This window comes from Catharus ustulatus, chromosome 1 (genome assembly GCF_009819885.2).
Source record: "Catharus ustulatus isolate bCatUst1 chromosome 1, bCatUst1.pri.v2, whole genome shotgun sequence".
Lineage (NCBI taxonomy): Eukaryota > Metazoa > Chordata > Aves > Passeriformes > Turdidae > Catharus > Catharus ustulatus.
The window spans coordinates 137,352,699-137,424,787 of record NC_046221.1 but is presented as its reverse complement, the minus strand read 5'-3'; the positions used below and the strand labels follow the sequence as shown (position 1 = coordinate 137,424,787).

At 41.4% G+C, this 72,089-nt stretch overlaps 1 protein-coding gene and 1 non-coding gene across 2 annotated transcripts; both read left to right on the top strand.

Moving 5' to 3' along the window:
• Nucleotides 1–57,240: 57,240 nt before the first annotated feature.
• On the top strand, nt 57,241–57,322 carry TRNAS-AGA. Its single transcript has one exon. It is a non-coding gene; the product is annotated as a tRNA-Ser (tRNA).
• A 203-nt stretch (nt 57,323–57,525) lies between these two features.
• LOC117006761 (protein C8orf37-like) lies at nt 57,526–65,901 on the top strand. The gene is made up of 6 exons (XM_033079332.1): nt 57,526–57,627; nt 59,457–59,556; nt 61,977–62,047; nt 62,559–62,624; nt 63,430–63,525; nt 65,466–65,901. The coding sequence occupies exons 1-6, from the start codon at nt 57,527–57,529 to the stop codon at nt 65,623–65,625; spliced, it is 594 nt and encodes a 197-aa protein (XP_032935223.1). The 5' UTR covers nt 57,526; the 3' UTR covers nt 65,626–65,901.
• Nucleotides 65,902–72,089: the final 6,188 nt, after the last annotated feature.

Here is a 72,089-nt window from a genome sequence, read left to right as displayed (position 1 = left end):
AAGATGCTAGAGCTCCTTTCCTGTTTGTGACTCTGAGGTTGAGTCCAACGCTTGCCATCTCACCCTGCCCAGCAGTCAGAGGAGCTCAAAGACACTTTGAGGGAGAGAAGACAGCACTGGGTGGTGCCCTCTGCATACACATTCAAAAACATCATCACATTTACAAACAATTAGTTCTTGTAGTGCCACACTGAGAGTTGAGACCTTGCTGCAGGTGCTTGGACATCTGCTGCCTGCATCACTGCTCCCTACCTAATCCTCCAGACAGATATGGAGGGTCCAGTATTTACTGTAAATCAAGCAACAGAAAACGAAAAGAAATATTTTGGCTCCAAATGGATCCTTGTGATGGACAGCAGAACACACTGAAGAATCAAGAACAAATTGCAATCCATGACCCAAATGAACACACTTGTTTTCTTTATCTGTAACCCAGTGGTGGGCACTCCTCTCAAATATCTTACTAGTCAATACATAATCAAACACACCTGTAGCACCAGTGAGGCTCATGCCATGCCAGTTCTCAAAGTGTTGACATGGTGTGAGAAGGACCCAGCAGCAAAGGGGAGGAGGAGAGCAGTGAAACCAAGACTTCAATACATCAGTGCTGTGTAGGGGGCAGGATGGGTGGCACAGAACCATGTTATGCTCTGTTTCTCTCCTCACTGGTGGCAGGACAGTTGTCGTAGCTAAGGCCAGTATTAAAGCAGTTAAGAAATTGTCCTCACAGCCTGCAATTCACTTTTCAGCTTCTAAATGATAAACACAATGCCAGGCTTTACTAGATGAGTATCTCGTAGCAATTGCCAACTTTATCAGACCATGTCTTTCAAGGGATAAGAAATTTTAGCATCTGCTGACCTAAAATACCTCCTTGAAGTTTAAGCTGACATTTTTCCCTCCTGTTTGCACAGACAGTAAGCATGCACAGCATAGCTGTGCCAAGCACAGCTCAGCCAAGTGGTATTATCTCTGCTCTTACCAGGGTGGTGTCCAGATCTTATGCTACACTAAACCATAACAGGGTACATTTTTTGTTGGCAAAGCAGATATTTGAGAGATTTTATATCAATGTATTCTCTTTGCATACTTTTAAGTACAATTAGGGGGTGATGGTAAAAAATTAGCAATATTTTTGTGGAAAGCCAAACAATTCAGACAGCTGAAAAGCAGTTCGAATAAGGCGGGACATGTCTTTTATTCATAGTCCAGAGGTGGAGCAAAGCAATTACACTTTCTGTACTGCAACCAGACTTACATTTTCATTTAGATCATATGTAATAACTACATACCTTCATCTAAAAAATTAGTGTTAAACTAGTAACTGCCTTTGTATAATTGGATTCCACCAGAATATCTCATCAGGATTTGGTTCTTTTGGCACAGGAAGGCAGCTCACTCCATTCGACCTGATGTAAACAAAATAGTTCAGCTCCACAGCAAAGTTGACCCACATGACTGCCAGCAGTCCTTCCAGAAAACAGTTCTGTGATTCAGAAATGAACCACAGATAACCCTTGTTTGGCTTTATGTCGTGTGTCTTCTGATGAATTACTTTATGTTTGTTATTCAATTACTTAAAGTTGCTCATAAATAAACAAAATATTTTCTTAAAATTAGTGCAAACACATGGCTATTTCTGGCAATGTATTACAACAATTTTCAGAGCTTTGATATCAAAAATATTAAATTAATAATATAAATATGTCAGTATAGATATTTTAAGATTATTGATTCACAAGAATATTCAGTTGTGTGGTACAGAACATCTTCTCTTCCCAAATCAAATGTTTTGAGCTTCAATAGCACACACCCTACCTCTATTTGCCTTAATTTTAAAATGCCTTACACCTGTGAATTCTAGTTCTGTAGTTCTTATTGCCTCTTTTTTTGTTATTGTTGTTGTTATAAAGTGTTGGTTTTTTCAGACTGTGAAGTATGTGAGAACAGCCCTCCTCCATGGGACAGTAGCCTTGCTGCATTCAATTCATTGCAGTTAATAATAATATGGCAATTTATACCAATGGGGATAATGGGCAGCTCACTCAAAGCATTATTCCTGAAAGAACTGTGCATGGGAGCTTGTCTGCAAGCAGCAGATTCAGAAAGATACTGCATGGATCTGTAAGCAGCATGTTCCTGCTGCTGAGAAGGAGATGCATGTTCTAATTGATTTTTTTTTAAACCTAACCAACCATCATATCTCACTGCTTTTTGCTTCAGGACCAAGTTCCCTGTTTCACAAGGTCCTGGAAGACATTTTTCTCAGATCAGCCTGACAACATCATCCTCATGTCAGGGTAAAATGTCATTAAGGATGAAACATGTTCCCAGCATAACATTTTCCACTCTCTTTCCTCATGCAGAAGTTCTTTAAACATGCTCCATGGCCATAAAAGGTATTGTTGTCAATGAGGTAAGAGCTACTAAGCTCCTCTGACAATTCAGCTTTCCAATCCTCAAAAGCATTGCCTCACTTTGGATATTTCTAGACCATTTCTGTTTCTGTTTTTTATGCAGGGTCTGAGATGATGTTTCACTAAAACACTGTACAGCTTGTGACTGCTGGTGAGTACACAAGCAAACCATAAACATTAAATATTACACCCATTAAGTAGTATTAGTTGTTCATGAAGCTGAAAGTGAATCTCTGAAGGTTCTTATACTTCCTGGCTCTTATACTTCCAAGTCTTTTTTGGATGAGACGGTTTTACTAACTGGTTTCATTAGACAGATTTAAGCTACAGGCAGTTCTGTGCTGTTATGTTTTAAAACTTCACACACTCCTTGGTTTAAAAAGTAATCCCTACTCTACTGTTTTCTGCTTATCTCTTTTTCCTCTTGTCTTTACTGTCTTTATCTTCTATGTAGAAATAAACACAGATTCCTCCTTCTGTGCCCTATGACTGCAACAAAAAAAGGCACTACATCCTAGTCGAGACCAAAGACCCCTCTACCAGCCATCTTTCCTTGTAGAAGTCGACATGCCAGAAAGTTTGAAGGTAGAGCCAAATAGAAAAGGTCTGGTTTGGCTGGCATAACTAGAAAGCATGCCAAGTCATTGAGGTGACTGTACACATATAGAAAAATAAATACATAAAATGATATATAGGGTCACTTTGACCACTGCAAAAGCATGCCAAAATATTGTCACTGTCTTGGCTCTGCTGTTTTAATGGGTTTTGCAGCCCAGCCAAACCAGGCTCTCCATTAGCAGCTTCATTCATTTGCTCTTCTCTATGCAGGCAGAGCAACAGAGCCACTCAAACCCCAGGTGCTCAGCGTAGCAAACTCCTTGTTTGTAAAGAACAGGGGTTCTGGTTTGAATCCCTCTTCTTACACTTTCTGGTTTTCTCATTTTTAAGATAGCAATGAACCTCCTGATGCCTGGAATACTTGGAAAGGGGTGCAGTTAGGAATGTCTCTGAGGTCAGCTGTGTCCTAGCACTTTCCTTTCAGTATCTCCATAAGACAGTCTCTTCCTGTGAGAAATCTTCACTCCAGTTAATTATTCCTACTGGTTTAAAAGCCCCATGCAGACATTTGAATTTACTTTCCCTGCTTCCCTGACACTACCTTTCTTCTCTGCTTTTCAAGGAAGGTATGTGCCAGGCACAGTGACATTTTCCTTCTCAGTGAGGCCACCAGGTACCAGAATGATAAGAGATAACATGACAGTGACACAATACATGGTGCAGTGTAGCAATAGAAACACCTCCCTTTGTTCCCACTGGACTCATCTGATGAATATCCTGCCAGTGACTTCTGTAAGTGCAGTCAGTGAGCAACCCACTCACTCACAGGATCAACTCCTGGCCAGGGAAAAGTAGCTGCCGTGCCTTACCTAGGATGTTCAGCTTTGCTGAACAAAGATGATTATATGCCCCCTTTTTTCTAAAGAGGACTTTACAAGTTTTGCTGTAGTGTATTGAGCTCTGACAAACTGGAAAACCAGAGAAATATCTCAGCCTCTGAGCGCATGCAAATTTCCCCTGGCCCATGATGCATCAGTGAACTCCTGCTGTATAAAACACAGGGATGAGAATGTCTCTTCAGGGAAAACTTCACAGATATTAGTTTAGCAGGAAGCAGAAACACAGTAATTCCCAATGGACATCCTAATTCTCTTGGACAGTGCCTAAATGCACATCTGGTATTCAAGAGCTGTGTTTCTGTGTCAAACACCTGTGGTTGGGTATACCTGTGTGCTTTTTTAATGTTGAAGAGCACAGTACTGGTACTTGGAGAACACTCACAATATTTTTTAATGACAACCTCAATCAAAGACATACAGTTTTTTACTCATTTCCATTCAAGTTATTATCCCAGTCCAGTCTTTTCTTGCTGTATCATTTTTCTTGCTGTATCATCTTTCTTGCTTATACCAGACTGATGGACTTTAGGAGCAGAAGAGTTTGCCATCTGACTTCTTTTCAATCATAAAATTTTGAGGAATTAATTCTTTTTCATATTGAGTTGACTCCCATGTTCTTGACTTTTAAGTTGGCTTTCAGAAGAAAATCCAGTCTTAACAAAAACATTTCAGGATTTTCAAGGGTGGAGGTTCCATCAACACCTTTAAGAAATCCTTTCAGTGGAAAGCTGTCTTCACTACCAAAGTTCTAGAATGTTTAATTAGTTTTTAAATATTTGGTTGGTTTGCTTACTATTTCAGTTGTCATGCTCCTATAGTACTTGTAATTTATGTGCATGTAATTGAGAAAGGATTCACCTCATTTGGCTGTATCCATCTCAGAGCTGGAATTCCAGCTCAGAATGTCTCTGCAGTTACCCTGGTGGAGGACCAGTGTGTCCAAAGTTCCTCCACAGACCCATGTGAATATGAGAATGACTGCTTTCCACATTTGTCTCTATGATCTGCCTAAAAGGCCAAGTACTTAGATCTGACCTGGAAGAACAAAAATACATGACTAAGTTTTAGATTGCCCTAATCTCACTAGCAAAAATTTTAAGAAAGAGAAAATGAAGTTGTAGAAGCATTGCCATTGAACAAGGCTGCCCTTCTTTAGCAGTCATTGTCTTAGTCTTGTTTCTGCTGTTCTACCATCTGCCCAAAACACATGTGAAACTGTCTAGTCTTTACTTAGCCATATTTAACAATATATTATCTTCTGCTTCTTTTGAATGATGGCAGAATAATATTAAGGTGGTTTTTTCAGTCTTCTTGACCACCACCTAATATTTCAGGATGGAGAAACATTACCTATGGCTCTAGATTGCTTTTTTGAAAACTTGTTTTGTGAGCTGCCTGTAGCTTTTGTTTTAACATCATATACTTGTTTCAAAAAAACTGCATGTTTAATAACTGCATCTGAACGTTCTCCTCAGCACGTGTTTGAACTGAACAGAAATGATCAGTCTCCATTAACTGGCTTTTCCTCAAAGAGTAACATGTATTGGCTGTCATAGCCAGATCAGTACATGAGCATGCACTGCTTTCACCATAAAGGCAGCTGAAGGACAAATACCACACCTGAACCATGGGCAGAGCTCGGTAACATACAGGGAATTGAATCTGTGGCCACACACATGAAAAATGGTGGAAAATCATGATCTGAAGCACTCTTCAAAAGTCTAACTCCCAGTTCTTAATCAGGTCAGATATTTTTACACATAATCAGTTATTTGTAGCATTTAAAAGGCACAGAGTTCTCCATTCTGTTCTAGCATCATCTTGGAAAACAACTTCCACAGCTTAAAAAAATTACCATAATCAAAAGTGCAGTGAATTTCCTGCTTCCCACAAGCCCCAGCCACACCACGTGTTTGAGGGCAGTAAAATTGGGCAGTTTGGATGTAGCACTATTTTGTATTGACAGCCCAAGGTCCGAGAAACAGCTCTTGAGCTTGACTGAGGCTGGAAACAAAGGGAGCAAAAATTTCTTGGGGAGTGACCCAGGCCACCAAAGGTGCCCAGGCTGAGATGCTGCAACACCCATGACCGGCTGGCTGCCACCACCGCTCTGCAGGGGACACCTGGGGGGGACACCTGGGGGGGACACCTGGGGGACACCTGGGGCTGCTTCTTTTTTTTATGGTATATCCTTCAGCAATAACAGTTCATCCTTTAATGGAATATTAATTACTTGTTTTATTACAGAAAAGCAGCAGCTGCTCTCTTCTCATAGCAAAAGTTCTTTCATTTCTTTCTCCCTGTAAGCCCTTAACTGGTTCCCACTCCCAGTTTCTGAGCACCTCATACCGTTTTCACCTTCTCTTTTTTCAGTCTTGCAAGGCAATGAATGCCTTTTTCCCTAACAGAAAAAAAAGTATATGACTCAGAATTGATACCTGAAGTTGTGGGCTAACATTACAGATTTTACATTTCCAGATGAATGACAGACTCTGCAAACACAGGTGATAAGCAAAATTCTAAACCTCCTAGTTTCTAGCAAAAATACAGGAAATCTAAGAGAAATTAAATATAGCTAGTTTAAAGAGCAATGCCAATATCTAAACTGCTGCTCAGTTTACAGTTTTCAGGCCAAAGTTTCTAAATAAATGTTTAAACACCTTGGCTGCACAGCCCTTAAAGTATCACAGTGTGTTACTGCAAGCAGATTTTGTTTCATGCCAGAGAACAAAAAGTCAAGAAGTATTTTTTTCTTATTAGGTCACAAAAAATTATCTGCTCTGGGGTCTTCTCTATGTGCCTCAACATCCAACCCTACAATCAACACAGAGTGATGGTCACCCACCAAGGACAACTTGTCCTAAAATAAATGTTCATGAGCTTGAATGAATCAGCCTGGGAACAGCCATTTCTCTCCACTGAGGTCAAGGAAATAGATTCAACACTTGACTTAAAGATGTCAATAACTAGGTGGTATGAGTACATTCCAGAGTCTAAGAAGCCATTACACTGAGTATTTCTATGAGGGATTTCACAGAAAGCTTTTTTCTGCTCCCCATTAAAGGGCATGGAGAACCCAATCTTTCTCCTAAGACCTGGCAGATCAATACAGGGAGCTCCCTTCACACTCTCCATCCCAGACAAGAGACTGCTACTGCTCACCACCCTTAGCTGTCAGCCTCCTCAGACCAGCATCTCTAAGTCATTGCATATTATGCACAGAGGATTGGTGGAATAAAGGGCTCTATGTGTATGTGTTTGGGACATTTGGACAATCAGTGCACTTTTGGCAGGCTATGGGAAGTTTTCACTCTAGAGGTACCTGGTGTTATTTGCCTGATACACCTACAAATATTGTGATAGAAACATGGAAAGCTTGTGAAGATCTACAGAGGGTTTGAGAAATATCTTCATTCATAGCTTGTGAAAGAAGGAAGTGATTCATGCATATCTGCTAATTTTGCCTGGCTGCCAGAACAGGGAATTACACAAAAGAAGACCTGAAATCCTTCTTGACAGGGTGAAGTTTGTACACTGAAAGACAGGGAAGGGATTTTTCACACTGAAGATAACATCTGCAAGGGCTGCTTGGAATAGGTTACCATTTCCTCTAATTCCTAACAGTGAATATTCCTAACTGGTAGTTAAAAAACAAACAAAAAAAAAAAAAAAAAAAAAAAAAAAACAAAAGGAGAGAAAAACAACCAACCCAAACCACTAAAAACAAACAAACAAAACCAAAACAGAACTGGACAACCAAAATCCCAAACAAACAAAAATAAACAAACAACAGCAAAACTAAAACAATTAAACAAAAAACCCTATTAAAAAAATTATTCTGAGTGCTTAGAAGGCATCAGGATGGGATATGAACAGCTGGGGTCTTCCAGGGCCTTCAAAAGGAAGAAGCTTACAGTGGAAGGACTGAGATTTGCTAGGTCAGAAGGTAATGTTGGAGATACCAGGCAAGCTTTGGAAGACATAAATCCTCAGCATTCACCTACAGAGTAACACAGGGTAATCAGGACAAGCAGATGTCATGGACTCTTCATTCTCTCCTTTCAACACCAAAAAGATCCTCTGTAATTCCTAAAAAAATGTCTTTGAGAGGAAATTATCATTAAAACAAAATTCAGCAGATTTGCCTAACCTTGTCATGTAAGATTTCTGGAGTTTTGAAAAATAAAACTAGACCCCTGAACTGCAAAATGCAAGTTGCCCCTTTGCACCAGGATGTCCCAGACTGTATGATGCAGAAGACTCAACAGAGTCAGCATGAAGTAATTTTGTTCCCGTCTTGTGAGGCTGGAGACAGACCAGTTTCACACAGCCTCTGCTGAAGATATAGATATGAGAACCCTGAGAAAAATCAATCTGCCCTGTTAATCTCTCAGTCCTACAGAGTTTCATTTTTCAAATAATTACACTGCAGAAGCATTCTCTGGAATACTGGTTGGTCTGTTAGGGCTTCCTTCACCACCACAATATATAAGTTATACGGAGAGCTATTACAGCTTCCTTTCTGTGGGAGAACAAGGTTTGAGAAGTTTAACAGCATGTCCTAAATCTTTAACTCATGACCTCTATTGCTTGTTTGGTTTTTATTCCAAATTGAAAGCACTTGACAGCTATTCTGATCTCAGGCTACTGATAATGTGCCTGCAGCTGAAATGTCACCCATTTTAAGGGGGTTTGGTATAGATATCAAAAGCAAAACAATCACTTCTCTCTTTGCTTGATCTCTGGGGCATCCAACCCAGATTGAACATTATCTGAAGTATTCAGCGAGTGCTTTCACAGATGTGTAGCTCCTTTTGAAGAACTGTCTCAAGCATCTTTTAAGTCTTGAGTATAAAATAAACTTCAAATCTGTTACAGCTTGAACAAAAAGCAAAGCTGGCAGTCATTCTTTCCTCTGAAGTCTACTGTTTATTGTAGAGAGTTTTAACCATGTTTTAATTTCAGAATTTTTAAAATATGTATTTTCTGAGAGATAAACTTGATGACTTAACTGTAAATTAAACCTGAGTTGCCTGGCTGCTACCCCAGGCATATAGCAACAAGGCCAACTGTCTAACAAGTTCAGCTGCATCTCCCTGGCTGCCCTATAACCAGGACAAGCTCTGTTCATGTTTCTCTTAAAATACATATATTTGCTGGCACAGGAATCAGCAAGCCAGAGCTTGCACAGCTGTACTTTCTGCTCCCAAGGAGTCTCACATGGCTGCTGTCTGGCGTGGTGACATCCACACAGGTACAGCATAGAAAAACACCTCTCTTGGTGTAGAAAACCTCCTGCATCTGTACTGAGCAACAGAACTGATACAGACAGCTAGACACTGTGCAGTAACTATTCTGGAAAGGCAAAAGAAGAATACAAAATGAAATCAGCCAATAAATCTGGGAGTGTTTGAAAAGGGAGTGGTGTGGGTGGGATGGGTGACAGGAGAGCAAGTGTATAAACAGTACATTGCATTTGCAGGTAGGTCTGCACCCTAAGCATTCCCCCTTGCCAGATACAAACACAATATACATTCTTTAAGAGTCTTTAAAGACTCTTTTTTGACAAAGAATAGACGTGGTAGATGAGCAACACAAATTTCAGCAGCAGAGAAAGTAGCCAGTGAGTCAGCAGAAATCGTGCTCCTTGTTCAAAATAACAGATTGTTACATGTCAGTCAGAGCATGGCAAATGGAAGGATTTGAGTGTATTCCCACCTGACCCAGACCTGGCAGAAGTTTTAACCATCGCTGATGAGACTAAGTTGGATATAATAAGTATGCAAATGATAACCCAGAGTACACTAAGTCAGCAGTGGCTTTGTGTGTAATGATTAATGGGTAATTATAGTAACACTACCATGCATCCATAAGCTCTGTGAATTACTAACAAGCAGAGGAAAAGATGCAGCCCTCACAAATCCACACAATGGCACCCTGCAAATGAGTTGGCTGCTCCAATGAAGAAAGCTCAGTATGAACCCCTACAGACAAATGGGGCATATGACTGAATTTCAGCAGAAGTCTCTGCCTCCACAACAGGTATCAAAAGTTACTGATCCAAGGGAAGTGTTTTGAATGAGCATAGATGCAGCAGCAAACACATGATGTGGTACACAGCACTGGGGATGCTTCTCTTGTGTCAGGAGGGCACTCACAGGCTACTGAAAAGAAGCTGGACCATTATCTACAGCGTCTATGCCATCCCAGTCACTTTATCTGCAATGTCTGGAGCCACCTGAAGAACTAAATTTCTAACCTGCCTGCAGAATCAAGTTTGCGTATCACAGATTTGTTTTGGCCTTAGGTAGCTCATTTAATGATCCTGCATGACACCTTTTTCCAGTGATCTGAAACATAATAAAGGTGTATTCTCTCTTTGACGCTTTCATGTCAGTGGTAAATAAAAATCCTCTGTGGCAAACCCCAGCCAGGTCAGAAACAATGAGAGAGATAAAGCTACCAAGATATCATATCTTGCACACAGTACTGAGAGTTTACATAACAGCTTGATAAGAAAGACAATGTACATCAAACTCCAAAAGGTCCCTGGAGACCTGAACTCTCAGTGCTGATGAGAGGAAGCCAGAAAGATCTTGAGATGGCTCCAATCTTTATATCTGTACCTGTGATACCTGTGAGAACAGGGACTTCCTGAGAATGTGCCACAACAGATACAGCAATCCAGGAGTTGCTAGAGCAGGGGAACCATGTAATCTCTGTCACTAATCAAGTGAAAATCAAGTTCCAGACAGAATAAATTTTTTAAAACAACAAAACCAAGTTTATTTTCTTTAGCAGCAGCAATTTTTCAAGCCAGGAGACTACACTGACACTTTCACCATCAGTGCAGTCATCTACACAAGGAGCTGGTGTTCAGTGGGGCAGTGTGCCAGGAATCGCACTCCTGGCAGCAGGAAAGAGCAGGTGCCTTGGAGTCATGGTAGCTGCAACCTGTGGTGATGGGACTGGTGATACTTTTAGGTGTGCAAGATGTAGGTGAGAAAAACTGAGATTGTGGTTAATGCTGTGGGATCCAAGAGATGTGTTCAGCTCTCAGAATATCCCCTCTCCGCCTTGCATGTTGCAATCTTTTTCCTATTCAGCTGCCTTGCCTACTTTGTCTAAGCATGGAACTGCCATTGCTAGTCCCATGCCTAGAGCTATTTCACTGTTGCCTGGGCCTGTAATAACAGAAAATAATACTCATAATCTTAGAAACCAGAACTTTAAACACAAATTGATTTCCAGAGATGCTTTGGTCAATTTTTTACTTTCTCTGGGTGTGCAGCTCCCTCAGTGTCAGCATCAATTCTAAATTTGCCCAGGTTGGTATAAGAAAAAACTTTGTGTATAGATAAAGGATTTTTCCCCATAATACTCCATTTTTGTATAAGTGAAATGTAAAAGACTTAAAAAACATTGGAGGGGGAAAAAATGAAGGAGGAACTTAGTCACCAGGATATGAAAAAACTGCTTTTTCTAGACATTCTGGTTGACTTCCAAGCAGCATCTGACAGCTAGAGAAGCACAGTCCATCATGCTGTTTTTCCATTTCCAGTCCTTTCCCTGAAGCCCTTCATTCTGTAAAACATTCCCTCTCAGTGTCCCCCACACTTCATCCTACTCATGACTGGCTTAAGTGATGCATCTGAACGATCTGAGCTGTGTAAAACACAGCTTTGTACAAGCCTGACACCAGTGACAGATAGAGGGACTCAACACTTTTTTTTCTTGCAGATGTGGTGATTTGGGAAATGCATAGATGCTGAATATGTGCCACTAGATCCATTAGTCTTTGCAAAGAGTACTGAGTATGCTTATGTGTGCACATGGTCATTTAGAAACATGCACAAACAGAAAAAATCAGTAAAAATTCTAAAGCTTTCCTTTCCATTAACTGATCTTTCAGCTATACCTTACCAACCAGAGAGGAGTGGATAGCCTATTTTCCTTTTAAAAACAGCTGATATTTTTATTTATTTATCCTGTATGTTCTAGCTTTAGCAATAGCCTTATCATGCCAGACTTTATTGAAGACATTTACGTTAAGAATTGCTTTACTCCATCAAGTCACAAACTTCTTAGTCTAATATCTTGTATTTAAGACTTACCAAGATGTTTCAAAGGAAATTCATTAAAATCCCAGTGGTAATCAAATTGTGGAATAATCTAATTCTAAGATGTCACCTTCTTTTTAGTTGTTGGCTTATGTCCTTATTATTCCTGCTTTCCATTTTCAGTATTTGTGCCAATAATCAAGGTCAGATCCTCACTTGTTATCTAAGAGAGCATTGCTCACCAATTTCAGCTGAGATGCATAATTTCAGATGAAGATGTTTTCCTCTCCTTATTGTGCCCATCATTCCTGTGGTATCAAAGCATTTGCTTTTGGTACAGGAGGATTTTGCAGTTGGTTGGGTTTGGACACTGCTAGTTTAACAAAGGATTTAATAGATCTTTCTGCTCGGGTCATTTATTAATTATCAAAGTTCATTTTAATTCACTACAATTCCTGTGAGTGATTCATGTACCTTTCCCAAGAGTTGCATGGCACCCAGTGAGCAGTGTAACCCTGTTCACATCCCAGAGATCCCCTCACAATTCACCTCTTTCTGCAGGATCCCCAGTGACATTCTGCAGCATGGATTGCACCTGTTTTTCTTTCAGCCTATCTAAACCTAGTAATTTTTCCTTTTTCATATGTTTCCTCTTGTTCCATTTCTAATCATTGATAATGCTTTCTTCTTGTTCTGTGATTGCATACTTTCATCAACAGAATCATTTGAGGGATTTTGTAAGAGACTTTTTGAAAGGTTTGGTGATCTCCTGAGCAGAGGGTATGAGATATTTTAGAGTTCAATCATTCCTTTTCCCTGTCTCCCAACAAAATCTCTCAAGGTGAGAAGAGTGGAGAAGACTGAACAGCCATTGTGTGCATGCTGGCTGGCATAGCCTCTCCATCTGATGGTGCTTTCCATGGAAATTGTGGCTGCACTAATTTTGGCTGAATTTTGAGGGCTATTTTTGGAGGGTTTAAAAACCTCAAGGGACTTACTTTTATACATGTAAATGGTCTTGATTTAAATTTATTAAAGAAATAAAAACATGCCCCCTCTGCTTAACTTCAGTTAGCTTTCACTGAGTAAAAAGAAGTGGGATGACTGGAGCAGAAGCCAGGATCCCTGGTGTTGGGATGGCTTCTCTGAATCAAGACAGGATCAAACAGGCTGACATGAGTGGAGGATTGTCAGACCATGATGATGGCTTGGGGCAGTGAATAAAAGTCCTTAAATCTTCTGTAATACTTCCCTCCACATCAGGGGTGGAGAAAGGACCAAAGAAGGAGTTATGGACTATTTGCAAGCACACAAGTGCTGTAATCACAGTTACTGCAGGGAAGGCAAGTCTCAGGTACCTGTAGACAGAGTGACTATGATCTGTCAATACTCTGTATGTAGTACAGAACATAGACTACAGGGCTGCTGCTCAGTAACTCTGGGTGGAGGGATTGTCTGGAGTTTTAAGTCTCTCTTCAGGTGTACTGGGCTATGTGGACCCATGAAAAGAGAGGGAAGTACCAGTACAGGCTGGGGGCTGACCCACAAGAGAGCAGCTCTGCAGAGAACGATCTGGGAGTTCTGGTGGATGACAAGTTGACCATGAGATGGCAGTGCCCTTGCAGCCTGAAGGCAATGGTATCCTGGGATGAACTGGGAAGAGCACAGCCAGCAGACTGAGGGAGGTGATCCTGTCCCTCTGCTCAGCCCTAGTGAGGCCACATCTGGAGAGCTGTGTCCAGTTCTGGGCTCCTCAGTACAAGAAAGACAAGGAGGTACTGGAGAGGTTGAGCAGAGGGGCACAAAGATAATGAGGGGTCTGGAGCATCTGTTACAAGAAGAGACTGGGGGAGCTGGGCCTGAGAAGAGTGAGAGGGGATCTCATCAACACCTATAAGCACCTCTGACCTCAAAGGCAGGTGTCAAGAGGATGGTGCCTTTTCATCATCTCTTTCCACTGGTGCCCAGTGACAAGACAAGGAGCAGTGGCCATAAACTAAAACACAAGAAATAGAACCTCAACACCAGGAAGAACTTCTTTACACTAAGGGTGGCAAAGCACTGTCACAGGTTGCCCAGGGAGGTTGTGGAGTCTCCCTCTTGGGAGACATTCAAAACCCACATGAATATAATCCTGTATAAGCTGATCTAAGTGACCCTGCCTGAGTGGGGAGAATTGATCTGGATAATCTGCAGAGGTCCCTTCCAGCCCTAAGAATTCTATAATTCTGTGAAAGATGTAATTTTGGAGAAAACTAAGCCCTGTTGGCTTTTTGCAAGTGAGCAACCTGTACATTAAAATAACAGACATTTGAGATCATGTCAGACTTTGATTCTCTAAGGGTAAATCTGCCACTGTTTGGATGAGAAGAAATCAGCTGAAGTTGCATAAGGTTTTTTTTCCTGTTTTAATTTGGGCCTCCCCAAAATTAACAAATGGCCTTAGAATTTGAAATATTGTAGTATTTAAATAATAATTAGTGAACCGTTTCCCAAACCAGGCACATCTTCTCCAGACCATCCTTTCCTTGTCGTATTATGTGGGAATTCACGCACACTTGAAGGTATTTTTTGTGGAGATCCAGGAACTTCCACCTACTGCTCTATCTTGTGGCAGCAGAAGGCTCTGTTCACACAGTGCAGCTACATTTTTTCAATAAACTCAAGTGCTGGCATGTAGGAATGGATGCTGCCTTAGGGGCTTGGGGAGCTTTCAAGGAATTAAAACTAAGCATCCTTTGGCCACAGGTGAGAAGGTAGCATGCTGTAATTTTCTAGCTAGACAAAACGGGATTGCCTGATTGTTTTCCAAAAGGTACCTATCTGACTACAGTATTAATAAGACAAGAAATTAACAAGTCAAGAAATGCTAATGCCGCTGTTTTCCAAGTTAACAGGTGTGGTTGGAAAGAAAAACATTAGAAATAAATTAGATCAATGAAACCTAGGAATTAAACTGTCATTTACAGTAATTTTACGACCATAAGGCACACAGGACTATAAGGCGCACCCCCGGGAGTCAGCAACTTTCACAACTTTGTTGATGATATAAGGCGCACCGGACTATAAGGTGCACTAGTTTTTTGCAGCGAGGAGCCGCGCGGCACGCAAAAAAGTAACGAATTACTGGCAGGTGCTCGATTTGCCAACATTTTTCAAAGATTGGTGTAGCCTTTCAATGCAGCCCCAGGCACCCTCCCCGTGCAGCGGGCCCTGGCACTCCCACTCGCCTCTGGCGCCCACTGGCATGGCTCATGGCTCCCGGCTCCCACCGCACGGCCGTGCCGCATCCCGGTTTCCCCCTGGCTGGCGGCGGCGCTGTTCCCACGGCGCTTTTTCACCGCTTTTCCGTGCTGCTTTTTCGCTACTTTTTCACCGCTTTTTCGTCACTTTCCCACAGCGCTTTTTCGCCGCTTTCCCATGGCGCTTTTTTGCCGCTTTTCTGTCGTTTCTCAGCACTTTCCCGTGGTGTTTTTTGCTGCTTTTCGGTGCTTTTCCACAGCACTTTTTTGCCGCTTTTCACCGCTTTTCAGTGCTTTCCTGCAGTGCTTTATCGCCGCTTTTCAGTGCTTTCCCAGGGTGTATTTTTCCTGCTTTCCCGCAGCGCTTTTTCACCGCTTCTCAGCGCTTTCCCGGGCGCTTTTTCGCCGCTTTTCGGCACTTTCCTGGGGCGCTTTCTCGCCACTTCTCAGCGCTTTCCTGTGGCGCTTCTTGGCGCTTTCCTGTGGCCGCGCCACTTCCCCCTGCTTCTCCCCAGCTGGTGGCCGCGCCAGTTCCCGACTCCCCCTGCACGGCCGCAACTCCCGCGGTTCCCGGCTCAGCTCGCAGCTCGCACTTCCAGGTTCGCAAATTTCCAAACTTTGTCCATCAGATAAGGCGCACCAGACTATAAGGCGCACTTCCGGGGTCGAGGGAAAATTTTAGTCAAAAGGGTGCGCCTTGTAGTCGTGAAATTACTGTAACTTCTGTAGGTGGCCTTTCTGTAGTAAATCTCAGACATATTAGCAGCTAATTAATTTTTCATCTGTCCTTGGAACAACAGATTTCGTTGCCATCATTATCAATCAGGTACTTTTCACGAATCATAAAATCTTTTGTTTGTTTGTTTGTTTATTTTCAACTATACAAGTAAGATAAATGGTCATTTCAGGAAGAACAACTATGATTTTGTCTCAGAAAATGGATAGGTATCTTCCATAATAAATCTTCACTGAGATTATGTTACCAAAACAGATACAGCAAGTCCAGTGCATTCTCCTTTCCATCTAAATAGCCTTTTTCTGTCTTCTTGTATTCCCTGACTGCACCATTTGGCTCATTGAGAGAGCAGAATGATTCAGTGTAGCTCAGAACCAAACTTTCTTCTATCAGTAGGCACTTGAAGGGTTTGCCAGATAGATAAACTGCAGGCTGTACATTTTTCTGAGGGTATCAGCACATACACCAGCCCAAGTAACAGCAAACTTCAGGATTAAGGCGGGAAAAAAATGGAATGTAAATAGATGGAGGTTTCAAACAAAAGTATACACCTGTTGAATACAACCCTTGTTGGTTTTTGGTTTTGCCTTTTGACAGCCGACAATTTATAATATACTGCACTAAATTATTCCCCTTTTAAATTCTTATTTCCCTTCTTTTCTCTCCCTTCTATCCAGTAAATGATGCTGTCCACAAAATTTCCAGCATTATGACACTAACTCTCACCACAGAGGTGCAGACCTCACCTCTACCAATGGCAGCAATGCAGACCTGAGAAATACTGGTGTGAGGAGTGCAGGAAGTCACTATGAGAACACAGCTATGCCAGCAACTGCAGCACACCTAGGTTTAGATACCTACACTTTTGGTAGCGACTGGAACAGCACTCCATGGCTCATGACACCTTCTGTCCAGGAGCTGTCTGGCAGAATGGTCAAAAGCGTGCATGAAAGCATGCAGCAGCAAAGGCAAGCACTCAGCAGTTCTGCAGGACAGTGCCATTTCCTTGTATACAGGGAGTCACCAGGGACAGACAAGTCCAGTGCAAGCAAGGCATGGGTGCAAGGGACTGATAGGGAGAAAAATGGGAGATGAAGGTAGATAAAAGTTATGTCAATATTACTTTATCTTTAGAAATCATAAATGCTGTGGAATACATAGTATGATGAAAAGGTAGAACTAATACAATAATTAATTTGCAGAAAATTAGCTTCAAATACATGGATGAGGGTAATTAAAAGGCTTTAGCTGTCAGATAGTAGTGAGGTTCTGGCCTGCACTTCTAAAGAGTGCAAACTGCTGTAAAACTGAGCTGATTCAGTTTGAAAAAGTGATTTTCTAATGTGACTGACAACACAAGAGCTGCTGCATTACCTGGGGCTGCAGGTGCAGGAATGGCCCTGTCTAAATGCAAGGATCTAGAGCAGGGCCAGCCCCTTTGCCAAAGAAGCTGACAGCCAACAGCTTCACAGAGACATCCTTCTCTTACAGGCCAGTTTCTGCTGGCTCAGATCAGCAAACAGCATCCATCTGATTCACCTTCTAATGGCCTTAAACTATCAGGATTAACTCCCTACATCTACATATAAGATCAATAAATCTGTGCTTAAGTCCAAATAAAAAAATGTGGTAAATTTTTAATGTATGAAGACTGTTCTTATTTTATTTGATTGGTTCTTAGCTAAAGACAATGGACTGCCTTGCTCTATTGGCATGTAGATGTTATTCCCGTGTGTACAACCATGACCAGCTTTGAGCCAGCCAGCTTCATTAAACCACTCTTCAGTAACTCTAATCCTGGTGTTATATACTCCCTCTGGGACCAGCAGGCAGAACCTTGTCTTCTCCCAGAAGACCAGTATTTTCTCTCAACTGTTTTCATTTCCATTTATTAAAGCTCACATGGGAAAAGGTGAGATTAATGTGGTCTAACTCTGTGGCACTCAACCAGTTAGCTTTGCTAAAGCTAATGGGAATTGCTTGGGGCTGCAAATGAAGCAGTGCAAGAGCAAATCTGATTGTGGGCTGAAAAACATGTCTTCTGCATTTACCTGATCACAGAAGTTCCATCTGGTCTTAAGGCCTTACCTTAAGGTCAGAATTGCATACAAAAAAATCGCAGAAGTGAATTTAAAAAGTACCTAAAAACCTTCATTTGTATAATTCTGCCATTAATGTCACTGATACTTTTCCCACCCATTTCCCAGCTGGATTACCTCTGCTGTGCCATACTCCAAGTTTGTGTGTGCAATGCAGATACCGAACTGGGAAAAAGAATTTTAGACCTTTTAACAACCTATGACAGAGGACCAAGAGACTTTGGTGTAACCAAAGCATGCACCAATATCTCAGATCATGTGCTCAGGATACAGGAATCCCTTTCACAAGCTGCTGCTGGATCACTCACTGTCTGGATCATCAGCAGCCACTTTGCCTTAGCAAAATCTCCATTACCTCTCCAGTAATTAATCAATTCCAGACAAACAGTAATGTTTTTTAGTGACTTGAAAATTCTCATGTCCTAACAAAAAGACTTGGTAAATTGGTATGACATTCTCTAGAGTGAAGGAAAACTGTGCTTTGTGGTCTCTAACAGACTGCAAACCAATCAAGACATTTCAACTTCAGCAATGCATTCTGTTAATTTCTCTAAGGAGAAACATTGCAACAATGAAGCAGAGTTTATCTCTTTACATAAATTTACCTTTCAGCAAAGATTCCTGAGAAGGAGGCTTCCTAAAGGTGCCTTACTTGCTGCAAATCCTGCACAATGTTTAATTTCCTCCAAATTTTCTGCAGTGTTTTTGTCTCTGTAATAAAATTCTCCACAGTGGGTACATGCTTGATCTTGCTGCTTTGAACCAGCAATTTTATTCTGGTTGAAAAATGTTTGAGCAGCCAGTCAGAAGTCTGGATTTCAGCAAATTGGTATTTCCATGCAAAACCCAACCTTGTAGTTTGACTCACTCCACATTGCACCCACTGACAGCCTGGCCCATTTTTTTGTGCACGTTGAACTTGAAATAGGGGAAACTAAACTATTTCCTTCAAGCATGAGGATCATATACTCCATTTTAGAGACAATGAAATGGAGCACAAAAAAGAAAAAATTGTTTGTCCAAATGCAAGAAGACAGGCTCCGAAGGAAATTTTTTAAACATTATTTTGTTTGTTTTTCACAAGCGATTGTTTTGTCAGCTGACACTCATGTAGTAATGATTCCTATAGCCATGATTTCAGGGAACTGGAATATGGAAGACAGAAGATGGAGGTGAAAGATTTAAGGACTTATTTCCTCCAAAAATACAAAGATGGACATCCCCCTAACTGCTAAAGGCAGGCCTGTGATTCTCTTTATTTGCATCTGACTGTGGTTTCTCATAAATCCCCTCATTATATCTCACAACTTTTGTGAAGACAATATTTTCAAGAAGTTTAAATGACCCTTCTCATATCAAGTGGAATTAATTGAGACATGTAATAACAAGTATTTTTTTCAGAAAATTCTGATTTGCCAGAATGTTGCCTTCATTGGGGGAGAAACGAAGGCAAGTGGCGACCTGGTTAGAGTGGGCCACGGCGAACACACACACATACACTTTTACAATCCCAGTTGCCAGACAAATCCACTCGCTACACTGATACAGTCGACGGTGAAATGCGTTTATTTCTCGGCAAACACAAGCTTAAGTAACTTCGATACAGCTGTGATTGGCTAACGCCATGGAGAGGGCGGGGCCTAACTCCTTGTGCATAACGATGTCTTCTGAGCGAACTTTCTAGCTCACCACATTTCCCCCCTCTCCATGACCGATTAAGCCTTCGCAGCTGTGCTAAACTGATGTTAGTAACAACTCATGAAGCATATTAGTAACAACACGCGAACTATTTTAAACGTCTAAATGCAATCGCAACTTGGTTATAACTTATCTAGTCCAACAATGAAAAGGGAACCGAACATTAACACGGGTACAACAACTGCAACTGGTCCCACTAGGGTGAACACATGGGTGGTAAACTAGGGCTGTTGGGTAAACAGGGGAGTTGAAACTGATTTCATTGCTGGAGCGTTTGGCCGTGATGTTGGAACTTGTCTTCGAGTTGTTCGCTTGGCTGATGAAGCAGGTTTGGCAACAACAGAACACCGAAGCACGAAGATGGAACATAAGGTTGACAAGCTGGATCACGGCGGCGAACCTGTCAAAAGAAACTCAGAGATTTCTTTAGTTTCATCGGTTTTGTTAGACAGCACGGGCTTTATGGATTTTAATGGGTACCACTTGATGACATCATCATTTTTACTGCCGCGTACCCTCTGCCCGTTACAACTAGCTTCCATTGTTTCTTTAGCGCAGGAAGCTTCCTGCTGTCTCCAGAGCAGTCACTGCTTCAGAGGTTAGCTCCAGTTCACTTGCTGTGGTGTCATCACTTACAGTAATTTCACGAATACAAGCCGCACCAATTTGACCAAAATTTTGGTGGAAACCCGGAAGTGCGGCCAATATTCCGGGGCGGCTAATACATTAACAAAATTCTAAAAGCTGCCAACACGGAAGTGAGAGCCCGCGGCAGCCCCAAGCCAAGCTGGAGCCCGGCCGGCCCCGGCAGAGGTGGGAAAGCCTGGCAGAGGCGGGGCCAGCAGTGTGGGGGCGGGCGGCTGAGCCTGAGCCAGCAGGGCAGGGCAGGGGGGGTGGCAGAGCCCGGGCCAGCAGGGCGGGGGAGCCCGGGAGAACTGGGGCTAGCAGTGCAGGGGAGCATGGCAGAAGCAGGAAAGCCAGCGGGTGGGGCTGCCTGGCAGCGGGGGAAGCCCAGCAGAATCGGGGCCAGCAGCGTGGGGGAGCCCGGCGGTGCGGGGGCCTGCAGTGCCGGCCAGGGCGAGGAAACGCGGCGGCGGTGCAGGATGGGAGGGGGCAGCCGGCGAGCCTGGCAGCGGCGGCAGTGGCTGGCCCGCCGGCAGGGCGAGTACGTGAACGCAGCGGCGAGGCGGCCGGCATGCCTGCCAGCGGCAGCAGCGGCTGGCCCGCCGGCAGGGCGACTACGTTAACGCAGCGGCGACGCGGCCGGCATGCCTGCCAGCGGTGACAGTGGCTGGCCCGCCGGCAGGGCGACTACGTTAACGCAGGCGGCGACGCGGCCGGCATGCCTGCCAGCGGCGGCAGTGCCTGGCCCGCCGGCAGGGCGACTACGTTAACGCAGCGGCGACGCGGCCAGCATGCCTGCCAGCGGCGGCAGTGCCTGGCCCGCCGGCAGGGCGAGTACGTAAACGCAGCGGCGGGGCGGTGCTGACGGGAGAGGGGGGCCAGTGAGCCCGGCAGCGGCTGCAGCACCACCCGGCCGGCCCCGTCAGCAACCATGAGCGGGCCGAGCCTGCCTGGCCCCGCCCCGAGCCAGTAAAGCCCGCTATGCCGCGATCCTGTTACTAATTGGCCAATTTGTGAAAGCTGCGCACGGATTCTCGCGACGAACGAAAGTGCGGCTAATATTCGGGGTGCGGCTTATCTATTGACAAAGACAGCAACATTGTCGAGGCACCGGGGGTGCGGCTTATAATCCGTGCGGCTTGTATTCGTGAAACTACTGTACATTCTTTCTAGTCTCTGGCACTGTCTTAGCAGTGCATCCTCCACAGTAACACCCAGTTCGGCTACTTTCTGAATTTCTTTCTCTTCCTCTTCCCTTGCCTGCTCAATGCACTCTGTCAGAGCAGTAGATATCCATGACGGTGATCTCTCCTCAATGCTGCTCACCACCCTTTCTTCTTCCACAACGGTAACAGCAACTCCATGTACCAGCCCTTCAGATCCTTACTCCATCCTCAGGATCTCCTCTAACTTTTCTGCTCTCTCTTCCTCTGAGGTTTGTTCTCTCATTGCTTCAGCATCTTTCACTCGTTGGGCTTCCGTCTTTTCCTGTTCTGCTGCTTCACACTCCGATAAAGGAACAACAGCTGGAATATCAGAATGTTCTTCAGTTGTTTCTGCCATGTCTTCTCTTGCTTGTTACCTGCAGCTGACTCCGCGCACCAGGGCACTGGCAGAGGAATTCTCGGATGTGTGGGCGCACTCCCGCCTGGACTGCTGCATGGGGACTCGGTGCCCCTCCAGGAGGAGCGCCCGCAGTCCTGGCGCGAGAAGAAGCTGATGGAGGGACTGCTGCGTGGATGGAGCTAGATGTTCTTCTTCTGTGACTGGCTGGTTCGATGCCCAGATGCCTTGGGGCAAATCTCCTGCCTTTCTCCCCCCTTCTTTTCCCCATTTTTTTTTTTTTGAAACCACAACAGAGGAAAACATGCATTTGAATTCCCTTAGTTTGGTGAAAACCACGATTCCCAATATTTTACAATCCCATCTTAGTATTTAATATTGTTTGAGAACTTTCCTTTCAAATGACAACCCAGGAGAATCCTCTCGGGACAAGATTCTCCGCGTTCCCTTCAAAGGAAAAGGTTCTAGCCCTTACGAGGTCGAATCAACCTGTCCAAATTACTTGTTTTCAATTTTAACTCGGAAATATCTGAACTTTATAATTTTCTCCGCTTGTCAGTCAATTCCAATCTGGTCACAATTGAAAGAGACTGAGAAGGTTTCGATGGCAAACGTTCTTTGCTTAGCTAATATTCCCACCTGGCCAGGGCTGAGATATTAGACTAGGCAAAATGTTTTTTCCTATTATATTTTAAAACCCAACCTTTACTAAATTTTGAAAAGTGGTAAGGGATAAGTATTTTAGAAACCACACAATTTTAATTCAACAATGGAATGCTTTTCACCAAACTAATTCACTCAATTTGGTTCCTCAAACCTATAATATTAAAGGGAGCAACAGCCTTAAGTTCTTTGAATGGCTAACAATATATGATGCCAGTGCAATGTATACAAACAACATTAGCAAACGTTGTGGCGTAAACTTCCTCACAAACGCCTAAAAATGTTAACATGTGCCTGCTGTCTTGGTAAGGCACATTCATAGCAACTGCAGAAGAATGAGTTACCAAGGCGAATTTCGGAGCTCTGGGACTTTCACTTCCTGGGTCCAGTGGACTCCTTTCGTCTGCGCGCGGTGTGAGTAAGGCGGTATGTTCGATGGAACGGCTGGCGCATAGCTTCCATCACAATCGGATTCCGAGTCTGTACTGGATATGTATTGTTTTGTGTGTCTTTGCTTTCCCCACCGCTCGTGCCATGATGTTCGCTTAGCCCATCCGGACTTGCTATCCGAGTCGGAGGAAGTAGAGTGATAGGGAGCTTCTGGCCACCGGTGACTCTTGTCCGAGTTCCGCCTTCCTTTTCCCCCTCCCCTTCTCTGTCCTTCTTTGGGGGAGTTCTCCTCCTCTGAGGGGAGTATCTTGGGGTGAGCTCCCTGGTTGGCTCTTGGGCTCTCCTCCCTTTCGTTGTCCGCGCCCCTCCCCCCATGTTCGTTGCTGCGCCTGTGTGAGGCGGGTGGAAGCTCTTGGCCCCCTTGGCCCCGCCCCTCGCCCTCAGGCTCGGCGCCATCTTGTGATGCGTAGAGCAGCGGCTTTTTTTAAAAACTTCTTCAGGGCTCTCCTCTTTAAAGATGCCCTGAGGCTCACATACTTTCTTGCAGTCTGGCGACCGATTAGTAGTTGGATTGGGGGTTGAGATAAGGGACTGGGGCTGTGAGCAGTTGTTAGTTTTCGACCCCGCACGATCACCAGACGCAGACTGAGTGGCGGCCACCTCCACTTTTGGTGTGATTTTTAAAACAGTCTCGGGCCACTCTCCAAGTTTCCCGTTTATAACCACGCTCCCTCCAGAGTCCTCACAACTCCTCCCCAGCTCTCCAAACGTTTACCAGAGCTGGAGACAATCACGTTGTTAGCGCAGGCGTTAGTACACTCCCTCCAGCACCCTGAATGCAGGGTGTCTGTGGTACGGTCTATCGCCCTCGATTTTAACAACTGCATGATTACGTAATCAAAATCCCTTGATTTGCATTGGATGCCACATTGCCTATGCAATTGGGGAACTACCTTGCCAAGCGCATCCATTTCTTGGCGGTACGTGAGCGTCCTCACCGTCGGGGTCAGATCCAGCTGCCTCGACCGCCCACCTCTTCCAGCGCGAGTCCCGTCACCCGGATCGCCCTCAGCCGCATGTATGGCTATTCCCTCACCCAACCACCTGGGGGCGATCCCGGGTTTCGGCACCACTATGTTGCCTTCGTTGGGGGAGAAACGAAGGCAAGTGGCGACCTGGTTAGAGTGGGCCACGGCGAACACACACACATACACTTTTACAATCCCAGTCACCGGACAAATCACATCGCTACACTGATGCAGTCGACGGTGAAATGCATTTATTGCTTGGCAAACACGGGTTTAAGTAACTTCGATACAGCTGTGATTGGCTAACGCCATGAAGAGGGCGGGGCCTAACTCCTCGTGCATAACGACGTCTTCTGAGCGAACTTTCTAGCTCACCACACCAGAAGTAAAGCATTATACTGTACAACATGTACTCCAAGACCTTGCTTTCAAGAGCATTTTGTAAAGTCTTGAAATTATCAAAATAAAATGTCTCAGGACTTTTGATACTCAAAATTTTGTTTCTCCAGACCAGCGCTATTTTATTTTAAAATATAACCAAATTAAATTCAAAGCCTTTACGTACAGTGGAAAAAAAATGTTGCCACATCTGACAATGCATTTGTGAGCATTAGTTACACCATGAAGCAAAGAAAAAAGCAGATCCTGTAAGCAAAATTCATCACTTCTCTGTGTCTTGGGTAGCCAGTTAAAGCAGTGCAAAATAGGTCTGAGCATTATTACTTGTTTATGAGTACCATTGTTCAGCAAAACACCATTACTTAAGTAAAAATATGTTTTAAGGAACAGTTGTAGAAAGCTGTTTTTCTGCCATCTGGAAAAAATGAAGCAGATGGATTCTAAGACATGTTTGTGACATTTGTAATGTAGATATGATGCTATATGCATGCAGAAAATGTGGCAGGTAATGGTTTTTCCTTGTGAGCATATGAGGCATTTCTTGGTGATTTATTGAATTCCTTTTCTGCAAAGGTAAGGAAAAAAAATTATGAAGGTCTAAGTAGGGGAATAAATCTCCCAAAGGTGCTCTCTGCCCCTCAGTGCAGCACAGCCTCAGTGTCCCACCAAGGTGGCTTTTAGTGTCCCATCAAGGTGGCTTTTTCAGACACCATAAATCCCCTACTCGTGGCAGTCCCACTGTGCTGGTCACCCCACTCCACACTGAGCAGGGGCTGAGGCTGCAGGAAGGGGGTACAAGGAAACCAGACCCTTGTTTTCTGGCCATGCTGCTATGAGTCAGAATGGGTGATGGTTAACATAAAAATACGCATACCATGGGGTATGTAAGGTCACAATGAGTGACAAGCTGGGGTAAGACACGGCCAGGTCTGGGAAACATGGTTTTTTCCCTGGATAACCCCATAATTGTCTCATCCACCTTGCTGATACGTTCACCTACTTTAGTGGGCACTTACAGTTTCTGCCCTGGAGGCTGCTGACTGACATAATGGCCCTGCTCTCCCTTACTGCCCCATCCTCCTCTCACTGGGGTGTCTGCAGTGAAAAACCTGGCTGCAAGAAGGGCACCCTCAGTGTGTGTGTGTGCATGAATGCACAAGTGCATGCTTTCAGAAGATGCAGCTCACCACCATGTTTTCCCAGCATCTCCACCCAGTGCAAGCAAAGCTTCAAAAACAGGCAGCCTGGGACGGAGGCTGTGTCCAAAACTGACCAAATCTTGTATTTTCTCTGGCTTCACTTAAGGTAAAGAACTAAGAGAGAGGTTCTCTCTCCTTTTCCCCTCTTCAGACCAAACCTGAACCAGAGAGATGAGGGAAACCCATGTGCTGTGCTTACCAGAGGCAGTGTGTACCCAGAGATGAGGCAGGACTGGTGGGAATGGGCATGCTGTGACTTCTACCATTTCTTCTACCCACCCATGCTCTCACCTGTAGCATTGCCTGACCTCTGCCAGGCTGCAGGAGTTTCACAGCATCTCTAAAGCATCATGCTGGGTATCCTGGTGCCTGGCTGCCAGAGAGATGCCTTTGATTGTAGGCACCCTTGGCCAAAAGCATTACCTGACATGTCGAGCATGTTTAGTGTAAAAACTAATTTCTGCCCCTAATCAGCAATAAATTTTGCCAGGAGAATGCTCAAGTCAAGGGTCTGTCACCCACTCTAAGGGCTGAACACGGGCTTCATCATACCTATACATCTAGGAGAATATTTTGAAGTGCTTACACACATACATGCGATACAGCATCGTAAAATGAAACTAAAACATTCACATGTTCTGTGAGAGTAGGCAGACATGAACATTATCAAATAATCTGGCTGCAGTTATAAATATATAATAATATTTAAATACACAAATCTGTCTGCTTATATCTAAAAGCCATTATTTACTTTGTACATAAAAGCACTTTACATCATACACACATAATAAAGAAATGGAAAGTCTGAAATACTCTACAAGCATGGACCTCATCACCTTCTAAGATTTAAGAAAGAAAAAGTTCACATGGAAAATTTAAACTTAGGCTATCAGGATAAATTAGAAGATCTAAAACATATCAGAAAACTAACTCTTTTTATAATGGTACTCTTTGTAAAATATGCTGTAATTCAACAGAGGTATACCAATCACAGAACTTTTTCTAGTGTAATTCAGAAATATTTTGCACTGGTTGTTCTCAGTGTGAACAGATTTCAACTGGTTTACCGTAGGATTTATGTTTCAGAGATACAACATAGAAATTACACAATTCAAAATGTGATGTACAATCCACTTCTACACATCCTGATTAGTACTTTTAAAATTCAAGCATCATTAGATTTTTTTAGGTGAATCATTTAGAATTTTTAGTATTTGCTGTAGTTTTAATCTCATCTTCAAGGTAGATTTTATTAAGTAAAAATTTTTAAATGAGTGGCTGTTAAGAGTACACCCTCATGTAACAGTAATCAGTTAATGGCATGGTGAGCAAAAGAAAGGGAAACTAGATTAAAACTGAGATTAAGGGAGAGGGTAGAGAAACCAAACAAGCCAATCCTGTTTTATAGCTCTAGTTCACCACTATTTCTGCACATTTTGTCTCCTTTGTTTAATAACTACTTCTTCTTCTTCTTCTCTGCAGGAAGAGGTAGTCTTTTAGTTAAAGTACACAACCAGCAATCAGGACACTTAGCTTCTGCTTTCAGTTGTGCCACACTTTTTTTTTTTTTTTTTGCTTTGGGGAAATTACTTCTGTGATGGTTTTGGCAGGTGTAGAGTTAATTTTCTTCATTGTGGCTAGCATGGGGCTATGTTTTGGATTTGCACTGAGAACAGTGTAGATAATTCTGGAATGTTTTTGTTACTGCTGAGCAGGGCTTGCTCAGCATGAAGGCCTTTTCTGCTTCTCATACTGCCATGCTGCTGAGGAGACTGAGAGTGCATGGGAGGCTGGAAGAAGACACAGCTGGGATGGGTGACCCCAAATGACCAAAGGGATATTCCCTATCATGTGGCACCATGCTCAGTATATTAAGTGGTGGGGAGAAGGAGGAAGGGGGGACATTAGGAGTGATGGCATTTGTCTTCCCAAGCAGTCATTACACATGATGGGACCCTGCTCTTCTGAGAATGGAGGAACACTATTGCTTACCCATAGGAAGTAATTAAATAATTCCTTGCTTTGCTTTGCTTTGCTTTGCTTTGCTTTGCTTTGCTTTGCTTTGCTTGCATGTGTGGCTTTTGCTTGCCTATTAAACTGTCCTTATGTCAACCCATGAATTTTCTAGCTTTTGCCCTTCCGATTCTCTCCCCATCTCACTGGTGGGGGAGTGAATGAGTGACTGTGGGGCTTGGTTGTTGGCTGGAATTAAATCACAATAACATCCTTCCTACCTACTGTGATTTTCACAAATGTCAGGGAGGTTAATGACCTTGGCAGGGAGCAAGAGTATTCACCTCCCCCACTCCAGGTGAGCTGCCCAGGTAACCTTCAGCTAGTCAATCAGAGGGATGCTCCATCCTCCTTACAGGAAAACTGGAGCAGAAGCCCATCTTCAGAGCCACTTATTACCCTCACCTCTCTCTCTCCCATGACCCCAGAAAAACTGCAGACCCTTACACAGGCACCTTGCTTTAGATGTCCAAGGAAGAGAGTGTGCCCATCCTCCCATGTCCACGGGCAGAACAACATGTTTTCATGTAATTGGGAAGAGGGTTTACCTTAAGATTGATCACAGACACTTATTTTAACTATTTTCATTTAAATAAGCTAATATTCTAGCAATCATTTGTAATCACACTGATAATAACCACTTTTTCCTCATAAATAAATCAGTTTTACATTCCTATTAGCCTTAGTGCAAAGGTGTGAATAATTTAAGTGCATATTGGAAGCATTATGCAAGAATAGGTTTGATTTCTATAGTTCACTTCTGTTGCAATTTTGTACTCAGGTATATATAGTGCCCAGTCCCTCAGCACTGAATCAGCACTTAGAAAATCCATTGAAGCTTTGGGCTTTTTACTTAAAACCAGAAATTTACCTTAAGCTCACTGCTTGCTTAGAAAGTCCTGTATGTCTCAACAGCAGTATTTTGGTGTCTCAAATGTTACGTGAAAGATCCATTGTTAACCAAGGGAAAATGAATGAGCTATCACTCGTTAGAATACAATGAGGAATATCAATCTCGTTATTTCCCTTCAGCAAGCTTGCATGCTCTGTGGTTGCTGGTGGATTGACCTAGTCTTCAACAAACCATATGTACAATTTTGAAATTGATGAGAAGAGTAAGACAAGAAAAGTTTTGGGGACAAGAGCAATAAGATGGATTTCAACTTGTAATTGTGTTGTTTAACCTTTCACAGCCCTTCAACTTGGCTCTGATACTCAAAAACATGGTGTATTTTCTCCCATCTATTATTTGCAGTAGGCTACTGAAGAAAAAAAATCCAGTGAGGTACACCTCTGAGTTAAAATGGTCTTTGCCAGGATAACAGCAGAGCTCTTGCACCAGTGCCTCATTAGTTTATGGAAAACAGGTCCCTAAGGAAATGATGGGGTGTAAATAAATTTAAAACAGTTTAGTCTTATGAGTAAAGGGCATGCCAGATTTTTAAAACACTGGTGGCTCAATGATGCCCTTAACACTGTGTTTCACATATAATAAATTTTAGCTAGGTTCTACAAAATGTTTATAAATACCATAGAATGACACAATTACAGACACATGCTTTTAACCTGCAAGTGCACGTGTGCTCTTTGTCATCCCTAAGGGTATTTTTACTAGTGACAGCAGTCCCAGTTAGATATATTTGTTAGAGGCACAGAAGGATTGCTCTGCCCCTTGACAATCCAGCCCCACTCGGCTCTGTCCAACTGACTTGCTTTGTGTTCGTGGGACATACACAGACCTCACAGGGCCAGTGCAGAGCATGCTGAATAAAATCTTCTCTGGATGGGCACAGAATTCACACTTCTGGACAAAATCCTACTGCCAGCAGAGACTCACATGCAGACAGCTCACACAGGTGTCTGAAGATCCCATACTTGGAATCAGTCTAAGAACCACACCCAGTTCCTCCATGCCAGCTCCATGGATACCAACTGCTGATCTAGCTTGTGATGAGTTTTCCCATTTGGAAAGATCCCAGACTTGGACATCCCCCAGGGAAAGGGTACCAAGATGTCCAAAAAACAGGTGCTGACTCCAGCCTAGGAAGTGAGACTTATACACCTATATCCAGGGGTCCTTATACAAGCTGAGAATCTTTCAGACAACAGATGTCTGAAGACAGATACAAAGGATTAGTGAGTCAGACTTTAAGATGGAGCTTTATAAAATACTGTGTAAAATCATGTAGAGGTCATGTGAAATATTTGTTTAGGAAAGTAATTTAACAAAAGATAAGCAAAACCAGAGATTTATATGAGAAAATTTCCAACAGCACAAAAAGACTAAATATATCACCAGCACAAAATCCTTAAAGCTTTTATGTGCAGTGGCAAATAAATGTCCCTTGTGGCATAACCCAGTCAGGTCAGAGACAGTAAAAGAGAATACACCTTTGTTATGTTTCAGATCACTGGAAAAAGGTGTCATGCATCACTTAAATGAGCTACCTAAGGCCAAGCAATTCTGTGATATCCAAGCCTCACGTGTACCACTGCAGCAACTCCTCTCAGGTATTCTGGTGAAGCAATAATCCTGTCTTGTTATAAAACACAGGCAGGAGGCAGTACCTTATTCAAAGGTGATATTCAAGCACATTTTAAATTCTAAGTCTCAACATTCATGGCAAGTGTATTTCTGTGTCCATTAATAAGATATCCCTTATTGCTCTAGGCTTCAGTGTAGCTATCTGACAGCAATAGGCCCTGTTTCCACTTAACACATAGGAGCAGGATTACATCCATCCTGAGCTGCCAAAAATTTATGAAGCAAAAATTCTCTAGAGAAAGCTGTAACTTCATACAACATTACTGGGTATTTACATTTACAGTGGGACATAGGACTTCTCCATTAGCAGATATGTGTGAGAAAATATGTGAACCCAGCCATCCTCCTTGTGCCTGTACATCTGGGAAAGCTACTGCATATCAGAGATTTCATCTGAAGGCTGCAATGAACTATTTTTACTGGCTCTGGTATTCCTCTAAGCCAATATCAGCACTGGAAATTTGTTTTTACAATGTATTTCCCTGTTTTGGAGATGGGAAGGGGTTTATCCCCATCACCACCACCAGGAATAAACTCACTTATGGGCATGCAACTATCAGGAGTAAGCAGCCATTCAGATATTCACTCAGATCACTCATGCTTCATTTCTGAGACCCAAAGATATTCAGCACAAAGAATTCCCCAAGAGAATATGTGGAGCTGTAAAAATTAGGCATCTTTGAAAAAGCCACATCTTTCTATGTGCCAATTTGAAGCAGGACAGTTTCATTCTGAAATTTTAGATTGTGACCATGGACAAGTCTCCCCCTGCCTTTGCTTCATGGGATGGAGAGCAGAGAGACAGCATGCTCCCACCATTCCCTAGGAGGAACAATACAGGTTGTCCAACACCACCTTCAGCCCAAAAAGGACAAGGAAAAGGGCTGGAAAAGCTCTACCAGACCTGACAAGGTGGGACTTCTCACAAGTGAGTTTTTGAGATATTACAGGAAAGATTTTTCTGCAGGAATAGAACTGGTGTCTTGAGTGTTGCTGAATAAAAATAAAACACTAAAGTATTTGGGAATCCTGTCATTTGTCCATAGACAGGATAAGCATTTTTCTTTTCTCATTAGGACACTTCAGTTCAGACAGACTGTATTAATGAACATGCCCAGAACCCTCTGTGGAGGACTTCAGACATCCTCTGAAATGGGCAGAGGAGCCCCACTGTGACAGTGCTGCTCTCCAGAATAGCACTCCAAGCCTGGACATTGCAACAAAATTATATTTTCCCAACTAAACCAGCCAAGGGAAAGGAGAATCCCTCCCAGGTCTATGAGTGCCCTTGTAATCCAGTTGTATCTTCTCTGTCCAGACTCATATTCAAGACTGAGAAGCACCATCACATTCTGGGCTAAATATTTCACTAGCACAAATGTAGTTCCCCAGGGAATAAATGTTTTGCCCATTTTCTCTTATTTACTGGTCCAGATGAAGAACTGGTTGCCACTGACATAATCACAAGCACTGTCCGGCATGCCCCAAGCCCAGAGCCCAGCAGAACTTCCCTGCAGAGCCAGCCCAAAGCTCAAGCACCATTCCCACACAGCACTTTTAGGTAGGCTGACTGCTACAGACACATCTGCAGTAAAATAGCTCATATTTCTGAGGTCTTCACAGTTCCTTGTGCACCCTCCTGGTTCTTCCAGCACTGTTTAAGAAGACAGAGAGGGTAGGGGCTGCCTGTCCTGCCTCTGACAAGGCAGCAGCAGCAGAGCAGGGCAGGGTGGGTCAGCAGGGTCTCTGACACACTGTCCTGCTGGATTTCCTATTACTCCATCTCTCAGGTCGAGTGAAAAAGCGGCACAGTCTAGTGGGAGATAAATCTACCACACACACACATAGGAATAAGCCTAACGCTAGGTTTCCAGCACTCCCCCATAGAGCTTAGGCACTAACTGATCCCACAAAAGCTGCCAGGGGTCTCCTGTTACAGCTGAATAGGTGACACACCACAACAGCAAGCCATCCATCCTTTCCAGTGTTCTCAGGTCTTCAAACAGACTCGAGCTGGATTCAAGTTTGAAGGTAAGAAGAAGACTTTTAGTCAATTGAAGTAGCTATAGGTCAAATACAGTAACTGGTGCAGCATTATCCAGACATTAAGACCAGAAAATTGACAGAAAACATGTCAGATTGCAAACTCCAGACCCGGGAGTCTGAGATAGCAGGTGATCCTTAAAATTGTAAAGGACATTTAATTCAACACCACTATAGTTAGTATGACTAAACTATAGTTTGAACCTTCATTTAACATTTAACTAGAATAGTCTAACATATTCTAATCCTCAGTGGGATTCCAGTGACTAAATTGCACAATAAAATTGAATGAAAAGTCTTAAAGAGGTTGAACTCAAGGCACTGTTTGTTCCTCCTCATTTGCTTTTGTGTGTTACTTGGATTTAGCTGTAACAACATTACATAAAACACTGGTGCATGTTCAGTAATGCCTCTGGAACAAAAAAAAGATGATGATAGGAGATCTCACTACAGCTTCTGCTATTAAGTCTTTGGGGGAGATGAGAAGAGATTGCTCATTAAATAAGTGTTATAAAGCATTCAGCACTGACAGACCAGTTCAGAAGTAGAAAGTCAAAGGTCAGCTGTTCCCACTAGAAATGTATCCATTGCAGCCAAGCAGTTGTTATTGCCTACTGTCACAGCACCCTTCTCAGAAACTAGGGAGCAGTCCTGGAGAAGCTACAGAAACACCCACAGTGATTAATCAGTACAGCAGCACATCAAGGATTCAAGATGACAAGGCAATCCAGAGAACAGTCCTGTGCACAAAGAGGAAAGTATCTGGAAGCTGCTTTTACTGTATCCTTCTGCCATTCACTAATGAGCATACATATGTAAACTGAGTTACAAAACAGGCTTTGGGTCTGTGTCAGCTGATGAAACAGTTTATAGAAAAATCATAGTAAGTAATTTCACTATTATAAGCCGCATGTCTGGGTGTTGGCAACTGTCTTGGGTTACAAAACAGAGTGTGATAAAAGGTATCTATTCTATCACCATCTGTTGAGGGTGGGGGCAGTGATCCTTATCCCCTTGGGAGATATTCTGCTAATGGGCCATGCACTGAAACCAAGCAGGGCATTGTTCTTTATCTTTTCACAAACCCATCCTTCCTCCAGGCAGTCATTTTCTGCTAATGGCCATTGAGTCCCACTGTGGGACTGATAAAATTACTGCATCCCATTGGAAGTTGCTCCAGCCAGGGGGAAGAGCCCAGCATTTCTTACCAAGATAAAAACAGAGGTTTGGGACACTAAGGGAGCCCCTTTCTCCACTGGACTCCAGAGGAAAATTGGATTTCTCCACATCACCACTGGACCTCCAGAGGGAAACTGCACCTTCTACAGGAGCACTGCTCCAACTGAATCACATCTGTCACTGCAGGAGGATGCAACCACCATTTAATGGGACTGCTACCAACACCCTGCCTGACGGGGTGTCAGGTTGTACTCTGACTTTGTCAGGGTTTGGAGTTTGTTTCTTTGTAGTACTGTATTTCTATTTTAATTGCCCTCATAAAGAACTGTTATTCCTAATTCCCATATCTTTGCCTGAAAGCCCCTTGATTTCAAAATTATAATAATTTGGAGGGAGGGAGTTTACATTCTCCATTTCAAAGAGAGGCTCCTGCCTTTCTCAGCAGACACCTGTCCTCCAAACCAGGACAATATATAAGCCACACCTGATTATAAGCCACACTTCCGGATTCGGACCAAAATTTTAGTCAAAATGGTGTGGCTTATAATCGTGAAATTACTGTAATTTTAATTGCTTCTTGGAGGTAACAAAAAAAATCACTTTTCCTACCTTTTTATCTGTACTTAAAACATCTAATGTGCTCTACAACAGAGCACACTGTAAATATTACTGAAAAGCAGAATCTGACTCATAAATTATTGGCATTTTGTGCCAGACAAGCTTGTACTAATGTTTAAACAAGCAGATCACCTGGGAGAAATGTGTTTCTACAAGTTGCAGGAGAAACTGAAGAGACAATTAATGGGCATTGGCTGTGCAGCACATATTGTTCCCATGTTGTTCAGGCCAAGGTTGACTGCCTGCCAATAGATATAGAAGTAATTGTCAGCAAGATTTACAGTTACTTTTTTCATCTGTGCAGAAAAATAGAAAGGTTGAAAGAATTATGTGCTTTGTTGAAGGTCTATGCTAACAACTGATCGACCATAGCATCCTGCACTGGTGAATGGTAAATACACAGAACACAGACTTCACATTTTTCTTTATTCTGGAAGTTGTTCTTCATGGCAGAAAGCTGAATTGCCTTCTGATCACCAGCAACAGTTTCTTTTATTTTACACATCCATTCATAAAGCCATCCTTTCTGTTGTCAAACTATGCACCAGGAAAGTTCTAATTCTACCAGTGATAGAAAAAAAGAATATTTTTAGCAAGCTGCACTTTAATGTAACAAAATTAATGGCATGGTCTTTCAGCTTGTGGCAGAACTGCTAGCAGCTCCTGAAGAGGCCACTCTTGTATATGAACATGGATGGAGTTATTTAATTAGATGTGTTTGACTACAGTCTGATTATATGTATCTCTACTCTAAAAAACATAAAATGGGAAGGCGACCAACCTCTGAATGTCCAGGAAGTTGGCAAAAATAATCACATAACAGCAGAAGGTTAGACATATCTTTTCCGTCTTTAGAAAACCCTGTTGCAAATAATATTACATGGGCATAATTGCATTTATCATTCAAACACAGAAAACAGAAGATAAAAATTACTCTGAAGGAACAAAAATCCAGAAACCTTGCTACTTTCTTCCAGGCTGCAAAAGGGATGAACAACAATTCAGGATCAATATGGAGACCCAGACAGTCAATCTGCAGGTGTGTCTAGAAGGTACTGGATTCAAGAAGGATTCATAAAGTTTTCTCCTGGGAGCTTTCTGTAGTATCTCCAGAACCTTTAGGAAATTCTCTCCTGCATTAGTATATGGAAGGCAATGAAGTGCATCATCCCATCAAGGCCTAGAACATCCATTACTAGACTACCTTTTGCAAAAGTGTCTGTCTGTATCTCTTTATTGGCTCCCTCACAGCTCCTCCTGGACAGTCTCACAGACTTCTCCTCTTGGCAAATCCTCCCACTGGGGCTCACAGGGAGGCAGTGCTTCTGCTTTCCTTATGCCCAGCTAACACACCACGCAACAAGCTTGGGTTGGTTTGCAGCTGCACCCCACTGGCTAGTGCTTGTTTTGTGCTCTGACTGTGACACAAGTGGCTCTTTTAGCCTTCTCTGAACAGGGTCAACAGCTCCTGAAGGAGAGTGCAATTTGCAAATGTGGCTCTGAAAACAGTCTGGCGTGATCCACACACGTTTGTGAAAACATTTCATAAGCCATCTCTCCTGGAAGTAGGCTTAACTTTGTCCTCTAGCAGAGGTGAAGCTCCTTGTCATGGCCAGTGTAAGCAGAGCTTAACTTCAGCAGAAGTTAGTTGAGCTAATTTAGGGACAACTCTAAATTAGTAGGATGAATCCGTTAAGATATACATTCCCACCAACATTTAATATAATAATTAACTGTGTTATTATAACTGTTAATAATTAGCTGTGGCAAATATTAGTCATTAGAGTAATTGCTGTGTGTTTGTCATAGACATACTGCAGGTCAGAATCAATAGGCTGCAGTTCCTCAGCAGGACCAGACTCAGAAATGATGGCAAATTTTATGTATCAAAGTTAGGGCAATAAATGATGATGAGGCTTAATAAACATTAAAATGGATTTTGAGATATTTGACGACATTTTTCAGTCTTGCATCCCCATGGAAAGGAAATGTGAAAATTCTAATATAAACTCTCACATTATTTTACCTAGTCATGGGACTAAGGGATCCCAGGGATGATCCTGGACTCTGAGAGGCTTTTCATATCATCCTTGCATTTTCTGGTGCACTTTATTAAAAGCATGAGTAACAGAAGAAAGAGTAGTTCAAGCTTCAGGTACAAAAGTCAGTAGAACATAAAATTCCTATATGTTTAGGTAGAAAAGAGCCAAGTTTGGACTCTTGAGACAAGCCTGACTAATTCTTCCTCCAGAAATACCATTGTCGTGAGGGGTGAGGGAGAAAAAGTCAGAGGCATAAAATGTATTTCTTCTCCACTGCAGAGGAAACTTTCCCACTAGCAATGCAAACATCAGCTCTTAGTTCAAATCATCAGCACTGATGCTCCATGACTCCACTGCATCCACCTTCCAGAATCTTCCAAGAAGGGTATCTGCTACCTTCCCTCTTTAAGGAGGGATTTCTAAAGATGGGCTTCTTGGAAATCATGAAATGTGTGACTCCTCAATCAGTTATCTGTATGATAGACCTGCACGACTTGGCACACATTAGTACACATTAGCCCTACTCAGTAATACCTTCTCACCATTTACTTTCATTTTCCACACCACACAGTGACCACAGAGATTGACAATAGATAGGTAACAGGATAATGTTAGTCTCAGACCTTTGGGCTAACATTAACTCAAAGATAACATTAACTCAAAGATGGGTAACACACTGCCTAGCTGGGAAGAAATGTCTCACAGCAGGGACCCACTGTGGCTAAATGCTGGGAAAATAATTTTCCCAGAATAACTGTCTTCTTTTCTATACAGAAGGGAAAAGAAAGAAAGAAAGAAAGAAAGAAAGAAAGAAAGAAAGAAAGAAAGAAAGAAAGAAAGAAAGAAAGAAAGAAAGAAAGAAAGAAAGAAAGAAAGAAAGAAAGAAAGAAAGAAAGAAAGAAAGAAAGAAAGAAAGAAAGAAAGAAAGAAAGAAAGAAAGAAAGAAAGAAAGAAGAAAGAAAGAAAGAAAGAAAGAAGAAAAAGAAAGAAAGAAAGAAAGAAAGAAAGAAAGAAAGAAAGAAAGAAAGAAAGAAAGAAAGAAAGAAAGAAAGAAAGAAAGAAAAGAACGAACTAGGAACACTAGGAAGGTTAAGAGGTTTAGAAAATATGACCTATGAATAAAAAGCTGAAGGAACTGTGTCTGTTTTGCCTAGAAAAGAGGAGTCTGAACGAACACATGATTTTCCAGGTATAAAAAAGCCTGTTGGAGACAAATATGAACTGTTCTCTGTGGTTATGGAGAAAAGGATGAAAAATTAATTTGCAATAAAGAAGATTTCAGAGCAATGCAGGAAAGGAGGGAAAGAGTTTTCAGTCTAGGAGGTCAGAGTGAGGGGTGGCCCAAAGCTCCACTCTGTTGGGGAAGACAGTGCAGATTGTAAAGAACAAACCAGACATGTAATGGAATACTGCTGGGATACAGGTGATGGGACATTTTGTGACCCCTTCCAGTCCTACAGTTTGTGACTGAGTTTTGATACAGATCAGCCTCACATTGAATCCAATGGGTTTCTTTGTCAAATCACTACTTCAAAATCAAAATAGAAGATTGAAAATCAGATCACAATCAGATTAGCCAGTTAGAGCTAAATTTTTGTGCCTAACCCTGACTAAATACAGAATAATCACTCAAAGAAGCAGGAATTTGACATGCTGAATCTTCATGCTCTACTTTCAGAAGATAGACCACTTGCTGTGTGACAACATAAAGAGAAGTCTCCTGGGTGTGCCTGAAGTGATAAAATACAATTCTTTGGCAGCAGCAGACCCAACAAGACTGTAAGGCTGGTTACAGTGTTGTAAATCCAAGGTAGCACAGAAGAAATCAGTAGATTTATAACAGCATAATTGTGACCAGCATAGAAACCATTGTATTTTTGCTTGGAAAACAGTAGTTAGGCATTCAGCAAAGGTTCTTTTTACTCCCCTCAAGCTTTTCACATGATTCTCTGACACATTGCTGTTTTTTTTTCCATGATCAGACTTCACTTTTTTTACTCAGAGACTTCAGTCAACTTTTAGGATGTCAGGGTAAACCATACATCTGGTTGTTCAAGCGTTTTCAGATTTCATTGTGATGTGTCTCAAACCAACTTCCACAAGTGATGGCTTCTCAAAAACCCTGGCAGTGCCAGCATATCTTAAGCAAGCCTGGAGTGCCTATAAGAGAGGCAAACATGCTGACCACTAGTTCATCTGTATTGTTACACACATGTTCCTAAATTGTAGCTGCCCCCAGGGCTGTTTTGATCTCACTGCTGAAATATTCCTACAGAGCATGTCCAATTGGTGTAGTTTGAACATTGCATGGGCCCCCTCTGTGAAAAGATCCTTTCAACTCATCTGTAGGGTGTACCACAAAGTGTTGCCATTCCCTTGAACACACCTTCAATGTGAATAAAAGCAAAAGACAGAAAGTTTGGGGACATGGTTTCATGGTGAACATGGCAGTGCTGGATTAATGATTGGACTCCATGATCTTAGAGGTCTTTTCCAACCTAAATGCTTCTATGACTCTAAACAAAAAGGATCCTAATTTCCTGACATCTAACATGTCTCTAATGCTCCACTATCCTCAGCTATTCCCCAAAGGAAAAGTCAGTGGGCTTAGGACGAGACTGGTGAAAAGGCTGTTGAAAACAGGAGTCTGGACCCCAAGGAAATCTGCAGTTGGATGAACCCTAGGTTATATTTCCTCTGCTAACCTTTGATAACAGTTATCTCAAGGTGTGCTGTTACCAGATCTAAGTGTGGACTCGTTCCATCCTGCCTTTCCCTTTGTCCTACTCACAGAGCTCAGCTGAACGACTCACTTCGTTTTACAGTTAAGAAGACATTTTTTGGCCATCTGTGATCTTCCTGCACTTCACCAAAATGAACAGCCAAGACCTTCTTTCAGAGTAACTCCTGGAAAGTTATGAAGAATTTCCAAGTCTGTCTTGCACCACCAGCATGCTGCATCTGGAGGTTTTTACATAGATAAATCTAAGCAGGCAGAACCTGCTTGTCACCAGCACAGCTGGGGTAAGTTGCCCACATACTCAAATGCTGCTTACCCTGAAGTCATAAAACCTTAGGGAAGCAGAACCTGCAGCATATCATAGGCCCTAGTTCAGATAAAAGTATTTCCAATCCAAGACACAAAACTATGCAGGACCTAGAAACTCAGGCTCTTGAAAATTCAAAGCTCTCTCAGAGAGAAAGAATTGCATTGATTTTTTGATAATTTTTTCCTTCTTTTTAAGATAAAAATAGTGTGCTCCAATTTTGCACCCAGGACCAGTGTAAATTGAATATATAACGTTCAAAACATGCAAAAAGTGGGGTTTCTATCTGTACTTAGTACTCAGTCTATCTGTTCTCAATGAAGTCATGAGAGATACCCATTTCAACAAGGCAGAGGTAACAGCACTTAGGATATGAGTTTTGGGAAACGACACAGAACGGTAGCTTGATTGCTTGGAAAGGAATTCCCTTACTTGCTCAATATGGATTCACCCTCTCCCATGTCTTTCCCTCCCAACCCTGTCTTACTGCTCTTACTCTGCCCTTATTTTATTTTTCCTTCCCCCTTGCCAGTCATTTTCCTGTTGCACCTAGACACAGGAGAGTCCCAAATTCCCCTTATAATCCTTAGAGGAACTCAGATACCAGAATAAGCAAGGAAAGCATAACTTGCACAATGATGCCAATAGAGGTTTTCAGCATGTCCATAAGAATGTTGAAACTGTGTTTGGGAGGAAACTTGGTAATATATTAACTCTACTGGCAGGCCACGCATTAGGTTTTTAATCATACTTTAATTTTATATTTATTACTTTAATCACACTAAATCAGAGAGATTTAATCTTTTAGTTTCAAAGGAGACATTCAGCAATTAAAATACTGCTAATTTTTCATACACATAAAAGCTACTAACACTTAGCTCCTTAATTATCAAGAAATGTATTTCACATGTCACAATTGATCTGTCACATAATGGTAGCTGTGGTGAAAAAGAAAGAGATGATAAATTTTGTGTGTTCTACATACACACCAGTGAACAGTAGAGTTGAGTTAGCTAATTTCAGATTCATTACATTCAGATCTAATTAATTTGCAAGGTGTATGGCTTTTGCAAAGAGAGAGAGCTCTGTAGAGCTGTTATAAAAATAATCTATTTGCAAAGGGTTGAGGTAATGTGTGGAACAGCACATGACATTTCACGCTCATATAGGAAAGAGTAAAAACATGGCATTTGCAGTCATAGATGCTATGATCATTCCCAGATGGTGTCAGACAATAACTGTGCAGTGATACCAAACAAAAAACTGATCATTCTTCCTTATGTTGAAAAAACAATAAGGTGTGCACTGAATTAATATTGAATTAATCTCAAATTTCTCCATGTGTTTGTGTAGTCAGATACATACTCTTTATGGACACATGAAAGTATATATTGGAAAAAGATTGACAAGAAGGAATTCCTTCCAATTACAAAGCTTCACATTAAAAAATCACAGCCAGCTCTGTGGATATGTCAATGAGAAAGTCAGCATGCTCCAAGGAAATAAAATTTGAATGGACATTCAATGTGGTCTATTTTGGAAGGACCAAGAGGAAGAAAAGAATTTTAAGTTACTTAAGATATTATATGTGTTTTTGTCAGGAAAACATCCTTGTGCCTCTCATGTAGTAAACCTGGTGCCATTTAGACAATTTTTAGACAAGCAATAAATGTATTGAACAACTGAACTTTGTAAGGAGCCTAAACTTAGGAGTTTTTCTCATGTTTGGAAACATTTTATGGCTGAGATTAAAAAATGGAAAAACTATTTTTTATGTTGAAACTTTTCATTTAGCAACAGAAATACTTGTTTTTGTAAATGTTGAAGCATGACTTTTAATATTCTCTAACAGAGACCCATCAGCTCTTGGTTTTGAACTGATGTTTCTCTTTTCAAAAATTAAATTGTAAGTCTGTGTGGGTGACAAAATGGTGTGGAGGTAAAGACCACCTGAGTCACATCCACCAGGAAAAGAAGTATGGTATGAACACACAGCTGGGGAACCAGTAAGTTCCACACATAAAGGAGATCTGCCACATAAAGGAGAAAGCGCATTCATTTGAGCCAAAGGACTCCACAAAGCCCTTCTTTTTGCATGCACACACATCCTGTAAATCCAGCCTAGATTCCAAAGGTTCCTTAATTTTTGAATAGGCTCAAAAGCATGTTAATAGATTTACAAAGAAGACAAATGTCGCCTTTAAGGTTTTACAGGTCTTAAGCACACAATCTGTTACAACAGAAATGGTCTTTTTTATGCTTGTCAGAAGTAGTTCTCATTCATACAGTACTAAGTATAAAAGTGGCTTCAATAACTTCATACCTATTGGTGGGTATGGGTAAAATTCTTTATCTCTAGGAATGCAGAATTTCATATCAATTTATCATAACTTGGGTTTTTGACATCTGACAACTTTGGATATTTTCACAGCTATTCCATTTCTGAGTCACATATATTTCACCAAATTATTCTTCATACACCTTTTTATTATGCATTGAAGCAAGCTAAGAGTGGTCCCAGAGAATGCCACAAAGCACTTACAAGGTTAAGTCCCAATCCTGTAGTCTCCTTGTATTCCCAGGAGCACTCTGTGGCATTTCTCATGTCTGCCAATGTCCTCTAGTGTTCCTCAAACTACAGGATCAACACCTTGGTCAAAGGAGAGGGTCACAAGCTTTTAACAGATCTGCACTAAAATTTTTATCATATCTTTTATGTCTGTAATGTAAGCACAGTTAAATAATCCATGGCACTGAACATTTCACTCAGCTATCCAGGGGTGAATATTACCATTTATTTGGGGACTTGTCAAAGTATTATTTTCATTACACTAATAAATACTGTAAAAGTCAAAATAAAAAATGTTATAAGTTCTGGAACATGTCTTATCTAAATCTATATGATCTGGAAATATTTAGCAGGGGAGTTCAGTAATACAAAACAGAAACAGAAAGGGTCCTGGGTAAAGCCTTAGGGAAATGCCAAACTATTAATTACACATTAAGCGAATGGTTTTTATTTTTGTATTGAAACAGCAACTATTCAAAGTCTATGCTACAGTACAACAAAAATTATTCTCCGGTATAACTTAGTGCAGAAGTCCGAGTTATTTTGATCCCAAGAGTCAAAGTAGCTATAAAAGATTTTTTAAATTGCATTGGGATTTTTTTAAGATTAGGAAATGGGAGAGACAAATTCTGACCCATTAGCACAGAACTTGGCAAACACTAATTATAAATCAAAGCTATGCTCTGCAAATATTCTTGCAAGTTTCACTGTATACTTGCAATTTATTTTTCTCACCTAAATTATTTTCCCAAATTGAATTTCATATTGGTAAATATCACCAATACTCCTAACAGTTCTGATGAAATCAAAAGGACTACCCTCATGTGTAAAAGGAGAATGTTGGCCCAATCAAACCCAATGCCTGTTACTATGTTGCTGCTTGCACTGCTGGTATCCCTCTAAGGCTACTAATAAATAATGACAATTATCTAAAAAAGGATCCCCAAATACTTCCTTCCCAAGGGAATATGCCTTCCCAAGGCATGGCCATAAGCCTTTCACACTCTGTACAAACATGGGAAATTTGCTTTTGTGTGCAAAGCCCCCTTCAATACTCTTCAAGTCTTGCTATATACACTTGTGTGTGTGTTTACACAGAGGTACAAGCTGCATCATCAAAATGCAGACACTTCCAGGATGGAGAAGAGACTCTAATCAGAGTCTGGATGTTCCTTTGGTCTGGGGAAAAGGTTATGTTTTGGTCAGAACATGAGGGTAAATCCTCCCCTAGTATGTAAAGCACCATGGGATCTTTAATGTCTAGGCTGAGCAGACATGACTTCAGTTCTCTAAGGTTTCCTTCATTCCTCAACTCCCACCTGTGAAAGGTCACAGAGCAGTTCCAGTGTTACTGAATTTGTGCTTTACTTTGGATTTTTGGGAGGACTGTTTGGGGGTTTAGCATGTTTGGGGCTTTTTTATTTCTTTCATTTGACCAACCTGTTTTCTCCTTTTGCCTGGTCCTCAGTACCATGAAGTCATTTTCTGTGAAAGCCTTGGATACAGGGTCAGGGAGAAGATGTAATCTGGAATCTGAAACTAGACAGAACACATCATTCCATTAATCTATGTTCATCTTGGTCTTCTTCAGCCTTCAGTGGCTGAAAGCAGACCAGTAGCTGCAAAAGTACAATAGGTAAGCACAGAAAATTTGGACAGTATGAAGAGGAACTGGAGAAGCTAATGTTCAAAAATCAAGTGAAAATAAAGTTACAAATCTGTCTTTGAGCAAAAAAAACTTCTCCACTAACTACAGTCCTTCATTTGTCCTGGTCTGCATGAAACCCTGTGCATTGAACTCACCATCCAGCATGAAAGGGAACTCAGGAACTCCTGAATTAATGAAGAAAGTGGAAGAGAACTAAGGAGAAATTTATAAAAGAAATCCTTAAAGATTCTTGTTTAGTGGAAACCCTTCTCCTTCTTCTTCTGACAGTTCCCATCCAATAAAGATGTACCCGTCTCATTGTTGATTTCTGCCAGCTGTGACATGTCAGCAATTGCCTTCCCTTAGGTAACATTAGCAAACTACCTAAGTATATGGGACTCTTAGCACTGTCCACAGACTGCTCCACAGAAGATGCCTAAGATTTACAAAGGTGTATGGCATTTATATGACTAAAAATTAATAAAGCTACCTTTTCAAAGGACTGCAATTTTCAGGACAGTCCTACGATCCCTTCCCAGTTACATCCTGTAATTCTTAAAATTGCTGCATGTGAAAGAACTGAAAGCATGAAGTCCTGCTTAGCAGATAATGAACTGTAATTCATTGACTTGGGCTTGGATGCAAGCTACAGTGACTCTAATGCCCTTCAAGTCTTCTATCAGAAATTAACACAGCAGTGATGAACACTCCTTCCAAATGCACATTCTAATTTGTGTGAATGTGATAGCATTCTTCTTTGTAGTCTCCCATGAAACCTGAGAGAGGACTTACATTATCCAGGCTCACTTAGTCCTCTCCTCCCACAAGGACATTATCCACTTGACTCACTAGTTAAGGTCAACATAACCTTGAGGTTATCACAGTAATGCCACACGCTTTTGTCTGTGGCAGGAGGAATAGCACAGCACTCTGCAGAAACAGGGATTTGCTTTAGGAAACTCACAGACCTGAATCAGGTGAGATCTCATTATGTGCCAGGGCCATTTAAAACTTAGAGCTGATCTGTGTCTACTGGCACAGAGGGCTACCAATGGAAAATGGGGTGGAAGTCATTGCATAATGGTAGAAAGGAGGGACTGTCCATAGTAGTTAATTGTTCCACTTTAAAAAGTCAAAATAAGCTTACCAAAAGATGTTTTATCCTTTTGCACTCTGTCTTATGTTTATTTTCCTCCCCCAAGTTCCACTGGTTACATCCTTTGCTTATTAGTCTAGAGTCATAAAGTTGTAAAAATACCTTCGTTTCAACTATTGACCACTCTTAGATCTCCTAGTCCATAGCTCCTTTAATGAAGTCCTCAGGCAGCATTTCCCTGTATTCTTATCTGAGTTTGGTAATAAAGCATATCTTAAGCCAACATCCTTTTACAATATATGAACTAGAGCTGGGCAAGCTTTTCATAGCAAATATTTTATTTAGTTAGACTAAGCCTTTTGTTCTCTTTCTGAATTATTACAGAGAAACTTTGACTTCAATTCATCTGGTTGTTATTCACAACTGTTCAAACAACATTGTCAGTGAACATATTTCAGCTGTTTAGATGTTTTCAGATGATTCACTTCAGTTCTTTCTTTCACTATTTGTTAGATGCTGTTTGGTCTTCAAGGGCTGTACTTGGTTTTACCCCACCTGGTGACAATACTACCTAATTCTCACATCACTGGAAGTTGTATGGAGAGAAGCAAAATCAAAGAGATTTCATTATGCCCTCTTTTCAACTGTTGTCTGTTCCCAACATGTATTTCTTACAAAATTTTGTACAAATACATAATAAGTATCTGTGATGAGGCCTATTTTCCATTAATAGCTTTTTAATAAAAGTAATTAGGAATCCCCATACTAAGGGAAATTATTAAAATATCAGAGAACTTCATCTATTTGAAATGACAGCTTCAGTCAAATATCCAAGGTTCCACCTAAAAGTAATAAAGCAATGGAATATGAGACTTCATTAGTTCTGTACCTCACTGAGCTCATTCTTTTGTTGAAATTAGCATTTCTAAATATTTTGTACAATATTTACCTGACTTTAACATGATCTAAGTAGCATACATATCTTCAGATTAACTATTATAAACACATAATATGTTTCTGCAAGTATAAATCAGACAGAATACATAAACGTCAGTTAATCTATTTCAAATTATTTTGATTGCCATACTTCATAAAATAGTATATCCTGTCCATAATAATTGATCATTAATCTTCTTTTTTGCATTTCAAGAGATTCCCAGAAACTGTAAAACTTTCATCTAATCCTCTATTTGCAGTGCAGTAAAACTAGAGTGTACCAAGTCAGGATTTTGTTCTACTCTATATTGTGTCCTTTATGGCCCTGAAAATAGAGTTTCTGCAATGATTTTCTCCACACATGCAGAAATAAACAAAAGCAACACAAATTTGTTAACAAGAAAACAGACTGAAAGAACTGCAGTGGACCAATTTCTATTGTGAAATCAACAATGGAGTTGCAAGCACTTTTTTAAAGGGAGATTTTAGCATCTAAGTTCTCACATTTGAACACAATATCTGGTGAACTTTTTCTAATAATCAAAGCTTTTGTTTTGAACACTAATGAACAGTGAGTCAGGGAACCAAGTAAAAAATACTTCAAAATCTCTTCAGGTGTAGCAAATATTTGAACCTGTATCCTCTATCACAAGCTTTCACTTACTGTATTATGTGATTCTGTGTTTTCCTTTCAATCTGGTAAAGTTATCAGCCATGAATGCAATTTCTTCATATTTCTGCTTAAAATTGTAGCTTTAACATTTACTGCATTTTTGCAATTTATCACTCTTTCTACCCTAGTATAGTATGAGGTCTTCAATTAGCTTAAGCAAATATTGGCAGCAAATCAAAGCAAATACTGTAAGTCCATGGAACACAATTTTCAACTATGGAAAGCGTGGCAGGGATAGCCATGATGTGAAATATGTTAGGCACACTAATTTTCCTACATGGTATATTCTTCCCTGACTATATGCACACAAAGGAGAAAACATAACCTATGAAATGTTCTATTTACTAATTCCCGCAATGTTTTCAGAAATATTCCATTGATTTTTTTCCAAGGGTCATTATAGGACTATTTAGACAGAGCTGGAAACCTGACTAATTACATTTATTAATCTTAGTATCATGTTTCATCAGTATTTTCATTAGTGACATTTTTCTCTCAGATCTACATTTTCTAGAGATGTACTACAGCTTTTTATTAAGCTTTCTGGTCACCAGGAGCTCCAGCAGGGCACTAGAAAATGGTACTATAAAAGACAACTGGGACACTGTCTGTGAATGTGCCTGGACCTGCACACATCCACCAAAGGCTATGTCCACCAAAGGGTGCCTTGCAACATGCTAGGCACAAGCTGTGTTTAATTCAGCAGCAGTGTGGTCAGGACCTTGTTAAACTCCCTGTGGAGTTACACTGGATTTATACCAGTATGATTGTGATTAAGATTTAACTGTGACATCTAGCTGTAAAAATTTCTCTCCTTCCAATTTCCAGTGGCTGTAGAGCTCAATCTTCGCAAGCACTTATCTTCTTTTCCATTTAAATTGCATGCAGGTACCCCAGAGCATATGAACACATTTAACACTCAAGACTCCGTGCTGTCCTAAAGGAATTGCCATAAATAATGGAGAACCCATGACCTAAAAAACAAAAATAAAACAAACACCAAAAACTCCAGACAAAACCCAAAACTGTAATAATCCATGATACACATTTTTCATCACTACTATATAGTCTTGCTGCAGGTGCAGTTTTGCAGATACTGTATTTTTTTTTTTCAGTCTGGAAACCAGTCACAATCCATAATGATTATAAAATACATGATTTTATAAAACTCCATTTTACATTCATAGGAAAACTTGGCTTTTGCAGCTCAGCTTTCACTGGCTAGTTTTAGTTTTTTCCATGATTGACATACCATGGAATTTGTAAAAATTATAGAAGCAAACTTAGAAGTATATTAACAATTTCTCTTAATAATGATACAGGAGCTTCATGCTTGGGTGGTAGGCATAGACAACTGCTCACACATTGGTCTCCAACAAAAAGCAAATCATCCCAGGTTTCCTATTAGAGGAAACTCCCTTCCCACCCTCTTTGCTTTTTGGTAGCCTGTGGTGAAGACAGCAAGCACTGGTCAAGCCCAGGCTCCTCCTCCACTACTTTGTGAATGTGCTCCCCCTCATCAAGGTCTCTGTTGGTCTTCACCACCCTCCTTCCTCCCCTGTTCCTCCCTCTTCTCTGCCCCTCATCCTTTTGCCAAAGCACCAAATGAAAGACCACTGCCCATCATGTGATCCACACAGAGGAACTGCAGCTGAAAATACTTGATTAAGGTAATGATCTAATGCCATTCTTTACCTCAGTCATAGACTACATGCTTTTATTTATTCCATTGCCAATTACAGTCAAGATTTCTACCATACACTGCCAGAGAACTGGAAAGGCCTCAGAGAAGCCTTGAGTGAAGAAGATGGATGTCTCTTTCAGGGTGGACTTACACAGAATCTATTGAATGAGTACCTGGTTATGCCTTGCACATAAAACTTGGATTACCTACAAATAAAAATACTATGGAGCTGGATCTCCTTCCAAGTGTATTCCCCAGATAATAGGTAGAAAGGAAAGAGATTCATTAATCCCAACACATTGAGATAGACATGAACAGCTGCATAGCTGGATTCTAGTCTCGAGCAACCACAACACCAGGCAACTGTGTGGTTCTGACAATGCAAGAAGAAAGGACTGAATGCCAAAAGCCACACTGCCTGAATTATTGGTGATGAAATAGAAACCAGCCCTCCCCACACATGCTAGGCTTCCCACATGTGCAGTTTGAGTCAAAAATCCCAGGAATGGGGCCCAATACCCTCAGCAGCAAGGGGACATATATCTAGAGCTAGCTAACATGAAACATGGGCAGCAATGGGGTATTAGCAGCCTCCTTCCACCCCACAGCTGAAGCTCCTTTCCTTTTTGCTTCTGCTCAAGGTCAAGAGCTCCAGAGTAACTCCTGAAGCCCTTTCAGAAACGAGCTACTGATCATTATGGTGTTTAAAAGGTAGCACAGGATTCTACCCTCAGTGTCTTATGCAGAAGCCTACTGGGTAGAGCACTTGAGCAGTTCACTTCTCTCCTGGTGAAAATCACATAAATGGAGCTGTATATCCTGCTAGGAGACTCACCTGGAAAAAGCAGGACTCACGTTCCAGTGTCTGCTCTAAGGCCTATGGAGATGTTTTCCTATCCATCAATTCCTCAATGCGAAAAAAATCACTCTAAACACTCTGGAAACACACTTGAGAAGTCCCTAAGAGCACATCAAAGGCAATTTCATTAATGTAACAATTAGAAAGCATTAAATGGTAGCCACTTAGTCTTGTTTTTTCTTCTGCACTGTTTTTTTTTTGAGCAGGGAAGGGAACTGAGCATGGATTTTTCACACCTTCAGTAGGAGCACTAATCTCTAGGTCTTGGGCATGTGGGTCATAAAAGAAGGGACAACCACAACCTGTGAATGAAGCAATGCTCTGATGCATTCCTTTGAGGTTTTAGGGATCTTACCCTGAGAGCTGGGACGGTCCTAAGAACGTGAAGTAGATCTTTCACGTCTGGAGATATAAATCTAACTGAAGTGTGAGCCTCAGCTGCAGACATCCTGATTTGTTTGTTATTAAGACATTCCGACGTTTAGCTGACTGAAGGTGATGAGCTATGTAAAGCTCGCAGTAAGATAATTTACCTCAGTCCTCACAGGCAGCCATTGTGTAAAGACTGGGTGGTTCAACAACAGGAAAATACATGCTACCTCATCCTAGCTACCAGCAAGTGTTTGGGAGACCTGTCTAGTTGCCATGTTTCATACAACTGTCCTTGGGATTGCTACAACAGAGACATGTATTATGTTTGCAATTCCCCTTAATCAGAAGAGAGACATGAGATAAGCTCCAAAAGGGTTATTACTATTTATTTCTCTACTTGCTACTCTTCTGAATTATGATTTAGATGAAATTTTAGCAAATTTGTGATCTTTTTTGTCCTGCAGACTTTCCCAGACTACTTGCAAAGCCACAGATGTCAAGAAGGAAAAAAAATGAAAAATAGGTACTCCAGAGAAAATAGAACTATCATCAATAAATAACTGAACAAGAGAAAAATATTAATTAATTTGGAAGCTGAATATTTTTTTAAAGAGTTTCAGAAGAACAGCTTTCTCTCCCCCAGACACAAGCAGTTTCCAAACTGTAAAGCGGGTTTGGAATTGTCATTCACTTTCGGTAGCATTAGACACAAAGAGCAAGATGCAGAGGGGTAAAAGGAGAATTGACATAGATCAGGAGCACTTAGAACTTGCTATCTAGAGAAACATCTGCTTTACTTCCATCACAGATTAATGAAACACCTCACAAATGTTGTGCATTTGTGGAGACCACGAAGGTCTGTAGGCAGCATGCACATTACACAGTGAGCACTACTCCTGTGCGCTGCTTTTGAGCATCACCACCAGAGGTGTTTTAAGACTCTGCGGCCATGGAATTAGCTGTGGTATTGCCAGCCAGCTGTGTATCCTCCATGGACTTTGGAACAAGCAATAAAAGTAAAAAGAAAAACATACTTTGCCAGCTCTTCACAAAACAGAGCCAGCGCTTTAAAACCAAGTGGGTCCTTTTCCGCCTGGCAAATCTCGAGGTCGGCCTCACAGGTCACCATTTGGGATTACGTCAGGGACCAACTGGTTGGGTTCAGGCAGGCTCAAGTTGGTCTGGCAGGCTGCATGAAGTGAACAAAAGCCAGACCAAGACAAGAAGTTGAGGGAGTGGGATAGGAGGAAATTAAGAAGACTGTTCCAAAGGCTTTTAAATTATGATGCCCGTGTTGTTACAATACTATTGGAAAACTAAACTAATTGCTCCTTTCCTTAACCTCCTCCTGCTGTGGCTGTATTTCATTTAGCTAAGGGACTGTGCCACTAAAGATACATCCAATTTCCATGCTGTCCAAATGCTTGTAACCACAGATTTATAGTAAACTGAGCTATCATGAAAGACAAGACTGTTCATTAGGTGTCTCTTGGCCTTCAAAATTTTCAAGACTACAGAAGTAGTAGGAGATAACAAATCTACCCCAGAGAGGGCTAATTTCCAAAAAAATCTTATCACCTATTTTCTCTAAAAGCAGCAGACTTTAAAGAATCAAGATCAAGAACTCAAATGCTGAGGTACCTTGACTCTACAGCCAGTCTACAGTCTACTGGTAAAAGAAAAGGAATCTTTATAAGATTTTTTGTTACAGTTACATTACTGGAAAACCAAAGGTTTTCTAGGCACTGTAAAGCCATATCATAAAAGCAGACCCCATTTTCTGTAGAAACCAGAGGTTCTGTAACTTCACAATCAATCTGCAACATAAATTGTAAGCATGCAGCTAGATAAAAACAAATTATATTTAGTATATCACAGTAAAAATCATCTAAATTCTGCTCATTGGAGCTTCATTTTGCTGTCAGAATCTCATTGGTAGCACTCCAAGGAAACACTACTTGTTATTTTTAAGATCTATCACCTTTTCTTGAGTTATTCCCCAGCCATTAAATAGCCCAGGAGTGCAATCACAGCTATGTACACTAGTAAGTTCCCTGTACAGCAAAAGGACTATCTTACATTGAAATGGTAAAGCATGAGAAGTTCCATTTGTTTGCCCTTCTCCCCTTAAACACTCAATGTGACTTTTTAAAGACTGAGAGTTGTTTTCTGTTTCTTCTTACTCTTGCAAGTTTTGTTTCTTCTTAGTTTACTCATGTAATTCATTGCAGACTTCAGGACAGCAACCTCTGTAGAAATTGCTAGTGGCCCACAGAGCTAGCATAAAATAAAAAGTTACAAGTCTACATAACCTTAATTTTATGGTTATAAGCTATATTTACTGCTATATCATAAGTTTGAAAGGACTGCTAAGTGTTCAGTGTGGGAATGGAGGGAATTTCTCTTAAGTTAGTTTTATGGAGAAATGTGTTGTTAAACTGTAGGAAAGATTACAGTCCTTTCAAGTCCTCCAGAGCTGAATGCCTATTAGGCATTTTTAGGGTATATATAAAATACCCCAACCACTCCCTCAATATCACTCATTGCAATTCAGATTCAAGACCTTTGCTCTGTTCAAATCCCTTTGGTTTTAACACTGTAAATCAACCTGAGTGAGAATGTTATCAAGAATCAAGGTGGTAGAATTTAACTCTTGCCCACCTGCACTCCTTTGACTTGGAAGCATTTCTCAACATAGCACGTAGACACGGTGCAGCTCAGTGAGTCCACAGCAAAGCTGAGACTTTCTCAACATGAGAGATGGGAGTGCTCTAAGTACTTCTATTCTGATTTTATCTAATGAGTCTGGTCAGGCTACAATCACCTGGGTGACTCAGTTTCTCCACCTGCAAAACTACAATGACTACTTTCAAACACACTGAATCCTCTTGTGTCCTGCCAAAGAACAAATGCTAAACAAGAGAAGGCACTGTTGCTCCACACATTTCTCAGCCTCTCCTGTCCTCAATCCCTCACTCTCCTCTGCCAAGGTATGTGCCCACTCAGTTTGCTGGGTGACAATACAATAAGCAGGACTGAACACTGCCTGTAAACAGACTTAACAGAACACCTGTGTTATGGAGTCAACCTGCTCATGTACATTAAATCCATGTATGCTGCCTCCAGAGGTGGATTGGCACAACTGCTATGTGACAGAACCAGCCAGAATGTAGAGACAGGATCATCTGTCTGCTTGATGGTACTGCCCTGTCTGCCCCTGAATGTGCTCCTGATGTGTCATGCGTGGGGGGATGCAGGGCTCAGGAAGAGAGAAGCCTGCATTGAAGGCTGTGCACTGCTCAGGGAGCCCTGTAGCTTCTTGGTTTGACACACAACATGCCCCAGTCTTTTGAAAAATCTCCTTTCTTATCTCCATTATTTTAAATTATGCCTGTTATCCACATCTACTGCAAATGTTGAAGTTTCTCTCTTCTTTTTGCTCACACCATTATCATTATCATTTTAATTCTGCATTTTTTTTTTAATTGGAAACGGTTTGTTATTTTTACAGAACGTCAAGAGGATCTGAACATGAAACAAGTCTTTGCAATTCAGCCTAGAGTATCATTTAAAACATGAAAATAAATTGTGTGATAGAGAAACTGAGGAACAAATGCTTTCTGGTATTTGCTTTCTCTTTTAGGCATTAGAGTTTTTTAGAGTACAAGGAAAAATTCATTTCGTCTTCCAGCTAGAGTTTTCTAGCAGCATCTTCTGGTTTTAAACAACTGATGATCTACTCTTCCAGTAGAGGTCATGAAAATTAATTTTAGACTGGCCAAACAACCCCTTAAAGTTCAGTTTATCTTCTGCCAGATTTCTGAAAAACAGTAATGTCATTCTGCAATGCCCTCTGCTGGGAGACACAGCCTGGAGCTGAAAGGAGAGTTACCAGTTCCTGTCCTCCAGCAAGGAACAGATATTTGCAATGAGATGGACTGGATTTTCACCTTCTGTATGAAATCCTGACCTTGCTAAAATCAGTGAGGTCCTAGCTTTTAATTTTCACTTTGCCCTTAAACATTCCTTCCTTTGAAAACTGCACTGGAAAAAAACCTGTTTATTTCAAGTCCAAATGAAAACCTCATTACTCACTTACAGATATTAAGACCTCTTTTAGCATTTGAGCTTCTAGAGGGAGTTTTCATGAAGAAGCTTTCATCTGAAAAAGTCTTTGTTCTTCTTGCCATTCTTTTAAGTCTTTTAACTGTAAAAGCCTGCACAAAATCACACATTCATATTATACAGGTGTGATTCTGCCTAACATATCTTTTCACTGACCAGGATTCTTGTACTGAGAAAAGGAAGCTATGCAGTGAAACAAAGGAGTATATCTGGAAACTGATGAGTGACACCAGCCCTGTCAGCTGCCACATCTGTTTCCCTCTGAGATGCAGTATCCTGGGGCCTCAAAAAGAAAAATATTAATCAGCCCCACTGAGCAGCTAGATATTAGTGTGGTGTTCACACAAACAGCACCTTCACCCCCACATGCACACTCACACCATGCCCCTGTGGCTCACAGGATAGCTTTTCCTAACTCACAACTCTTCTGGAGAATGATCCCTGCAGAATACTTTCCAGCCTTAGCAAGGGTGGTGGAACACTATCTCTGCTTTGGTTTCAGCTCCCTCAGCTAGGTTGGTTTTACATGGTGTTTGTCTCTTACCACAGCTGTGCAATGGGCAGCAAGCAGGAAGGATTTTTCCAGAGTAATCCTCAGTCCTCTGTGCTTGATGCTTTCTCCTTCCTCTTAACGTTCTCACAGCCTAGTCCTTCCTGGCAGGCCAATTATCCTATATTTACTTCTAATTATTATTTCTATCCATTAAATGGAAACATTTTTACCTTGTGATACGTTCTTTGCACTGACCTGCTTTATACCCATGTGCCTCCCTCTGCTCCACTTTACAGGGACTGACACCCTTGGTGCCAGAGAATGCAGGTGCAGTAAAGCTGCACAGTGCCCAGCAACACCACTTTTATTCAAAGTTACACATAATTATCATTGATTTGGAAGTGTGACTGCCTTGTTACACAGCCTTAAAAGCTGACAGGTTTTTTTCCAGAAACAACTTTCCAATGTTTGTTATGCCCTCATAGAGATCAAAATGTCATGGTACTAAGAAGCTTTGAGGATTATGCCATGTTCATTAAAAGGCCCCTAAACAAAGTATTTTTTTGTTTTGTATACTGTCCTGAAAAATCTTCTGCTTCTCTTGGTAAGCACTACATCACACCCATTAGAAAACGAGCATGTATGTTTACAAACATCCAAAAGTAAGTTTACACCTCACAGCAAGGGCTAAGGTTGTCATCCTGCACACTTACCTGTTCTTCTCAGGAGCAGTTTTCTTTACAAGAGAACTGTGCAGCCCAGGCAACAGGTGGTGGCTGCTCACATACTGTAGCTTTGAAATTATTAATTGAGAGGAAGGTTGGAAGTAACTGGAAGGTGTTCCAGTCCTCACGCCCCTCATGGGTAAGGCAGCTGTGCCAGCAAACTGAACTGAAAATCCACCCTCTGAGCTGGCATCTTTGATGGAAGGATTTACAGTGAAGTCCAAGACTGGGATAGCCTCCAGCATAAACTGTCCTTTGATCCAAGGCTGTCTCTTAACATCACAAACCAGTGTTATATGAGGAATCTTGTACACACTGTTAGTTTTGCTGCCAAGACATCTTTCAAGAAGTTGTCTCCCAATCTGGTATCTTTAGTAGAAAAATTTCCTTCACAGGAATGCTAGTGGTTAAAATTATGGCCAAAAATCTAGATTTAGCCCTGAATTTTCTCATGTTGATGCACTGTACTACTAATAAGAAATTAAGAGAGTCACTCAAAATTATGTTACCCTGGATTGTGACAAGGAACAGGATTAGAGTAATACCCTGTAACTGGGAGCAAGGAGCTGTACAGTTCTACATACTTTGGAGGCAGCAGAACACCTCGGGGAGAGGCAGTCACTGCATTACCTTCATCCCAACTTCTGGGACAAGAGACTGCAAGGTAGAAAGGCTTGCAACATCTTATCACCACATCAAAAAGAAGAGTGCCTCCCTGCAATCATTTCCCTCTTATATGGCAATGGGTAGCACTCAGAAATGACTCTGGCTCTGCTGACCTCTTATTATTACCTGAGCTCTGGAGAATTCATTGTTTAGAGAAAAGGTCTGAGAAGAGTTCTGGTCAACCTCAAGTCAGGCTCACTTTGGTTCCCAGAGAAAAGAGAAGAGAGAGAAATTAACACACTGCCCTAGAAAGTTGGTTTTTTTGTCTTCATCACTGCTGTGCCAAAATCCAGTTTTATCAGCACCACTGAGAAAGCTTTCAGAAGCTTGAGGATAAGAGAACATTATGGCTTCCACCCAGGACAGCCTTCCAGCTTTCTGTCCTCTCTTCCTCCTCTCTTCCTAAGGATATATTGAGATATTAAAAAAAAAAAAAAAAAGCCATCATCATCAAGGTGGTCATTCTGTACTTTTCTAGCCGTCAGCAATCAGTGACCTTTCCATTTGCACCCAAGCAGTCAGTAGCAGACATGATTTGAACAAGCCACTTCACTGATTTCCTAAGAGAGGACAAAATTCAGGGCGTGACCTCAACTCCTTTCTCCTGGCCACAGCTTAGCTGAAGGCCCAGTATGTCAGGTTCACCTCAGTGTGATTCCAGGGACTAGTCTGGAATCAATTTGACCCAGTTAGTCTCTTTGATTGCATCAGGCCTTTCAGAAGTTTTGAACAACAAGGATCTAAACAGCAGGCAGCAATCTGCACAAAGCCAATCTTTTCAGTTCAACAATTTTTAAAGGTCTGTGCCTTTTTTCTTTTCTTTTCTTTTTTGTTTTCTTTTGGTTTCAAATGCTTTCCAACTGAGCAAATGCTGCAAGGAGTTCATGGGAGAAAGCCTCGAGGCACCCCTGACTTTGGCACCGTTATCCCATAGACACCCCATACATTTTTGGCACCTTGCAACAGACACACTGACAGCCACAGGATTGATGGAAAGGGAAAGAAGCTGTTTTGCAGTCAAAAGAGAATGTACTCAAATTTCTAAGGCCATTTGAAAGAATGCCAGAATGATACTGGATTTCGGCATTCTTAAGCTCCTTCAAGATGATGCAGCAAGTGGTCTTTTCCACATGTGATGATGTATTTCAGGACAAGAGTTTCTTCAAGATTTTCCAAGCCTGTGGGCTCCTGATCCTTTTTCAAATTACAGAGATGATAGCATACTGGAGAGAACTGTGATTAGTTTATACTCTCCACAGCTGCAAGAGATGAATGTAAAAATTCCACCCCAAAATCCACTTCTTCTGGATTGAATTTACCTACATGACACAGAGTCCTGGCCAAGGGACCACTTAAAAGAGCTGGAGCAGCATCAACACTATTTAGTTTCTTCCATCACATCAGCCCAGCAAAGACTCACAACTCTGACCCAACACATCTCCCCCAGCAGCACTGCCATGGATCGGGTGGGGGCATTAACAGCGACCTGAGGTATGTGGGGAGGAAAATGGAACAATGAAATAAAAGCTTAAGTACGAGGGAATTCAAACAGGGCTTGCAACTCATTAATCGAAATACCCAGAGAATTGTAAAGTACCTTGTTACCGAGAGCTTTGCTTGGAGCTCTTAAGGACAGCAGACCCCACTTCATCACAGGCTGACAAATTTTGAGCCATCGAGGCAACGGGAGGGTACAAGCCTGTGATTTCTGTCTCAGCTGACCTAAGGAGATGGCAATGCTCTGTTTCGCTTAACAGGACCGCTCTCTCTATACTGCTTCATTGTATTTCTTAAAAAATATCATGATATACAGCATCCCCTGACGCTGTGGGCGATGCTCTCACCTCGGGATGTCTCACCTCCCGTGCGTCTCTGACGAGAGCGGCGGTGGAGCTGGCACGGGAAGACCGTGACTGACACCTCTGTTTGCCTGGATTTATTAACAGGGCCATTGCGAGAGCCGCCTGTATGGGACTTTGCCCAAAATTGCCTGCCCCAGCTATGGGGGCTGCCAGCTGGGGAGTGCTCCTGGTTTTAAAGGGACTGGGGCGGCTCTCTCCGCAACCTACGCCAAAAAAACAAAAAATAAAGATTAAAAAAAAAAAAAAAAACACCCACAGGCTTCTCCCACGGGACTTTGCAAAGCCTAGACGTTTTGTTTTGCTCTAAACAGACCAATATCCAGCCCAGTGAACTGCAGTGAACAGACATTAAATCTAACCTCTATTTCAAATCTTTCACTGCGCCCCGTGAGGAGCATGGAGCCAAGTTCCAAACCATGCTCCTTCTCGGTACAGATCATGAACGGGTGGAAAGGCCTAATGCAGCATGCGTAGTCGTGGCCGAGTGGTTAAGGCGATGGACTAGAAATCCATTGGGGTCTCCCCGCGCAGGTTCGAATCCTGCCGACTACGACCGCAGTCCCGCGGCTTTCTTTTCCCTTTTTTTTTCCTTCCCCTGCCCGTTGTTCAGCGCCGAATCCCAGGAGCGGCGCGGCGGAGGCGCGGGCCGAGCCCCGCGGGAGCCCAGAGCCGCGCCAGCCCCTGCCCCGGGCCCGGCCGGGCGGGCAGACCCTGCCCCTGCCGCCGCCGCCGCCTTGGCAACCGCGGGGCGGCAAGATGGCGGACGAGCTGGACACGCTGCTGGACGAGGTGGAGCGGCGGCTGTGCCGGCGGCGCGGCGGCGGCGAGGAGGAGCCCGCGGCGGCCAAGGAGGGCAGGTTAGCGGTCCCGCCGCGGTCCCGCCACCCTCCCCGCCCTCCCTGCCGAGCGAGGGCCGCCTGGGGGGCGCGCAGCCCGTCCCCGCCTGCCCCGTGCGGCCAGACCGATCCGGAACCCAAAACACGGGGCTCAGGAGCCGGAACCGGGCTGGGTCGGCCAGTGTCACCTGCAGCCCGTGTTTTTTAAAGACCCAAATCGTGTGCCAGCGAGTTTAGTTAGTTCAGACAGTCTTTGTCTCCTGTGTGTATCGCAACCAGGGATTAAATATGGCGTTAAAAGCTGCACTAATTTCCCTCCGAGTTAGGGTTGGGGATTACTTGGCTCTGTAACTCACCTCATGAAAGCTCTCTGTATATAACTGGCCTCAAATATCTATAACTCTCGCGAGAGCAGGGAGAACTTTAGCAATAGCATTGTCAATGATTTTATTCTCTTGATACTTGAGTCATTTCACTGAAATCACAGAATATTCTGCTTTGGAAGGGACCCACGAGGATCATCGAAGTCCAGCTCCTTGCCCTGCCCAGGACACCCCCAGAGTCACACCGTGTTCCTGAGAGCATTGTCCAAACGCTTCTCGAGCGCTGTCAGGCTGGTGCTGTGACCACTGCCCTGGGGAGCTACTCCAGGGCCCAGCCACCCTCTGGGTGAAAAACCTTTTCCTGATAACCAGCCTAAACCCCTCCTGACACAGCTTCATGCTCTTCCCTCGGGTCTGTTTTTTCTGTTCATAATTTTTCAGTTCATACTTTATTAACCATATCTGGTACAGTAAGCACTTAAGTTACATGCTACACTTTGAGTTGTCTGCCTCAAATTCCACAGTTTTCAAAATGGTGATTTTGCAAGTTTGGTCCTGACAGGGTCATTGCTGACAGTACTGCCAAGCATTCAGTGTCCAACACCCCAACCTGCCCTCAGGCTTCCATCCCAGACATCAGGTTTCCATCCTGCCCTTGGTTTTCCATCCTGACCATCAGGTTTACATCCCAGCCCTCACAGGCATCTCAGACTCCCTTTAGAAGGGCTGTGGACCAAAGAGGCTTGGCCAGATGTCTCCACAGGTGGGCTGCTGAGCAATTACCCAACACATATTTCAGAGTCTCAGGACAGGATCTTGAAGAATCCAATGACTAATGCAAGATGAGCAAGACTACTACCCTTGACCACATTGCTGGACTTCCACATTGTTTGCATAATGATTAGATGAGCACTTAATTCTAATTGATCTAATTACATTCTTGAAAAAAAAGAAGCTACACAGTTTTCTTCTTTCTCAGGAGTAGATTTGTTCTGGATTGGTTAACGCAGCAGTACTACAGGCCTCTCTTTCTTTGACAAAGAGCTAACAAACAGCAGACTTGAGTGTTACTTGAGCAAAAGCAAAGTGCAGATGATCTTTCTGAATGCATCCAGTTAGGCAGGAATTCTCTTGAGGATCCCTGCAGTTGTGTAGCTTGAGTAGAGACTTCGTCTGACCTTATCGTACTCCTGCTGCTGAAGCTAAATGTGAAAAATCAGGGTTGTCCAGTTAATTGCCCAGTAAGTGTAGCAGGGTTTATACTGTCATAGTTTTATTCACTGTTGGGAGTGGCTGGAAGTAAAAAAAGCAAGCAAAAATAAGACCTATGATGGGACAACTCAACAGTGACTGAAAGGTGTTATCCTGTAGTTTATATCTGTTCAGTCATGATTTGGATGGCCTGCCTGAGATACTATAAAAATATTAGGGGAAAGAGGCTATAACTGTTTATATTTTTTAACTCAGAGCTCTTAGAATTGCTGTAGTCTTGCTACAAAAATGAAGGCTGATTTGTTTATTTTTCAGCTCAGCTAAGGTGTTAATGAGGGCTGGCAGCAGTGAAGAAGATCTAGACGACATTATTGATGAAATCTGTAATGACAGCAGCTTTACCACAACACCTCCGGTGAGTAGGGGTTTGGAAGTTCAGAACAAGTCAGGTTCAAATGGAAGTAAAAGCATCATAAGCTAAAAAAATTCAAAACATTAATGAAAACAAGCTGTAGAATAAACTGGGAAAATAAAGCAGAAAGGAAAATGCAGTAATCCTGTGATGAGGAACAGGAAAGGTATAAAGAGATGTTGTTACCTAGGCAATAACAGGCAATTAAAGGAAATGCTAGTTTAAAATAGAGGATAGCATTAATGCTCAGAATTGCAGAATGGTTGCAGTTGGAGGAGGGACCTCTGGAGATCATCTGGTCCAACCACCTGCTTAAGCAATACTGCCTAGAGCCAGTTGCCCAGGCCTGTGACCAAATGGCTTTCAGTTATCTCTGAGGATGTAGACTGCTGCCTCTCTAAGTAGCCTGTTCCAGTGTTTGACCACCTTCACAAGTTGTAAAGATTTTTTGTACATTTGAGTGGAAATTATTGTACTTCAGTTTGCACCCATTGCCTCTCCTGTCAGTGATCCCCACTGAGAAGAGTCTGGCTACATCTTCTTTATTTTTCCCTGACCTACCTTAATAAGGTTCTCCTGACCATTGTTTTCTCCAGGCTAAACAATTCCAACTCTCTTAGCTTATACCTGGATGTCAGATGGTCAAAATCCTCAATGATTTAGAGGACCTTCATGGTCCTTTCCTGGGCCCACTCTGTTATATCCATGCCTATTTTGTACTGGACATAGTGCCCCAGACATGTCTGTGAGGTTGTATCTGGAGTAATGTGACCCATTCTGGTCTCACAAAAGTGAGATGGTGCTACTGGAGAACCTCCAGCAAAGGCCCATGGAGATGGATAAGAGGCTGAAATGCCTGTCATATGAGAAGCAGCTGAGGGAGCTGGGACTGTTCAGTCTGGAGAAGAGAAGGCTCCAGGGGGATCTGATCAGTGTGTGTAAATAGCTGTGGGTGTAGTAAAGAAGGGGCCAGACTCTCCTCCACAGAGTGACAGTGACTGGACAAGAGGCAATGGGTGTACACTGAAACACACAAAATACCATCTGTACACAAGAAAACACTTTTCTTACTGTGAGAGTGGTCAAACACAGGAACAATCTTCACAGAGAGGTTGTGGAGTCTTAGTCTGTGAAGGTTTTCAAAATGCAGCTGGACACAGTCCTTGGCAAGCTGCTGAAGCTGACCCTGTTTTGACAGGGGAAGGTCCGAGCTGAAATGATTCTTTGATTCTGTCTCATCAGTGCTGAGTAGAAAGGAGGGATCACCTCCCTGGACATGCTGGGAACATCCCTCCTGATGTATCCCAAGATACTGTTGGCCCTCTGTGCTGCAAGGGCACATTGCTGGCTCATAGTCAACTTGTTAGCGACTGAATTTCCCACAGCCTTCTCTGCAAAGCTGCCTTCTGGCTGGTCAGCCCACATGGTGATCTGTGCATAAGGATTAGACCTCCCCTAGGGCAAGAGTTTGCATTTCACCTTAGCTGAACTTGAAGAGATTCTTCTCACCCCATTTCTGGAAGTCATTTGAGGTCCCTCTTAATGGCAGCTCAGTCATCTGATATACCAACCACTGCTCCCCATTTTGTATCGTCTGCAAATGTCTTCTCCTCTCACAGCAGGAGATGGAGCTGAAGCCACAAATTTGCATTCTCAAGACAGTTACAATGATAGAAAGCATTGAAAATAGATATTCATTTGGCTATCAGCAGTAGAAAATGGTGTTACTTATACTTCATAATCTCCTGCAGATTTCCCTTATTTTCACAAATGACATTATTTTTGGGTTTTTTGTCTTTGATTTTTTACAGAGTGGCTAAATCTGCACCAATAAAAAATACTTCTATACATCTAAGAGAGAGAGAATTATGCCAGTAAATTAATATAATTTTATCATTTAATGTCATAAATTATATCATTTTATATCATAGATCATTTTATATCCCTAGAACTTCCCATTTAGTATCTAGAGTTCTCATATTCTAGAATTCAAACAAACTCTTCTGTGTGCAGTAAATAAGAAACCTTTCAAACTCTATATTTTTGAATAATCTCAGTTCTTGATGGATTTTAATAAAACAAAAGCTAAAAAACATTAAGGGAGAGGGTTCCAAATTATAACTGGTTTTAAAAGCAAAGTTATTAAAAGGAGGGCATGAAATAGTAATTCTTGATTGTAAAGTCTTACGTGATCATGTGGTGTGGAATTCCTTCAGCCACAGCTGGAAATTCAGTGTGGGAAGAGAAGCCTTGTTCCTCACTTATCTGTGTAACAAACTTACCTCACAAACTTGAACAAGAAAATTCCCAAAGCCTTAGTCCCCTTCTGTGACTGAGATTTTCTGGCTCCTGCTTATTAGGTAAAACAGAATATTGTAACTTTGCTGTAATGCTGCATTTATTCTTTGGTTACTTTTAAACAGAAATTGAAGTCTAATTCTACAAGTCTCACACCTGGAAGAAATAGTGTTGTTGTACAGGCACTTGGGAAAAGGTAGGTGAAAAATGTTCAGGCTTGTTGAACATTGCTTCATTATGACTTCTTATCAGTCTAATAATACTGCTGCTTCTTTTTAATCTGTGTTGACATTTCTTAAGAATGACATTGAGAAGAGAGACAGTCTTTTTAAGGAAAAACAATGATAAACAGGTAATTTCAAAGAACTGTTAATGTATTTTCATGTGGTCAAAATAAATTATTATAAATGTATTAAATATTTAAGCTCTTGAACAGCATCTTCCTTTGCCTTGTGGACATACACATTTATAAAATGCTGCAATATGTAGACTCTTGTATATTTGGCATAGAGAGTGATTTTCGTAGAGTTTTTCTTTGATCACTTCGATAATGAAAATTTTGAAATTCTGTAGTTTGCAAACATTTGGATGCTTTGCCTATATTTTTTTTTAATATAAATACTATGCTGTTAAACTAGGAGAAATGTTGTACTGCTTTCTCCAACCTGTTTTTCTATAATTTAATATTTTTTTATGAATCCGTATAGATGCTGTCCAGTGTACCTGGGTGGAAGCCTTTCACCATCTGGGATAGGAACAAATATTTCGAAAAGGTAGAAAACCTGAAAAAATATGTGCTACTTGGTTTATCATTATTTTTATTCACAGCTGTGTTTCTGTGGTGGTACAAAATTCTGCATTTGAACTGGGCAGGACAGTCTTCTAAAGAAGTGGCTGCTTGTAACTGCAATTGAAATCAGCTGGTCCCTTCCAGTCCTCTGTTGTTGACCTCTTGACCTTCTGTTAGTTTGAGGTGTTGAAAGATGCTTGCAAATGAGATGTAAAACCAAAAATCATTAACAAGTAGTTAAGGAAATTGCTGCTGCATTGTTATTTTTCCTGCCTCTCTTCATCTTTCTGTATAATGCTAGGTATGTGACTTAAATCAGTGGACTGGTTGAAATCATCCCAGAACCTGAACTGAAAATGGTTAGAGTGCTTTGCACTTGCAGCTGAATTTAGAAGAGGTATTTTGATGATTTATCCACCACATCCTATAGAACATTACTGCATTTCCATGTGGCAATTTTTGTAGTAAGTAATTGTGTACTCAACACATATTTGGGTGTTGCCCAGGTGCTGTTCCAGTGAGGTAGACTACAGAGAATATATCAAGTGAATATCAGTTTATTTTATATGTTCAGTGAGGAAAGGAACCTGTAAAAATAATACATTAACATATCATTAAATCACATACCATAATTCTGAACATGCCAGAGATATAAAAGCATTAAGATTAGCTGACATTGCTTCTAGTATTTCTGAGTGAGTGCTGTACTTTGGCCCATTTGTGATGGATGTATATTTATAAGTCTGATTCAATTGTTCTGATTCTCTGATTGTTTGTTCTTTGTCCAGAACGTGTGATCAGCTACGTTGTACTGCTTGTGACTTCCGTGTGTCACTTTTCAATGACTACATCTGGGATCAATCCTGTGATTATCTTTTTTTCAGGTGGGTCTGGGGTGGGTATTAGTGTTGTGCTACTGTGCTTTGGGACTCATTAAGAACAGGAAAGATGAAAAGGCCTTAGCACTGCTGTGTCATCTGAAAAGAAGCATGCATGCTACCTCTTTGGGATCAGGTGGGACAGTCTGTGGCAAGAGGGAAGCAATCTCCCAAATCTGTTTTCATCCTTTTCTATCTCTTCTCCCATGTCCCTCCCTCTGCTTTTAAAAAGAATTCAAGTTTCATGGATCAAAAGGCCAGCTTATTGCTGAAATAAGCAGGTAACCCATGTGATGGGATGGACTCTGCCAACCACTGCAGGGTATTTACAATGTCAACAATATGAATGCAGACTGTTCAACATGTGCTTTGCAGCTCACCTTCAGTCATAGGGACTGTGATGGTTTCAAGTCAGATATTTTTTATTCCACTATCAGGTGTGCTGTCATGTTCAGTGAAAACTGAAAATCAAATAGCTTTATTTCTTAACAGATTTCTTGAAGCAAGGTTTGGTTAAATGGAGAGGTGGCCTTTTTGTTTTCTGCTTATATTGTGATGTCTTTAATTCCTTAAATAGTTTTTGAAGACTTAAAAGTAAGGAGTTCTTATTTCCAGTTTCTCTAAAGCTAATGCCAAGACTTAATGAAAGGTGTAGTGGGCACATTCCTAATAGCATCAAATCTGGATTCCTCTTATTTTAGTACAGTCTCTGTGTGTGCCTGTTAATTGATGGAAGAGGTGAATATGTTCAGAGTATGTGCTTGGACAGTGATGTGATGTCAGAGAAGACATTAATGGAGACATCAGCTCCTTTTCCATTATTTTTCATGTGTTACGTCTTTGGTTATTCCTGTATTGTTCTTCCAGTCTCAAAATTTGTATTTCTTATTGAATACCGTTCTTTTTCCCATTATTTAAAGCAGCTTTGAAAATACCATGCTACAAAATTCTCCTAAGATTAGTTTGGTAGTGGAAAAGGTTTAAACAAAAGTGGGATTCTTTTACTTACCCAAAGTCAAAATTATTTTGCTTCTCAGATCTTGAAATTAATAAATGAAACAAAAGAAAAAAAATATATGAGCGGAATTAGTATCATATACTTGTAACATTGATTAAAATCTGTAATCTTTAGCAAGATATTTAGCTGTTTATTTTACAAACCTGAATTTTAGAAAGCAAACTTAAAGCATTTTCCTTCCATCAATAGATGTGTGATCTCTTTTTCTAAAAATTCTTCCCTTTATACTTGTCTTGCATTTTCTTTATTTAATTTGGCTTGTTAATGTTTTTGAGCAATTCAGTGGCCAGTGGCCAGGAGGAGGTAATAAGAGCAGAGATAGCCAAAATGCTGAATTTTCACTTGTTTTTTTTGAAACAACTTGGTTTTGTCATAGCATGCTGATTTTTCATTTGTTATGGTTAATGGCTGCGCGGGAATGATTTCTGGTTTTATATAAGCCTACCCTCTTACGGCCATTTCATTTCAGTCACTTTAACAATCACCTTGAGTAGCAGTTCCTGATGAAAAGTTTCATGATGAAAGTTAACTCTGTAATTGTATCCATTATGCATAGCAATTTTTACAGTAAATTTGATATGATAAATTCATTTTTGGGTAATTTTTTAACACAAGAATTAGCTCTGCTTGATTTTCTTCCCAATTCTTTCTCTGGAGGATAACTGGAAGTATCTAAACCCAACAGATAAAATTATTTACAAAAACATCAGTCTGTAGTTGAGAACACAGAAACTACACACTGAGACTGCTCTCAGGAAAGGATTGTGTTCAAAACAGAATTCAAATATATCCCCAAATTCATCCATGACAGTGATATTCAGAATTGTCCTTAAGATGTCTTCTGATTTGAAATGGCCTCATTCATATTTTTTCTTCAAAAAAGAACAAAACAACCCTGCATCCTAAGATGAATTCACTTCTTTGGCAGGAATAACATGCCTGAGCTCAGTAAACTAAGAGCAAAGATGATAAAGAAGAAGGGAGCACGTGCATATGCTTGTCAGTGCAGCTGGAGATCCATTGATGAATTAACTGACCTCCAGACAGAGCCACAGCTTCGGTGGGTTTGTGGTAAACATGGACAATGAAGTCTCCTTGTGTGGGATACCTACTTGTGTGGAAATGGCTCTTAAAATCAATTTGTTTCCTACCCTGTTTTCTGAGAACAGATGGAAAATTAAATGCTTCGATCTAGAAACAGATTATAATACCCAGATTTCACCCTGAAAACTTTTTTTTTTTTTTTAATTTAGCTGTCTTGCAAAGCAGTGTGGGGAGTTGAATTATTAGGAGAAATAACCAACTTGGAGGCTTTCTGGAAGCTAAATGAGGTTAAAGTTCATACTCAGTAGTGTTAAACAAAAGAACAGAAAATAACAGACTTGAGCATGGGCAAAGCACCTTGAGACTGTTCCTCACATCTAGCAGAGAGCCTTATTTCCCATGTCTGCAGAATCTTGGACTCAAAATGGTGGTTTGGGAGACAGCCATGACACACAAGCTTATGAATTTCTGCACTGACCTGAATCCTACTCTTCTGGTTTGCTCATAGTTGTTAATAAGCAAGTGGTTGTTTATCTCCTAAAAATTACTGTGAGATCAGCTCTCATCTTAAAGAGTTCAGCACATCCCAAAACTTTACTTTCTTTTACCCACCAGTAGCCAAATCTGCAGGTGCTGAGAATTTTCATCCAGTTCCTACTACTTTCTTCAGAGCACCTTCTGCTGACTAAGGACTTCTACCACAATGAATTTCTTGAACTTCTCTTCAGCCCACACTGCACAAGAGATGAACAAGTTATTGTGCAATTATTAAATATGCAATTTTAAAGAGATTCTGAAGGGTATGTCACTCTTTTATCTGTATTTTCAGGAGAGAAGGGCTCAGGCTTTTAAGAGTGAGAAAATACATATCCGCAATGATGTTCAAATACACTTTTTTTTCAGTTTTACTTAACTTTCACTTCAGCTTTTCTTTAAAAATTTTGTATTCAGAAAGTGTAACTGTCCTGTTTCAACACACTCCCTTCCCTCAGTAACATTGTTACGTGGTGAATTGGCTTGCTTACAGTCAAACTCACTGTAGTTTTATCGGCAGTCTGTCAGTGTTTTGCTGTGCAGTATGTGTATCTGTACAGATAAATTCAGAACTACTTACTTTAGGCAATTCTAGCTATACAGAGCCATTTCCCTTTCTCTGAAGTTTTGCTTGTGGTTCTAATCTGTACATTTGTTCGGTTTCTGAGCTTTTCCAAAACAATTGTGTGATCTTATAGAGGTGATTCTTGTGTCTGTCGCCCTTTTAAAGAGCAGATCTCAATAGTGATCAGAGGCATCATGCACTCTGCACCCTGCCTACCTTGTCCTTCCATGAGTGCTTGTTTTAGAACCTGCAGAGCCCCAGCAGTGTGCATGGGAGGTCTGGCAGTGCTTCTTCAGTGCTCCAGACTGCACGTTCCAGTGCCCACACAGCCTTGCTGTAGAGTCAGAGGTGAGTTGGCTTTGGAGAGGTTCTGCTTGGCATGATGGTATAGATATATTTCCCTAAATGTATCATTTATCATTTTCAGAGAATTTAGTATTTCAGGCTGAAGTTTCAACTGCTAGACTCCAAAACTGCAGGTTCAGGACCAGAGACCAGTTGACTAATGCTCAGTCAGCTCCTAGAAGAGCTCTGTTTGCCTTTCTGTCCTTTTTGAAGATGTAGCCCTGGTCTGGGCTGTACGCAGTGAGTGTTCCTGGGTGTTCCTCAGGTGGGCTCAAGCGACTTTCATGCCTAGAGAGCATCAGTGCTAAGAATAAGAGACGAACCCAGCATTAGGTGACAAGCTCTGGGGAAGAAACCTGCTTTCCATTCTTCTTGAATAATGCATTTCAAAAAGTGCTGAGTTGCCTTGGCTTTTCTGTTCCAAGGCTATTTGGAACTCATGACCAAGTAGTTCCACAGGGTATATTTTAGCTAGAATTGTATTGGAACTTGTGCCACAGTGAGAAACAAGCTGGGCTTGCAACCTGTAAACAGGAAATGGGGAAAATCCTAATTCCCATCTCAGTTCATGAGATCAAGTCTTACGTGACTTGGAAAGGGAGCAAGTCTCCTGTACCCTGAACATTGCCCCGAAATAATCAGGCTTATTCAAGTGTAGTTAACTTGTTTCTGGCCTTGGTCAGAGTGGTGGGATATGACAGCTTTTTGTCCAAGGAAAGTTGTAAACAGGTACAGAAATAGTGCTTCTGGTACAGGTTTTCAGAATTTATCATATTTCTAGATTTGAGAATAATTGCTACATCATTAGATACAATTATTTTGGTGGAAGAAGGAGCATTATTAAGATTTGATTTCCTTTCCTTTGCTTTCTTCAGTTACATGTTACAAACCACTCCAAAGTCCTCGGATGAAAAGAATGTAAAGAAAGGTAAAACTAGAGCGTGAATGTTCGTTTGATGAAGGTATTGTCAGATTGTACAAGGTTTTCCAGATGTAGCCCAGACCCTAAGTGATATATCTGTGTCAGTATCTGAGATAGCAGGGATTATGTAGAGAATTCTGTTTAAGAATATGTAAAGAATTCTGTTTAAGAATATGTAAAGAATTCTGTTTAAGAATACAACTCAGCTGTTGTCAAATGGAAGTATTGGAGAACAGTGTTGCTAAGTATAAACGTGACCATTGTTTTCCTCCAATTTTTTGCTTTGGAATAATAATACCATTTCCATTTGTGAAATGGGAAAGGTGAAAATTTAAGACTTTTGTTTTGCCTATTGATATGCTTGGAAATTTTCTAGCCTGTCCCATTAGTCTGCAGCAGATCCCTCAAAAAAAAAAAAGCAATGAAGGATGACAAAATGAGATTCCATCAAGTTTTAATATGCTGCTCTGACTTGTCTTTCACTTGTTTTATCTGCAAACTATGGAGGGTGAATATAGTTTGGAAGAGTCATTATTAAGAACTGATCTGCCATTAAAGTTAAGGTACAGAAGCATAATAACATTACATGTAGCAAGCTCTGCACTGTATTATGTCAAATAAAGATACTTTTTTCCAAACACCTATTTTAGTTTTGTGCTGAAGATATTCTGCAAATGCTGCCACTTGCTGAAAGACTGCCACTTCTCTTGTTTCCTGACATGTGAGTCTTGGGGTCATGTAACCAGCACATGTGGTAGTCACACAATGCAAGAAGTGCTATGTTGGGAGTTGCATACGCAAATTTTCTTCCTGCCAGGCTCCTTTTTCAGAAGATCTGACGTTCTGTTGGTGGTGTGACACCTGATAACTGCAGGCAGGTGGAGTGAAGGAGCATCAGGTGCTGCTCATTTGTGAGGGCCACATCTGATGCCTAGGGTTTGGCATGTGTGCTTTGAGAAAGTTTTTCGAATGTCAGCACTTAATAAAATGAAAAGTTGGAACTAATCTGGATCGTGTGTTATGTGAATTTTATTGTATTGTTCCTATCCAAGAGAATCCTTTTAAAGATGATGTTTTCTGTGTGAAGGGTTATGACATGTCCTTAGTTCAAAAGCATTGTCCTGCTCATAAGAAGCAGTAAGTACTGTTGTGTGTGTTTTCTCACATCAGTGGAGATGCAGCAAATAGAGGAGAATTAAATAAGCTTTAACATTCTTTACTAGCTGACATGAGAAGAATTATATGAAATTATAATGAAATGAAATTATAGAGAGCTCATGAAGGTGGATTCATTTGCATCTGCCATGGTCCACTTGCCTTGAGTCTTGCTGTAGAAAACCGTTCATAGTAGCAGGGAGGAGTTGCTCGGCATGTGGGAATTGGAACTTGTTTTTCCACATCAAGAAATGCCATGTGACTTAGAGTAACAAACATAAATACTTCCTGTAGCTCATTCTGATTCAGATTCCAGGCATTGGTGCTATTCAGGCAATAATTATTTCCCCAACTTAATTGGCAGTGTGGACATGGTGAGGATACTCAGAAACCAGCCACTGCCTCAGCAGTACTCCTGACTTATTTAGGACTTGCAGTGATGTTCATGTGTGTTTCATTCACTTTGATAACTTATTTTTCTGTTGAGTTAGATGTGCTTAAGAAGTACGTGACCAGGGTTAATATGTGATTATAGAATCCAGTCTGCAGAGGGCAGAGCAGTACTGCTGAGAGTACAGTTCAGGCTTCTGCTTCACTTACAGAACCTCATACTCCTATTTTCTATTTTTTTCTGTAATAGTGGTTTACATTCAACAGACCAAGGCTGCTTGCACTTGTCTCCTACTAGTGTCATTGTAAGTGGGGTAGCCAGATGTGTAGCAATTCTAATTGATTTTTGTATAAATTCATCCAAATGGTCTTCAAGTGGTCCTTGACCAATACTGAAGTAGATTAAATTTTTAACTGTCATGTAAAGAAGTATAATAACTCTCTGTATTTTATTGTTAAATGTAGGTATATTTGTGTATGTTTATCCTCTAAAAATATCAGTAGAAAACCTGAAGTGCCTCACAATTTTTTTCACCCTGCCCAAATTAATTTTCAGGGAAAATGTTAAATAATTTTGGCAAGTAGAGGTTGCACATGTTAGGATCTTCTAACGTTCAATACAAAATTTATATAGCACACACCCAAGGTGACAGCTCTTGAAAAGGAAATAGTAAAAGTCCAAAAGTTGTTCCTGTCTATGTAGGAAAGAAATGTAGACCAGAAATGCTGCAGAGCAGTCTGAGATACAGCATGAGAATTGTCCAAAGACCTGCATCCTGCAGTCCATCATCCATGAGCCACAGCTGAGGTTAGTGAAGTCTCACTCTCTGAACTCTTTCCTGGTTCTTTGGGAATTCTTTGGGAATGCAGAAAGTTTGAGTGTTCAAAGCAGATGTAAAGTGGATGGAGATCAATATTATTTCCAATAACCAGAGAAATTGTGTCTGTTTCTGCACAAGTGACAAGAAGCACAAGCATAAACCATGAAACTGAAGTTTACTTATTTTACTCATAAAATAGGGAGTATTAGCCTAGTTACACCACAGGCGAGTGATTTCTCTAACGCTTCATTCTTTACTTACTCGATTTCTTCTAATAGGGGAAACAACTGAATTAAAAGTTTAATAGAGCAGAAAGGAACAAGCAAGGCTGAGTAGCACACTGTGAGAGGTTTCATATATGTTTTGATAAAACATTTTTTCACCTATGAAATAAGCCATTGGTTGTTGTTTGCTTCTAAACTAAAGACACGTGTACGTGAAAGAAATAAAAATACCATGCTGCAGGGAGAAGTTCAAAAGTCCACCATTTGCCAAAGGCAAGGACAAAACTCCACATGGGAGGTGTCCTTTCTAGGAATCTTTTATGACTGCAATTCCACAGTCTTGCCCAGAAGAGGGGGGGGTGAATCCATCCCCCCTATTCCCTTTTTCAGGGTTTCCTGTAGCACTTTGACACCTGTTTCCTGTTGATAGGTTTTAGAGATAATAGCTAACATAGATAGTATATTTAGATATAAGAGCTAAGATATTCAGGGTTTGTAAAACCCTCTTAGACAGTGGTTTATAACTGTTACTCAAATAGAAGCAAAAGATCTTTAAGAAAGTTTAGTGAAACTGAAGCCCGTGCAGCTTCAGAACGTTTTGCTAAACAGCTGAGAGGCAGAGAGGAGGAAAGGCATCCTCACAGCAGTCAAACCAGCGCATAATATTCTAGCTCCTTAGTACCTCAAATTCCTCTGCTTAGAAAATGTGATTGTCTGCAGAGGGGAAAAAATGTTCACTCTTGAGTGGTGATAGGTGATATTTATAAAGTAGCCACATAATTTTTCAATCTCTATCTAAAGGCAACTTACTCTAAGACATTGCAGTAGATATGATAGTGAGCATGCATCTTTCAGCTGGGAGTTTTGGGGTAGTCAGCAGTCTGAGTGTGCTCAGAGTTCCATGTCCTGACTGCCCTGATGTAAACAGCAGTCACAGGAAGGGGAAAGCCAGAGACAGGAAGGTTGAATTTAGCATCAAATTCCTTATCTAGGCAGAGTGGTCTGCTCAGGATGCTGATAAGAAAAAGTGTATAAATTGCTAAAGTAGGCTGTGATAGCTGCCTGGCCCTTCCTGGGAAGACCATTCTCATCAGTGTAATCAGAGTACAATCTTACACGTGCAGATGGATTTAGGAAGGGATTATATCTGGGGGCCACTTATCCAAAATAATGCTTTGTGTATTACAGTCTCATTCAGTCTGGGTTACTGGCACTTGCAGGAAGAGATTAATCTGCATGCTGAAGTAGGAGGATGCGTGTCTTTAAAAAGAAAAACTTTGTCATAGTGGGAGTTATTATTAGTCTTACTAGCCATAAAGCAATATAAGCCTTTCCTGAATCTGGATACTCACTGCAATATCTGGTTTAATTTTTAGATTACCAATTTTATGTCAGTGCTGGCACAGCTCTGGTTCCTCCTCTTCAGAGATAAAAGTTGTTGCTGCATTGTCTTATGTGCTTTGGATCATTGAGCTGTCTTGTTCACAAGTGACAAATACATGGCTTCAAAGCACTTATTTGCAGTGTAATCAGTTGCTCATTAACATACGAT

What these genes read in the sequence shown, in the direction of transcription:
- LOC117006761 (XM_033079332.1), top strand. Translation starts at nt 57,527, where the DNA reads ATGGCGGACGAGCTGGACACGCTGCTGGACGAGGTGGAGCGGCGGCTG. An exon ending in GCGGCGGCCAAGGAGGGCAG is followed by an intron (nt 57,628 to 59,456) that starts GTTAGCGGTCCC and finishes TTTATTTTTCAG; the next exon opens with CTCAGCTAAGGTGTTAATGA. An exon ending in GTACAGGCACTTGGGAAAAG is followed by an intron (nt 62,048 to 62,558) that starts GTAGGTGAAAAA and finishes GAATCCGTATAG; the next exon opens with ATGCTGTCCAGTGTACCTGG.